At 31.8% G+C, this 72,089-nt stretch overlaps 4 protein-coding genes across 4 annotated transcripts; 2 read left to right on the top strand and 2 right to left on the bottom strand.

Annotated features, from left to right (window-relative positions):
- Positions 1-15,898: 15,898 nt before the first annotated feature.
- LOC145324260 (uncharacterized) lies at positions 15,899-17,583 on the top strand. Its single transcript, XM_080166885.1, has 2 exons — positions 15,899-15,965; positions 16,863-17,583. Exons 1-2 carry the CDS (start codon positions 15,923-15,925, stop codon positions 17,348-17,350), a joined length of 531 nt encoding a protein of 176 aa, XP_080023011.1. The 5' UTR covers positions 15,899-15,922; the 3' UTR covers positions 17,351-17,583.
- A 1,261-nt stretch (positions 17,584-18,844) lies between these two features.
- On the top strand, positions 18,845-21,198 carry LOC145325245 (peptidyl-Asp metalloendopeptidase-like). The gene is made up of 3 exons (XM_080168177.1): positions 18,845-18,889; positions 19,174-19,232; positions 19,551-21,198. Exons 2-3 carry the CDS (start codon positions 19,190-19,192, stop codon positions 21,128-21,130), a joined length of 1,623 nt encoding a protein of 540 aa, XP_080024303.1. The 5' UTR covers positions 18,845-18,889; positions 19,174-19,189; the 3' UTR covers positions 21,131-21,198.
- An 8,606-nt stretch (positions 21,199-29,804) lies between these two features.
- Positions 29,805-31,047, bottom strand: LOC145325247 (peptidyl-Asp metalloendopeptidase-like). Its single transcript, XM_080168179.1, has 2 exons — positions 30,986-31,047; positions 29,805-30,748 (listed from the first exon to the last, which is right to left on the bottom strand). The coding sequence occupies exons 1-2, from the start codon at positions 31,020-31,022 to the stop codon at positions 29,805-29,807; spliced, it is 981 nt and encodes a 326-aa protein (XP_080024305.1). The 5' UTR covers positions 31,023-31,047.
- Positions 31,048-42,400: 11,353 nt separating this feature from the next.
- Positions 42,401-47,312, bottom strand: LOC145325249 (uncharacterized). Its single transcript, XM_080168180.1, has 3 exons — positions 47,281-47,312; positions 45,081-45,139; positions 42,401-44,125 (listed from the first exon to the last, which is right to left on the bottom strand). The coding sequence occupies exons 2-3, from the start codon at positions 45,124-45,126 to the stop codon at positions 42,519-42,521; spliced, it is 1,653 nt and encodes a 550-aa protein (XP_080024306.1). The 5' UTR covers positions 45,127-45,139; positions 47,281-47,312; the 3' UTR covers positions 42,401-42,518.
- Between the last annotated feature and the right edge of the window lie 24,777 nt (positions 47,313-72,089).

Genomic DNA, 72,089 nt, shown 5'->3' on the forward strand with positions numbered 1-72,089 from the left:
TCTATCTATCTATCTATCTATCTATCTATCTATCTATCTATCTATCTATCTATCTATCTATCTATCTATCTATCTATCTATCTATCTATCTATCTATTTATCTATCTATCTATCTATCTATCTATCTATCTATCTATCTTTTTATCTATCTATCTATCTATCTATCTATCTATCTATCTATCTATCTATCTATCTATCTATCTATCTATCTATCTATCTATCTATCTATCTATCTATCTATCTATCTATCTATCTATCTATCTATCTATCTATCTATCTATCTATCTATCTATCTATCTATCTATCTATCTATCTATCTACTTATCTATCTATCTATCTATCTATCTATAATGAAATGTGGGTGTAAACTATCTATCTATCTACTTACACCCTGGCCCTAATTGGCCTTAATTGTCCACATTAGTCTCAACTATCAATAATCCAAATATTTCTCAGTTCTTAAAACTATTTTATCCGGATTTTAAAGCCTGCAAGATGATTCCTGTAACAATTATCTTAGAAATTATCTTAAAAGCGCAGCTACTCTATTCATAAACATATTGTTCTTATATCCATTTTGAATATTTTGATATTGCTAAAATCTTAAAAGATAGATAATATATGTTTAAAAACTTTATCATTAAATTCTTATGTTCACATATATGTAATAATTTGGGGGATGGGGGATTGATATATGATACAGAATAGAGAAATTTTTAGAGAGAGGGATGGGACCATTGATTGTAAATGATCATTTTCCCCAAAACTCGATCTGCCATTAATTGGCTTGACATTTTTAAAGAGAAAGGTTTCATCCGTTGATTTAATTGAACACAATAAAATTCTAAAAAAGGGGTAATTTTGTTTATACAAATTTCGGGGTTGGGGTGAACAATTTCTTGCTCATTGTCCTATTCCTGTATCCCTGTAAATATTATGGGTGGACCACAGAATTAAGTGCACTTTTAAATAATTTTATACGCTCATTTCACCGGATTTTAATTGCTGAGCGCAAGATAACTAATTGAGCCATTAATTTTAATTTTTATATCAAATTTTAAAGCCCTATTTAGGTGGGTATAAAATGTATAAAATTAGTTATTCAATGAATTTGTTGAAATTTTTACCAATCTGAATATCCAAAGATTTAATAGACTTTTAAATTCTAAAAGTTATATTTAGAGGTTTAAAAAGCTTAGTTTTGAAAATAAGGAACAGAGGAATTTACTTTTTTCCTATGCCTAACCCTTGCAGGCGTTCTAGCCCTGCGGGGCATACATATATGCGGTAGAATATAATGCAGGGCTACCCAATTTCATCTATGATCTAACCTGACCTGACCTAAAGTAATTTAATAACAAACCTAATCCCCTTCCCCCGCACTTATTCATTTTCAATTAAGGAGGGGAAGGTTTCTGTGCTGTAAAACTTTTAATCAAATTAAAAAATACAAAAACCCAACAAAAGCTAAAATATAAATCTTTTTATTTTTTACCAAACCCAAAATTACGTGACAATTTGATCAAGGTTCAAACGCAAATCAAAATTGATAGGTCTATTATTACTATCTGATTTTTTAAAGAAAATTAAATCTATTTTGAATGAAATGATATTTGGACTAAATATTGATATTTTCAAACATGAAAGAAAATCTCTTACAAATAAGGAATAAGGAAAGGTATTAGGAAATATAATTTGTATAACATTACAGGCAAAGATTTGATTATGCTTCCAAGGGAATTTGTTATAAGATGGTTTTGACGCCAATTTTAATCATTAAAAAAAAATTTGGTGCTTTCCCTCAACTTGTCTTTAGAGCACTGTAACCTCCCCTACTTTAAAATATGAATTAAAATAGGGGATGATTTTTGTTATGCCTAACCCCTGTAGGTTGACGAAACCCTGTGGTGCCCATACTGTGAAGCTACCAAACCTTATCTATCATACAAAGTTGAACGATGTCTGTCTGTCTGTTTGTTTGTAGCGAAGGATCTCGCTAACCGCTGAACCGATTGGGTTCTCCTTTACAGGGTAGCTTCTCATAGATCCCGGGAAGGTTCATAACTATTTTCTTGGAGGGTGGGACACCCATAACCCCTCGCCAAAAAATGAAAAATACCCCCCCCCCCCAATTTTTTTTCTTCTTAAAACTTAAATTTAAATAGTGATGTCGACTAGCCCCCCCACAAAAAAAAAATTCCCCCCCCAAAATTAAAAAAAAAAAAATTTTCTTTAAAATCTTAAACACTAAAAAATGTTGTTTGATCAAACCTCTTGGGGTAAAGCCCCTAACAAAGACAACTCAAACATCAAGCATTTCTTTAGTTGATGAATACTTTTCTAACATTTCATCAATTTCAACTTAATTTTATCTCAGGTGTTCTAATGATTATTGTCTCTGTCCCTGTCTACATGTTTTAATAAAAATGTAAATTTTGTTTTTTAGTCCTTTTTTATATTTATCACGCGATATTATCATAAAAATACATTTTAATATCTTCATTTTTTTGTTGAAAAATCAAAGACTATTTAAAAAGAACAGCTTTTCTATAACTGCTGTCCATTCGTCCACCCATCCGTTTATCCGTACGTCTGGCTGTAACAGATAGCTTTTATTGTTAATTTAGGCATTTTAAATTGTTCAAACTTGTCAGACGATATCTATAAAAATTTGGTACGATTTAAATCTATGATTGTTGCGTCCATTTAAATCATGTTGATTTTAATTTTTTTGTATGGTAAAAATTTGAATAAAAAAAGTAATTTCCTCTAGGTATATAAATACAATTTTAACAAGAGTACTTTTACAGTAAAAGATCTTAGCGAAATAAAAAGTTGTATGAATGAATTTTTAAGATTTTCTCAAAGATTACATAAAATGCTTCAAATGAGGGTGTGTGGGAGAAAACTCAGGAATAAATGGATGAACTTGTTGTTAAAAAAATAAGGAAGTGTAAAGTTTAGTAGAGCCACAGCCCACTACTCTGAAAATATCAGGAATAAGGTATAGCCAACAAGCGAAATAAATATAAGATAATATTTGGGGGGGAGGGCGGGGGCAGATAAAAAGGTTACCCCCCAACGACAGCTAAAAGTTACGCATAGGACGAAGCCCAATCTGTACCATTTTTGATACTGTGACGTCATAAAATTAGGGAGATGAGAGGAGAAGTGGGAAAGAAAACCCCCTAAAAAATATAGCAGCATGTTACTCTGATTTATAAAGTCAAAGAAATTTCTTTGGTAATTATCTAATTCAGTTATTTATTTACAATACCTGCTCAAACTTTACAATCACAAATAATTTTCTATATTTTGGATGATGTTGATTTACATATCCTTCAAACTAGAACTAATAAAAGCAGTATGTCTCTAGCAATTAGTTAGATATTATATATCCCTCTACCCCTGGTGAGTGAAACTAGAACTAAGAAAAGCAATATGTCTCTAGCAATTAGGTATATGTTGATTTATATATCCCTCTACCCCTGGTGAGTGAAACTAGAACTAAGAAAAGCAGTATGTCTCTAGCAATTAGGTAGTTGTTGATTTATTTATCCCTCTACCCCTGGTGAGTGAAACTAGAACTAAGAAAAGCAGTATGTCTCTAGCAATTAGGTAGATATTATATAATTTCCCTCTACCCCTGGTGAGTGAAACTAAAACTAAGAAAAGCAGTATGTCTCTAGCAATTAGGTAGATACTATATATCCCTCTATCCCTGGTGAGTGAAACTAGAACTAAGAAAAGCAATATGTCTCTAGCAATTAGGTAGATATTATATATCCCTCTACCCCTGGTGAGTGAAACTAGAACTAAGAAAAGCAATATGTCTCTAGCAATTAGGTAGATGTTGATTTGTTCAACCACCCAGAGAAGAATTAGAGACATTTTCCATAGACTAAATAGTAGTAATAGATCAGATATTTTAAAATTATATTATAATTCAATATTACCTTGGGATCTAAAGGGATAAGACAATGGCCGATAAATTTATGTACATCCCCAATGATGATTCACAAAATTGCACCTTCTGTACATGACAATTAGTTGTTGAAACGTTTGGACTCAACTGAATGAACCAACCAATCAAATTTAGTAAAAGACCCCAAAGTTTGTGAGCCAACGAATAAGAAAGCGTTATTATAAAGCTTCGGGGACTAGTGTAATACACGTCATTTTCAGCTCAATGTCCTCTCCCTCCCTAACTACAAGATGATATGTCATGTAAATGTTTTATTAATTCAAATCTATGTTCTTTTTACTCAAAGTTTTTTTGTATTATCTTATAATCTTTGGTTTGTTAGAATCAGTTTAATCTGAAGAAATCTGAGACATCAAGACAAAATTTCACACATTTTTAACCATTAAACCAACCTCCCAAATGGTAAGAAAAAGATAGAGAGCAAAAGAAAGAGATAGCGAGAGAAATATTGGAAAGAGGATGAAAGAAGATCAAAGAACCAAAATGATAAAATACTTTAGGATTTCCCTTAAAATGCCAAGTTGGGCATAGAACTTCCTGCTCATTTTTTAGATTAATGAAATATTTTAGAACTAGCGGCAATGCCCCCAGAGGACTCAAGGAGGGAAGAGAAGTCGAGCCTCCTACATAACTATTTATTTTTGCACTAATATAGTTACTGACCTTCCCAGGACTAATTAGAAGATTTAAATTGTAAAGAAGAACCATATCGGTTAAGTGGTTAGCAAGATCTGTTGGTACTTACACACACATGCAGGCAGACTTACAAACATCCTGTCACTTTTATATAAGAATAACAAATGAACAATATATCAAGATTTTTATCATAATGTAAAGGAATTTTATTGAGAATGAACAAAATCTTAATCATAAACCACAAAATATTCTAAAAATTCTGTATCTCTATGTCAGGGATTGGTTGATGAAAGATCAATTAATCTTCATTATTTGGGGGATTTAATAAATGAACCCAAAGTTTTAAGCCAATTAATGAGATAAGTGTTATACAAATTTTGGTACCAGTATAATTTTAAATCCATGTTCCCCTCCCTCCCTGCTTTATACCCTTTGTTAAAGTGATCGCGAATTTAATTTTTCAAAATGCATTTTTGTTTACCTTTTTTTATATTTTAAGTAATTTTCAAAGAATTATGCCTTAAAAGTTCAGTTAAGTTAGAAAAAAATCAGTTTAAAATGCGGAGAGTGTTTCCACATGAAAATAATGTTAAAATCTGAGCATCAATTAAACTAAGAGAAAATAAGTTATTTCTTCGCTTGCAGATAAAAACAAAAAAATTGATACTTAGAAAATATTTTTGTAATATATCTCTTTTAATATTTATCTTTGAACTTTCTCTAAAATGTAATGAAAAAATTTGGTTTATTTTAAAAAATCATTAACCAAATACCGCTTTGTTTATGCAGGTATAGTGACAAAAGAAAAATTGATTAAATCTGTAGAAAGCATGATATTTAAGAATTAAAATGTTTAAATAGAATAAACAAATATCATTTTACACATATTCAGCATAAAATATAGAAGTCTTTCTATAGTATTTACATAAAAAAAACCATTTTATCATCGTAAAATAATCTCGTAATGTGTCGAATTTAATTAAATACACACAGACACACACACACACACACACACACACACATACCTTACCTATCTTGCCACACACACGCACACACACACTATCGTAGTGTAGCACTAACACACACACGCACACACACACTATCGTAGTGTAGCACTAACACACACACGCACACACACACTATCGTAGTGTAGCACTAACACACACACGCACACACACACTATCGTAGTGTAGCACTAACACACACACGCACACACACACTATCGTAGTAAAAAACACACACACACACTATCGTAGTATAACACACACACACACTTAACGCCCCACCCACGAACCCACTTACTACCTAAATAACCAGGGAACTAGAGGCATAAGACAATGACCGATAAATTAATGGATATTCACAATGAAAATATACACAAATTTACCCATTTTGTAAACAATATTTGGTGGTTTAAACATTTGGACACTCAAAGTAATAAACCAACCAATTAAAATTCTATGAAAGTCCCTAAAGTTAATTAGCCAACTAACAAAATGTCATTAACTTTGGGAACTAATGTAATAAAAAGCCAAATATCCATTTCCTCCCTGCATACAATTACGTACAGAAGGGTTAGTTTTAAATGAAAAGATTTAACAATATCCTAATTTATAAAGTTGTAAGCTTTTTTTTTATCTGTAGAGAAGGGACCGCTGAAACGATATGGTTCACTTTTACAGTGAAGCTTTTTATAGTTTTTGGGAAAGGTTTTAGGCTATTTTATTTTTATCAAAAAAGTCGTTTGTTGGTTTTAAGCTATTTTTCTGCCCTTTTATATCCCTTTGAATATTAGAAAAATATAAATTTAGATTTGGTTTCTTTTTATACATTAAATAATATTTATTTAACAACCAACCCCCCAGGTAAAAATCTGAATGTGTGAGAAAGAAAAACAGAGAGAGAGGGAGAGAGAGAGAGAGAGAGAGAGAGAGAGAGAGAGAGAGAGAGAGAGAGAGAGAGAGAGAGAGAGAGATAGAGAGAGAGAGAGAGAGAGAGAGAGAGAGAGGGGTTATACTCAACAAATGCCTATCTTAGAAAACGCTTATAATAAAAACTTTGGTTCATGGAAAGAATAAAAAGGATACAAATACAACAAAACCTGCAAACTTGTTTCCTTTCCATGACCTAAAACTTATAAATTATTTTGTGTTTTAAAGCTTATTTTGAATATCTACTATAAGTAGCCCTCTTTCTGTTTAAGTTAATAAATTATATTTAAGTAATACACACATCCTAAATATAAATTGTTATAATAATGTAACAGGATGTCTGTATGTTTGTCTGTTCTAAAGGATCTTGCTAACAGCTGAACCAGTATGGTTCTCCTTTACAGGGTAGCTCGTCATAAGTTCTTGAAATGTTTATAACTATTTTGGAGGAGAATACCACCACACTCCAAAACGATTTATACATTATACATTAAAAATTTTAATTTTTTATGGAAGTTTGAAGCTTTTTTAGCAAGTAGTAAATATTGAGATAGGATGAGGATGCTATGTTACAATCGACAACTATAAATCAGCTGACCTTATATCCATATTTGGTAATATCTTTTCGATTATCGATAAAAATCGTTTAATCTCCCCGTAAAAAGAAATTATAAACCTTTTTGGTTAGTTTGATATGTATGTAACAAAAGAATTTATTCTACTCTAAATTTGCAAGTAAACCTTAACAAAAAGATTGTTATTTGTCGATTTTGATAGGTTTTAACCCTTACAGATCGGGCCCCAATTCCCACCTTAATAGATCGGGGGGGGGGTCATATTGACCCCCCCCTCTATCTCAGCTTCTGTTACAGATAAAGACGTAAAATTTTTTTCTGGTGGTTCATGTGTATTTTTAGAGAAAATTACTTTTTCTAGTCATAGCGGCCAGGCCGCTCCTTAGCCGCTTTTTAGCGGCCAGCCGCTAAATTTTAAAACAGCTGTAGAGCGGCCAATTTTGCAGCTAGGATGACCATATTTTAGGACGAACTTTTATTTTTCATAACAAAAAAATTACTTTTTCTGATCATCGCCGAAAAACGGCAAATAACGGAAACCGCCATTTTCGGCGGTTACGGCGGTAAAACGGCGGTTGGCGGCGCCAATTAATATTTTTATCTGTTTATTGTTCCTCAAGAATTTACCAAAAAAAATTTTAGGTCTCTAGCTGCAATAGAAGCCATGATATTCAGGATATATGTCTGTAGTAAAAGCCGGACAAAAATCGGTCATAAAGTCGGTCAGGGTGCGGTCAAACGGTCATAACACCACTTTTCTCATAAGGTCATTGATATCTTAGTATTCACCAAAAAAAATATAGGTTTCTACCTTATACACAAAAGTATTTAGAATTTTTTTAAATTTTGGTGCTACCCAACCGACTTTGACCGGACACCACGACCGACACAGACCAGATATCCTAATAAAATCAACTCTTGCCGACGCATAATTACTAAACTTAAAAAGTCATGAAGTCACAGCTCTCCATCTTACCTACAAAAAAAATGACATTGAAAAAACTAGAGGGGGGGGTCAATATGACCCCCCCCCCAATCTGTAAGGGTTAAGATATGTATAATAAAACACAAAATACATCAATGTTTTCAAGGGAATAAATTCGTTTTTTTAAAGTTTGATTTATTTTTAAATGGGAAGTAATTAAGACTTAATTCTCAAAATAGTACTCTTAAAAAACATTAATCAGTGACATATATCAACTTTTTCCCAGCTTCGTGAACACTTTAATATAATAAATATACTCGATCACTTAATGTTAGATACATTATCAAACTATCATTATATAAACAAGGATGATAACATCCAAGAAAGCGAAACACATATAGACAAATAATGATAAGTGCTTTCATTATTGAAGTCAGCTAATAGTGTTCAGAAGACTGAATTATAATTTGACATTCATTTGAGTATTATAAATGTAAAATGCATTTTTTATTGGTACCTATTTAAACACTTATCTTTAAAAAGCTATAAAACATTATCATTAAGATATTAGGATTTGATTCATATGATAGTAAAATGATTAAAATCGACGAATAGACTTTCTGTAATAATTATAGAATTGCTATTTTTTCAACTGAAGTTAACATACAAGGTTTTGAAACAATAGAACATTCTAACATGATTTACAATCTGAACTATTTGTTACGGACAGACACACATGAAATGTAGAATAACTTTGCTTTTAAAGGCATGAGTATTACATCAGAATAGATTTGAACAGACAAAAAATCGAATGTGCTATTACAATTTTATAAGATTCTGAAAACCAGCCATTTTATGGACAAACTATGATTATTTGTGATTATAATGTTCTTATATTTATCAAATTCCTGTATCTTGTAATAAACTTTTACACAATGGATTTAAAAAAAGCAAAATTACAATTTTGAAATATGTGTGTGTTTTTTAATAAAAGCTCGTAGTTTTTTTATCTTTTCAAGATTTAAAGCTTTGTTTGTAATTAACACAATCTAAAAAGACGAAGGCAATAACTTAAAATTACAAATAAAATAGCACAATTCAAAACCACTTTTCAGCAAGATCTTAAAGGAGAAACTAAAAGTTTGCTATTCTAAGTAGTAAGACTAGATATCACGTCTTTTTAACCTTTTCTAGACCACTGTGCGTAAGTGAGCAAGCATCTTGTGTGCATGCACGCACGTACTTACACAGGGAGTGTGCATTCACTTCCACACAAGTATGACATTAGCAAATCATTGCACATTATTACAACAGCACAAACAAAAACTTATGGATCATGTAAAGAAGTCTAAGTTCTTCCCAAAAATTACCTTCCTAAGATTTGCCCTAAGATGGGCTAGGCAGGAGCTAAAATTTATGTTATGGTGTCTAGAGAAGCGTTTTGGCATACTGTAAAAATAACTCGACACAACCTAGGTTCTATCTCTAATATTTCAAGTACAATTTTTGACGTTTTACTTGTGCAAAGTGTAAAATACACGTACAAAGACTTACTTGAAATATCAGAGATAGACCCTAGCTAGGTAGTGTCAAGATAATTGTAAAGCATGCCAATATGTGGAAATGAATAAACACCCTATATACAGATGTGTATGTGAACGATATTACGTGTAATATGCCTCGCATTCCAATACACCGTGTAAACATCTAATTTTAAATATTTTACTTTACATTATTAGTAATGTTGGAGCAACTACTCTAAAATATATTTTGTACGTTCAGCCAACTTAAATTTTGTTATCGTCGATACTAATATGTTTTGATTCGCTTTCGTGTTTAAAATGCGTATAGAATCATAAAAAAAGTTTATTTTTCTCATATCTTAAGAAGGAACCAATCAAACCAACTTGTAGGGTAGCTAGGCTATTATAAACCTTTATTTTATAACAATATACTGACCAAAAATATCTAACCTTAACCCTACGTATTTTTAAATTTTAAATATCTTATTTAACTCATGTAAAGAAATGTAGTCCTAAAGGGGACCCTCATTACAGGGCTCGCCTATACCTTACCTAATATATCTTAACGAAATAAACATTATATTAGTATTTGAAATAAATGGAGGGTCATAGCTTTTATGATATCTTAAAACCTGTAAAAACTTTGAATTTAGTTATTCTTGTAACTTTAAAATTTTTGGTTTTAATTTAATATCATCAACACATAATTAACACAATTCAATGTAAAGTGACATTTTATAAAAGAAGGTGTATCAACTTTTTTTTTTATAGCTAACCGGTTCTTTTAGTAAGTAGTAGATGTAAAATTTTTCATAGAATTCAGATATGCAATCGGTTTTTTTGTAGACCTCTTATTTTTTAAGTAATTTAAGTTTAAAAAAAAAAAAAATTAAGTCGATTTTAAGGTACTAAAATGCAACAAAAACAAGGATGACAACATCCATAAAAGCGAAGCACTGAAACGATAGGACAAACGGACATTAACACTTATATATTGTCAGAACTAAATAATCAGAATATAAATATATAAGAGTCGAAGCAAAATTCTAAGTAAATTTGGTTAAAAAAATGCTTTATACAAGATAATGTTTATGGACATACCTACATTTTTAGGACTTGATTATAGAGTTGCTTCGCTTATAACATTATACTTTGTTCTCCCAGGAATCAATATACCAAAAATCAGATCAATCGGATGATTTGATCACATAAAAATTTGTTGTTAAAAAAGTAAAAAAATCAACATGTTTAAAACGGACGTACGGACATTTTGGTAATGATTATAGAGTTGCTACGCTTTCTAAATCGTACCTAACTATTAAAGGAATCACCATGCAAAATTTGAAATCGATAGAACAATCCTAACATGCCTAAATTAACGAAAAAAGCTATCCGTTACGGACGTACGGACGGACGGACGGACGTACGGACGTACGGACGTACGGACGGACGGACGGACCGACCCTAATTATAGAAAAGCTTCGCTTTTAAAAAGAAAGAAAATGGCCATTATGAACAAAAATAGTAAGATCTTTAATTTAACACCTTACTTTTTCAATTCTGTCAGGTAATTATTGAAAAAATCGATTTTTTTAAACCCACGAGAATAAAAACTTTGAACTTAATTTTATTATTTCACAGATAAAAAAATATGGGTTCATATATACCTTTAGAATCAGAAAAATATTATGAATTCATTGTAAGCAAAATTGAAAAAAAAAGGTTTACAATATAGTATATAAACTACAATAAAAGGAATTATATGAAAATATCATATTATATTGTACAGGCAACGTCTTAATTCTTTAATTGAGTATAAAAATGGGAAGGGGGTAAAGAGGGGGTAAAGAGGGGGTAAAAAAGGGAAGACGATAGTGTTGCCTGAACAAAAAATACAATTGGCCATTTGTTTAATTTTTAATTTTTTTACTTTTTTTCAATTTTGCTTACAATGGATTCGTAATATTTTTCTGATTCTAAAGGTATATATGAACCCATGTTTTTTATGTCTGTTTGAGAAAATATTTAGGTCTAAAGTTTTTATTAAACCGAGGTAAAAAAAATAGATTTTTTCAATAATTACTCAACAGAATTTTAAAAGTAAGGTGTCAAATTAAAGATCTTACTATTTTTGTTCTTACTGGCCATTTTCTTCTTTTATTTTGTTGCGTTTTAGTACCTTAAAACCGACTTAATTATTTTTTTTAAAAACTTAAATTACTTAAAAAATAAGAGGTCTACAAAAAAACGATTGCATATCTGAATTCTATGAAAAATTTTACATCTACTACTTACTAAAAGAACCGGCTAGCTATAAAAAAAAAGTTGATACAACTTCTTTAACTTTATTTAATAGTGTATTTAAAACAATAATGTACAATATATATTTGCGAATTTAACGGGGGTAAGAAAGAAGAAAACTAGCATTACACCATCGCGGCACCTATATAAAGCTTCTATAAAAAAAGATAACTCAAGCAGTTTGGTAGTCATTTAAATCTTTTAAAGCTTCAAATAAAAAAACTTAATACTTGGAAATTTTTATAAAGCTAATTCATTATGGACTAATCTCCCCTACAATGCTATATAGGACCTAGGCACATTCTATAGTAAATTACTTAAGCTATCCGTCAGTAATAGCAAAAGAAAAAAAAAAATGGCCAGAATGACATACTAGTCTTCATAATAGAAGAATAGTAAGAAACATATGTGCAGGATCTTTAGTATTCTATTTTCATAAGAAATAAAATAATATTCAATTGATTTTTTGTTTGTTAGGTAAATAAAAGAAATTCGTCGTGTACAAAATAGTATTTTTAAGCTTTGTTTGCACCCTCTACTATACCTCTACATTAAAATATTAATAGAAGTCTACCACTAGTCTCTAGGGTCGATGATTTTATGTTTTTATTTGTCTTTAAGAACAAATAAAAGAGAAAATTTAATCCAAGGGCAATTTTTCTTAGAAGGGTTTAGTTGCGCTCTCGCAAAATAGCTATATACCTTCTATGGACCTATAAGAAGCTTTACTAGAAAGGTAAACCCTATTAGTCCACTGGTTAGCGAGATCCTCAGATAAGACAGATGGACATCCTGTTACTTTAATATAAGGGCATCTAAATTTTATTGATCATCCGCTCCCTTATTTATTTTTATTAACAAGCAGGGTGGAGAGACAATATTAATTGAGAAGGATGATACTTCTTTGAAAAGATTGTAAGAATTGAAGTAGTGAAGCTATTCTTTAATTATCCGTCCGTTTGGCCGTTACGGTATTATTTTTCAAGAATACAGTCTAAAGAATAACCTGGCCAATGTTTTAGCTGGTATTATCCTAAGGGATCTTAAGGGATAAGACAATGGACGATAAATTGATGTACGTACCCATTTATGATATTATCTTGATTTTAATTATTGGTTGAAAAGTTTAAGCATTTGATCACATTTAATAGTCTACACATTTTGCTTTTACGCATCTATGACCGTTTTCGACCTTATTTGTATTTCTTGATTTGGAAATCCCATTCCTACTTAAGAAAATTACAAAAAATTATTTACGTCAATCATTATCTTTACAAAAACAATTTTAAAAGATATCTTTTCCCCTTTATTTGCTTTGTTTTTAATGCATGCATGTTCTTTAATGCTTTGGTTTCTTTGCTGTTTTAAAAACTTTTTTCCAATATTGATTTAATAATAGTTATTTCTCGTATCGTATTATAAACGGCTTTCCGCGGATATAGAATGTACAATTATAAGATTAAAACTAGTTTTTTTAGCCCCGAGTTGCCGAAGGCACGGGCTAAAAAAACTGGTTTCAATCTAATGATTGTACATTTCTATATTCGTAGAAAGCTGGATATAATACGATGATAGACATAGTTTTTTCGTATGGATGAGAACCGGTTCCTATCCACCGGATTCGAATGAATACGAGAATAGTTATTTCTCGTATCGTATTATAAACGGCTTTCCGCGGATATAGAATGTACAATTAAAAGATTAAAACTAGTTTTTTTAGCCCCGTGGTGCCGAAGGCACCAGCTAAAAAAACTAGTTTTAATCTTATGATTGTACATTTCTATATTCGTAGAAAACTGGATATAATACGATGCTAGACATAGTTTTTTCGTATTCATGAGAACCGGTTCCTATCCACCGGATTCAAATGAATACGAGAAAAGTATTTACACTTAAAATTTTCTTTAGTTTACAAACCAACTGTTGATAAGCTCTTATTGAATAAAATAAAAGGTGTTTTTTTTCAGTTATCTAAGACCTTTCAATTTATTATTGATTTATAATATTTTAAAGATCACCAATTTAGCAAAACAGCTTTTATATTCATAATACAAAAAAAACTATGAAATGAAGAAATTAATATAATGAAGATTAATTTCTGTTTGGAGTTAGTGGGTTAAACAGTAAACACCCTGTATAATTGTGTTGAAAGGAAGATTAAAATGTACCAATATATCACTAAATATCATTTCTCAATTGAAAATAATTTTTCAAGTGTCTTCTCTGTTTTAACACAAGTTAAAATATCACAACAATTTCCCAGTTAAAGTAAGGACCCCTAATTCAAGAAAAGAAGGTACATTCAGACAAAGTACCTTAATGATATCCACCCTACTTAATTTTTGAAATTGATTGAAATCAAGGAGAGGTTGGGGTGTAGTTTTTAGTTTGTTTGTTTATTACTTTATGTCAGCCACCCCCTACCCTTCTTTTTAAAAATGATGAGTTTATCAATGCTCAACAGGCTCTTTGAGTGGAAGGACCAAAAATTATAAATTAAAAAAATATGTTTGTTGCAAGTATAAACGTACATGAATGAATTGTCCTTTGCTTTTAACTTTTCATTATATTTGATTGATATAGTCTACTATTTTACTGTCCGGGACTAAAGTAAAGCAATTTGCAAAACCTTGAATAAACCAAGGTATTCAGGGTGCAGTTGGATGTTTGACAGTAAATTACAGTAATACCCAACTATGTTACATTATTTGTAGGCTCAACAACTTTGGGTTATTTTATTGATTTTCTAATTGGTTGGCTCCAAAATAATAATGTCCAAACTTTTCAACTAATAACTTTGATCTTCAGAAGGGGTAATATTGTTTATCCTCATTGGTATTGTATATCATTTGTTCATTGTCTTACCACTAAATATTCCTGGAGGTACCCTATAACTTTATGATCAAAAGACATTTTTTGTAAGGGTGGCTAAATACTGTAAAGGGGAAACTGTTTAAGATTTGTTATCTAAGATATTCCTGTTTTAAAAAAGATTTACAACTAAGGCTAACCCAAGTAACAATCCTTTTAAGAAGGCTCATTTAACTTGAAGCTAATAATACAAAAGCCACAATACAAAGGGTTGTTTCGCAGGGATCTAAAGGAATCAGACAATGGTCGAAAAATTGTTGTACATCCCCAATAATAACACACAAAATTATCACTTCTGTATATTAAAGTAGTGATTTAATAACTTAATAATCCAACGAATCAAAATTCAGTAAAAGTCCCAAAGTTGTTGAGCCATCGAATATGAAAAAGTAATTGTTTCATTTTGACTAGCCATTTCTGTGATCTTTTGCCTCGATAAGAAAACTTTGTACTCTACATTTTAATATTTAAAAAAAAAACAAAATATAAGCTAAACATCCTCGTAATTTTAATATCATTATTTTCCAAGATACTATTGTTTATTTTATAAAAGACGTAAAAAAGATAAGAAAAATTGTGTTTTACCATGGCAATACTACTCTACAAGCTTTGATGTACTATCTAAATACAAAAAAAACCTTGACCCATCTTAACCTACCCTAAAACACATATCTATTGGTAAGTTGTTTAACAGTTGGAAAAAAGGTATAAATATGTGATAAATTGTAATTTTGCTTGTTGTTTTTTGTTTAGTAAAATTTTGTCCTTGTTTTTAAATTTTGTATAAAACCGTGGCTTTATATTAGTTCATTATCAGTTATCTTATTTTCTTCGTTTACAGTAAGGTAAGTCTATATTCTGTGTTACGAGAATCTCAAAAATAATATTCAAATCAGAAAGAACATATTACATTGCACAGTTGGGCAAATAAAGAACCCAAATAAATGTTTCGCGAATTGAAATTTCGTTTTTGTTTCTCACTAAAGACATAACATAGTCGCCAGTAATGGTTTTGGAACTTCAATATTACCATGTTTTTACTAGCCAATTCAAAATGCTACTTTCCCTGTGGGGCTTTCTAAACAGTTATTTAACCTAACCTAACCTTGAATAAGCATCAAATAAACGTTTTATTTATTAAACAATATTTTTATATAAGGTTTAAAAGAGTTACAATGAAGACTCAATTTCTACTTATTGGAGCTTTCCTTTTTACAGGTAAACATAAAACACCCAACATAGTTTTCATTTAGGAAGCTCACTAGGAATTCTGTCCGTCCATACGTCCTTTCATATGATTAAGGACAAGTTTTTCAATGATTTCTGTGTAGTAGATTATAGTAGTTTATTAAGTCAGTATGCGTAGGGTCTTCTGTCCTTTATGGTAATCATAGTATTTCATACATGTTTGAGTTGTCCTGTCGTATTCAAATCTTGAATAAAGACCATTATTAATAGAAAGTCTGAATGTTTTTTTCTAACATAACACTTAACACATTTTCGCTTCTGTATACTAAATTTAATATGATTTGTTAATTCTTCAATTAACTTTTAATTTGAAATGCTTGTAACTTCTAGACCCATGATTTAAAAAAAAGAAGTTTTAATATTGTTAACGCTAATATTGTTTCATCCTGTAGGATTCTAACTTGAGACAAAATGAACATATCCTAGTTATAGAGTATAAATGAAGTCTTTTTATATAGTTACAATAGAGACATACTCTCTAAATCAGCCAATAGGATAATAGTTTAGGAACAACCCAGCCATGGTATTGATTGAAATTGTTTAAAGAATTTGGTAGGAAAGTGCATAATATTTTCATTTCATTTGCACAATGAGTCAGATATAAATAGTTGCAGAGTTCTTAAGATAAAGGCAAAGCTTTTTTAAAGTAAATTATATTCTGTAAGTATTTCTTTCCTAGTATAGAGTAATAGTTGAATTCCTTAGGTTAAAGTTAGCTTTCTAGAAATTATGACATGGAATAAATTTGTTGGCCTTTAACGTGAATGCAAAAACTAAACATAAAAATTGTCTGCTAAAGGTATCTCTTTCACTAAGACGAATTTTTGGGGTCAGATGGGCCATCTAGATATATTATTTCTTTTTTAGTTACACATGGAGCGGCTGTGAACAGAACTGTAGCAACCATTCCTGATGAATGTTTCCTAGAAGATTATGGCATGCAACAGTCAACACAAACTGTTTGCAATGGTGTCTACGATGAAGCCAGCTGTATAGCTGCCTGTGTGTATGATCAGTGGTGTTTTGAGTATCTGTGGCGCGAGGATAACATTTGTGCCAAAACTAAAAAAACATTTTTCCCCGGAGGAGGCTACACTATGCTGAACATTGTAAACCCAGCCTGTCAGATGTTTGAGGAATGCCATGTCAGGGAGTTCAACGTCTGCTATTTTAGAACTGGCAAAAGTTTGACAACAGGTGATGCTAGAGAATGCCATGCAGAGTGTGCCATGTTCCCTGGCTGCAAGTTCTGGCAGTGGAAGGACAACCTGTGCGAGCTGATGGAAGACTACTACTGCAAAGATATAACTGAAGAGCCATACTGGTATTTTGGTAGCAGAACTTGCAAGGTTTAATGTCTGCATGTTGTGAAGCAGCTTATAAAAAATGACATCATACAATACAAATGACCAATGATATGCCATAGACAATTGTTCAATTACAATGTATAGTGGTTTATAATCGATCATTTGTATTGTTTGACGTCATTTATTTTATGGGCGGTATAAGTTGCTTCTCTTATGTTTGTAAATCTGATTTTGACCCATTTTGTGATTTTTAAGACTGTTAAAATAAATGTTGAACACTGTTTCCTGAAAATATTTAATTCACTACTTTTATGTCTTGAATTGTAATATAATTGTTTTGTTAGTACTTCTATAATACAAAGTAGTAAGGTTTTTTTTTGTCCATTAAGATCTCTTTTAATGGATTATGGAATGGTTTTAGGCTTCCATGTCCTTTGGATTACAGAGCACCCAGATGCTAGTATAAAAAATAAGGGTTTTTGTTTGTCCGTAACCATGTACAATCATTTTAAAATTGTTGAATTAAATTTTTTTTAAATATATGATATAGGTTTCTAGGACTATTAGGTATAATGATCAAAAGCAAATCATCTCTATAATTAAGTCATAAAATGTAAGCATATTCATTTTAAGCATCCTTTATTACTAAATTAATTTATTTAAAGATTTTTAAGGACCTTAGCTCAGTTTTTTAAAAAATGATGAAAATTAAATAATTGTTACTTTTCATTTGTTAATGTACGTTTTTCTGTCTTGTCTGACTGATTTGTTAATCTAGGACTTTAATAAAGTCATCATCCTTGTTATAGTACGTCCTTCGAAATAAAGTAAATAATATATACATTGTAAATACTTATATTCTTTAATGTTAAAAAATGTTGTGTAGAGTTTAATGTGTAAAGATATAAATTAGCAAAAAAAGTATATATAAACGTGTTTATAATGTGTTTAAAGCTAAATTTGATAATTTCTTTGAAAAAAAAAACATTTTAGATTCCTAGAAAAATTTTGTAAACTCCCCTTAAGTACCTATATTTTTGAATTTAGAAAAATTTGTCCCTCTGTGAAACTTAAATTATGTTGGGGGTTTCCTTCCTATCCCTAACCTAAAATAAGCCCAAAACTAAGCTTGCAGAGATTCTCATAATCTTAAAATACATTTTTTTTATTGATTTATATTTTATTTATGAACATTTTCTTATTGATATTATTAATTCTTACTACGTCTTCACTTTAGCTAAACAAGGTTGAATGTCAACCATTGATGTGTAAATAATTATGACAAAATAGAAAGGAATTGAAGTTAATTTAATTCAATTTAATTCTGTTAATGTGTAACATGTAAAAATTAGTTCTCTTTATTTTACAATCATATATTTGTAGACTAATTAGGGAAGTTTGAAATAAGTCATATAGTATCTTTATCACTAAAATAAACATTTCTTGATAAAAGATATTTTTCTTCAAGGACATATTCTTTAGAAATCATAAACAAATGTTTTTCGGTTTCTTTCATAAAAATTGTATAAAAACAGTATAACACTTACCTTACTTCATCAGTTATTTCATTATCAATTTCTCTATCAGGTTAGTTAAGATTTTTACATTGAAACCCACTGTTCATATTTCTTATCATTAATTGTATATAAATTTGTTTTTATTTCCACTATTAAATACTTGTATTCATAATTGTAATATGACAACACTATCATTCTTAAATTACTAATAATTAATTTTTTTTTCTAAAATATTAGTTTGTAAATGGACTTTTAATTAAACTCCAAGCTTGTAGAAAATTTTGTATACAAAAATCAAAATTTAACTTCTTATTTGTAAAATTATAAAGAATGTTAATTATTATGTTTAATAAGGGTTGATCAAGAAATAATGATGAAAATTTACCTGCTTCTTGGAGCCATTTTGTGGACAGGTACAATCACTTTTTAAAAAAGTTAAAACACTTACAATAGTAAAACTTTTTTGTTTGTTGATATTGCAGTAAATAAAAAAGACCCTTAATACATTTCAATAGTTCTTAGACACTTTTGTAAGGATTTGATTTACTACATATTTCCTCCCCCTCTTCATATTTTAACATTATCCCATTAGCAGTACTTTTGACAAACTCATTTTTCTATTTTAAATAAATATATGAATGCAAAGTTTGTCAGTTACAATTATCCATCAGAATACTAAAAAGTTGTCTAAAGAGTATTACAATCCAAATATAAAAATTATGTTTTTGAAGGTGCCAATGGTGGTGCCCTGTTCAAAGAGCGAGCTGTGGAATCCAGAATGGATCTTCCATGTTGTCAAGATGACAATCTTCTGTCCTGTCATCAAGTTGACTTGGATGTGAACAGTCTTGGAGATCAAGACCTTGAGTTGGCCCCTTTGAACACTACTGTGCAGTACAAGGGACTGGTTCAGGGAAGTAAGAACTCTTACCATTATGAAAATGATCTTGTTGATCTGGTGCTTACTGTCCATAATGGAGACATTTATGGTCATATGGCATTGGACAATGGAGACTCTTATACTGTTGAGTATTGCGGTGATGGGATTCATGTTATGAAACAACTAGATGTTGAGAATCTTGGAGAGAATGTAGGTGAGGAGAATGATGATGAGGAAGAAATGTCATCTGGATTCCTTAGATCACAATCAAGAGCCATTAATCCTGCTGAGGAAGGTGAGGAGGACAGGATGGATATGGTTGAATATAGTATCAAGATATATTACACTCCCCAATTTGCTGCTGTTACTGCTGATATTGAGGGTTATGTTGAACAAGTAATCCAGGAGACAAATCAGGGATATTTTGATTCTAAAGTACCATTGAAAGCTAAAGTTTTGTGTATTGAAGAAGCAACTATAGATGACATGCCATTATCATCTGATCAATTATCTGCTTTCAAGAATATGAAAGGATCTATTGCTGAACTAAGAGGAACTGCTGATGTTGCAGTCCTTCTTGTTAAAAGCTTTGATGCTTGTGGTAGAGGCTATGTCAACTCCATCAGAAGTGGATACACATTGAGTGTAGCAACTAAGAACTGTGCTCTTGGTTATTACAGCTTTGGTCATGAAATTGGACACAACATAGGTCTTATGCACAACAAAGAGGTTAGCACTAACAGATATTATGAGGATGGACATGGTTACCTAATAGAGCAGGGATCCCATTACACAGGATATAGAACCATCCTCGCGTACTATGTAAGTGGCCACCGTACCAGAGTTAACTACTACTCTAATCCAGATGTTATTTACCCAAGAACTGGAACATCAACAGGAAAGGTGGGTGTTGCCAACAATGCCAAGATTATAACTGATAACAGATTTGCTCTGGCTGCTGTAGGGGATGAGAGTAAATCTTGCAGTGACACTCCTGATGAATGCTTCCTGGAAGATGTCGGCCTTGTAGAGTCTAGGAATATAATTGTATACAACAGTGGAAAGTATTCCCAAGCTAAGTGCTTATCTGTTTGTGTAGCTAATTCTAACTGCTATGAGTATATTTCTCGTACCACAGGAGCTTGTTACATACGTAAAATATCTTTCAAAGCTGGAGGAGGATATACCATGCCTAATATTATGAACCAAAAATGTTTGTTAAAAAATGAATGTGGTGTCATGGAATTTCCTTTCTATGGATTTATAACTCTTCAAACTCTATCTACCGCAGATGCAAGAGAATGCCATGAAACTTGTGCTAAGGCTGATACCTGCAAGTTTTGGACCTGGAAGAACAAGACCTGTGAACTCAAGGCTGATAATTACAAATACAAATCTTCTTATTGGTTTTTTGGCACAAGATTCTGCTAGATTCAATTTGGATGTAAAATAGATTTTTTATTTTTAGTATTTTTTGAAAATAAACATGGAGCAACATTTATAAATGTTTTTGCATTTTTATCTTATATCATAATTCGGGAATAGTCCCTTTCAGACAACGCCCCTTCAGGGGCGATTCGTCGTATTTTTCAAATGGCTTTTTATAGGTTATTTTAGGTTTGGTTAGGTTATATTGGGTTCGGTGATTGCCCCGCAGGCAGGGGCGTCCAAGCTTTTTATTTTGGGAGGGAGGGGTAAAATGGCGCGCGAAGCGTGCTGCAAATTTGTTTTACCCCCCCAAAATTTTTACCCCGGGGGTAAAATTTGCTTGGGGGGGGGGGTAATTACACCCCTGAAATCTGTTGGCAGGGGTAAATTTTGTTTACCCCCCCCCCTTGGACGTCTATGCCCACAGGGTTAGGTAATTTGCCCCGCAGGGTTATAGCCCCCCCACAGTCGCTAGAAATAGGAGAAAAGCTACTGTGAAAAATAAGAAGAATCGCCCCTTAAGGTGCGTTGCCACGAAAGGGACTCTACCCCATAATTCTTCTTCTGAATAAGCATTTATTTGCTCGTTATGATATTTATTGCTACAACATTTGAGCTGGATGAATTATTGTGTTTGATTGGCCATCTAGAGAAATAAATCTATTCTGATTCCTTTCCTACTATGCAAAACAAAAGGGTCATTTTAATATCTTTAAATGAACTTTTCGATATCTCATAAAGTATTGGTCGATTCTAGATTAGTAGCACCGCGTAAAAAACAAAACAATAAAAGCAACAGGTAGCCTGATACTTTACTGTTACCTTTCTGATGTGATATGTCTTATAGAATCATCTTATTTCTTTTTAATCTTAATCGTGAATCTTTTAGATGAGTAAAAGAAATGAGTATACGCATTGAGCCTTGGGAGGTTATCTAATATGTTAAAAATGAAAAATCCAGCTTATAACAAAACTTAGCATTATAGAGATACGTTTTAATACTTGATTTGAATTTTTTTTGCATATATACTTGTGTCAAATCAAATCCTAATTGTAACGGGGACAGACAAACAAACCTTACGTATTCAAAAGCTTTAGAAACAAATTATCATGTGTTTAAATTGCATAATAACTAGCGGGTACGCCCCTGGCATCTAGGGACTCTGCATTAGAAAATCGAAGTGACAAAGAGCAGCTAGAAAAATAGCCTAAAACCAACCCAAGACTTAAATCTAAAAATCAAATTGCCTAAAACTATAAAAGGACCTATATGAAGCTTACCCAATCGGTTGAGTAGTTATTTTGATCTTAAGCTTCAGACAAATAAACTTATTACTTTATTTATTAGGATAAACAATATATATTATACATGATACATTCTAGCGCATATTTTGTTTACTTAGATTTCAGGTATTGTCAATAAATCACTAAATATGACATCGCTATAAGGTTTATGATTCTACTAGCGGCTTCGCCCCTAGCCTCGAGGGGCTGTGCCCCAAGAGGTGATAAAAAATATTTATTGTTTTTAGTGAGAGAATGTTGCTATTCTTTCATTCAAAATAAATGCTGGAATAAAAAATATTTTTGGCAGCCTGCAGCAGCCTGTATCAGAGCAAAATAAAAAATAAGGGGGGGATTTTTTTGTTTTTGGGGGGGTTAGGGGTGTCCCACCCCCCAAGAAAATAGCTTAAAACCACCACAGGACCAATAGGTATATACCCTCAAGAGTAGAATCCGATCGGTTCAGTGGTTACCGAGATCTTAAGCTTCAGACGGGCGGACGGACGGACGGACAGACAGACAATTTTTTTCTATTTAGTACCCCCCACCTACCGACGAACAACTATTTTAGGTTAGGTTAGGTTTTAGGCTAGGGAGCCGAGCGCTGCGGCTAGGCAGGCAAAGGGGCCGAGCGCTGCGGCTAGGCAGGCAAGGGGGCCGAGCGCTGCGGCTAGGCAGGCTAGGGAGCCGAGCGCTGCGGCCAGAGTTCATAGTTCGCTGTCGGGGGGTGGTACTCAAATTTTCAATATTGAAAAAAAAATTTCTAAGAGGATAATACCGTATTATTGATATTTGCCATAAGGAAAAAGGATAAGAGCATGAATACTCACCCCTTTTTCATTGTAACAATTGTTGGGGGAAGTATTAAAATAATTCGTCTGCTACTAAGTGAAACATCTAGCGGCTTTTTTGCATTTTAATCATAACCTATACTATATATGTAAAAAAAAATATAATATATTTTATTATTATTCTATAATTTATTGGTTTTTAAAAATAAACTAATAAGGAAAATAATTAAAATAAAGATTGATTTAGAATATTAGAACAAATAGCCGCTTGAGGTGCTGGTTTGGCAGGAAAGTATGCTACGCCTAGTTTAAAAATGAGAGGATAACTCTTTTAAGATTGAAATTTTTTTTTTTCAAATTAGCCTAAATGTAATATTTAAATCTAATTAACATAATAAAACTTTTAAATATTTACTAATAAAAAATTAATAGTTCAGCTCTAAGCCACCAGTTTCGTTAGTTCTCTACTTCAAAGACATACATAAAAACTAAGGCTAAATATTAAATCAAAAATTTGAAAACTGAATAATCTTAATTAGTGAATAATCTGTAATGCTATCTACGTTTTTTCTTAGACAATACTCATTTTTACAATATTTTTAACATTTTCAAGTGATCTTATTTAGCCCTCAGGGTTTGGCCCTTTAGTGACAAAAATCCAAAACAAGAAAAAAACAGACAAAATAAAAATAGATGAACGCGATTGAATTTCTAGTTCTATATCCATAGCTAGATGGCACTGAAAAACTGACTATTATGATTTACAATTAAATGTTTATAATAATTTGGAAAAACGTTTATTTATTAAGAAATAAAAGTTAGATAGACAGCAAAATAAATCTTATAGACTAATAATGTGTGTAATGATTAAAGTCAGTAGCAAAGTTATAAGAAATTAATAATGATAATTTTATATTTTTTGAATAGGTTTTATCAATATTGATAATAATTCAAAATATTTCTATATCATCCTATAAAAATCAGATGTATGCTTCAAACAGCAACTATAATTGTCTTGATATTACATCTAATTTTAAAATATTCCCATTTTGAAAAGTGGTGGAATAACAATAAAATTCAGCGCGGCAATTGCTCAATATAGGCCTATAGGCCCACTGCCTATTTTAGTCCCCCAAATACCTCGATTCCTCTCTTTTATTATTTTCTCTATGATATTTGCATACTGCAAAGATTCATCTTTAAATCAAAAGATATTTTAGTTTTACCAGGGAGGGAAGGGACATAAGACTGTTAATTAAACTGGTCCCCAAAGGTCATAAATGTTAGCTTAAATACTTTGGGGACCAATAATTTTTCTACAGCAGCACGTTAAGTTATAGTCCATTGTCTTCTCTCTTTCAATCCCTATGATCTTACGTCTCTTTTTTATAAGGGCAATGAATATATAAGTTATGGAGTAGCTTTGCCCATAAAATTTGCTGGATTAATTTTGTCTGTAACTAACAACTCTTTTTATTTAGCTTTATATTTCAAATCCTAATTTATTTCAATGCTTGAACCCAAGGACATTAAAGAAAGAGGGGGGAGGGAAGTAAAGGGGTGATTACCTACAAAATAAATTTGGTAGGCACCCCCAAAATTTTTAATTTTCAACCACCCTCCCTTTAAATAAAAAAGCTTGGACGTCCTTGCCTACATGATATAGAGATTACTCCCCCACCCCAAAGTTTATAATTTATAATTTTCTACCGCCCCCCACACAAATAAAAAAGCTTAGACGTCCTCGCTTAAACCCATAGGATGATTGAGCCTCCTATTTTGAAGAGATGTATAATGTCTGTCTAAACCAAAAGATTTGGCTAACCGCTGCTGGATCAATTTGATCTTCTTCTATACGCAACTTTAAATAGTTTCCTAGGCAGGTTTTTGCCTAGTGTTTCCTTCTTAGTTCTCATTTAAAACCATCTTATTACACATGAAGTTAAGAGCTAGAGAATAGCCAATGAAATATAATACAGATTTTAACCCTCACTAATTCTATGTATACAAATCTCTGTTGCTTGATATAACCTTTTTAAGTCTAAAAAAATAGCACCAATTCAGCTATTGTATGGGCTTTAATGCTATTTCTGTATCAACAGGGCTAAATGGATAAGCAAGTAAGAGTTTTAAAAAGTCAGCCAAGAAGAAATCTAAAAAATAAAGTTTTTAAAGTTTTTTTTTGTTTCAAGAAATAGAAGATGGATTTAGGAAACCATCATACATGTATTGTGGAGTTTATATTCTTTCCCCCCTCCCAACTTATTAATGATAGCCCTAAGAAGCTACTTGCCTACAAATATATACATAAAAAGAGAATAAATTGCATAAAATTTTATATTTAGAAGTTAGAATATTGCTAATTTAGTACAAAAACTAACAAGTGCTGAATTAATAAACTTCTGTATATTTCCTTTGTCCTCTTGCAAACTAATGTGTCTTTTAATCATTGCAGGATATGATCGACTCTCCTTGCATCGAATATACTGAATGTAATTAAAGACAAATTTGGAATTAGCATTATTTAGAATTAGGGTTGTAATTGATATGTAGCAAAATTACTCTACAAGTAATATGTAATAGTATATGTATTTGATTCTTCTTTTGTTATATTTTAAAAATAAAGCCTGCTAAAGGCTTGAAAAATATCATGGGTACAACCAAGGACGTCCAAGGGGGGATTGGTTAACGCATCCAAAAATTTTTGTAATATCCCAACAAAACTTTTGGAACACAACCATTTACCCCCCCCCCTTTAAAATTAACCTCCCTAACCAGATTCTCTTCCCCCCCCCCCACAAAAATAGAATAAAAAAGCATAAACGTCTCTTATTTCAACTTCAGATAGGCAAAAAATCGTTCTTTTATTTCATACTTCCCTTACTTTAGAACCCCCTACTAAATTTTGACAGAAACGTCCTTGTTGTTCATACTTTTATGCATATTAATAAAAGTTCTACATGCTTTTTTCAACTCCAAATGATGAATCAAATCAATCTTTAGCATCTTAATAAGATTGACTAAAAAGAGTTGAGTTTTGTTTATTTGATTGAGCGCCTTTCTTCACGTTTGCCGCGTGAGATTATACCTTTGTGCATCAATCTTGCCATATCAAAATATCTACATGCAAAGTATCTTCAGTACATAACAGATATAAGAAACATGAAGTAACTAAATTTATTAGCCTTTTATTGTATGAATAAAAGGACGTGTGATTTGTTCAGCTTGACATTTTGCTCGGCTGTTTTAGGAAGCGCATACCCTTGTCAAGAGGGGGGGGGGTGGCAGGATTCCACCATCCTTATCTTTTACTAGGGGTTGATACAACACCCTCCTACACGCTTCTGCTTGCACCCCTTTGGGATAAAAAGTAAACATGTTCTTCAATTTATTATATCTATTGTTTGACTAGTGTGTATCTTTCCATATTATTATATCTATTGTTTGACTAGTGTGTATCTGTCCATATTATTATATCTATTGTTTGACTAGTGTGTATCTGTCCATATTATTATATCTATTGTTTGACTAGTGTGTATCTGTCCATATCTCTACCATCTTTCTTATAACAAAAAGCTAAAACTTTGCATCTATCAATGTGTAAGACTAGGCATATATGGGAATCTTAGCTAGGTGTGGAATCTTTAGGTTTCTTTACATTTTTCTAGATTGGAAGAAAAGAAATTATAACCAGCTATGTAAGTATTAGCCTTTTTTGTCTTATGCGTATGAAAGAAAAGCGTTTTATTTGATCAAATAGGTCGTTATGTTAATTAATTATGTATGTTTTGAAATAGGTTTAGGCTATTTACAATACTTGGTTCAGTTTTAGGCTTTCCTAATTATATCCTTTTAGCTTTCACATTGCCAATCGATTATAGAATTCTGGTGGTTAACAAAATATTAAACACAATTGTGGATACACCCCTAGCTTCTAAGGGGCTCCATATTAAAAGGGGCTAAAAAATAGCTTAAAAACATCCCAAGACATAAATCTGAAAATGAAATAGCCTAAAACCATAAAGCTTTCCTCAAGAGGAGAACTAAATCAGCTTAGTGGTTATTGTAATCAGACAAAAAACCTTACTACATTATATAACAGGATAATGACCAACACTAGATATTAGTATTAGTAGCTGCTCTACCAAATTATGTTGATGAATGTAATGTTGTGATGCCTCTGTTGAAATGCCTGGAACCTAATGTGGGAACACAAGTTCTTGTTAATTGAGCTTTAAGCCATAAAAACTTCTACATACTCACACACACACACACACAGACAAACATATTTATATTGGTAACCTATGGCTTACAATAAAAAAAATATAGAAACTTCACCTGAAAATTTATTTTACTCATATATTATCTTTGTAAAAAAAATAAGAATTTATATTTTTTTAAAAATCCTTTAAGAAAAAATATTTTGTACCAAATTAAACTAATGTGAATCTTTCTAATAATGTACATGAGAAAGTAAATTTAAATTACCATAAGAAATTCAAGATACATGAAGCTGATTTTAATTTCAGCTTTTCTTTTATTGCATTAACTTTTTAGTAGCGAAGCTACTCTATAATTTACTATGTCCGTCCGTCCGTCCGTCAGTCAGTCCGTCCGTAACGCTATGGGGGAAATGGGATTTACTCAGCTCCTATAAAAGATAGGATTCTGAAATTTTTTGACAACATTGCCATCATTAAGGAGCACAATTAACTATAAAACATCAATGGCGGTCGGACGGCTTTTTAGCAAGTTTTAGGCTATTTTTTAATTTTGCACATTTTCCCCCATATCTTTGGTGTTTATGGTCCGATTTTCAAAATTTTTTCAGTTAAAGATATCAAAATTAAATTTTCCGTCATTTGGAGAAAACAATAATGACGGTCAGACTGCCTTTTTGCAGGTTTTTGGCTATTTTTATATTTTTTACATTTTCTCCCATATCTTTGGTGTTTATGATCCGATTTTCAAAATTTTTTCAGTTATACATATCAAAATCAAATTTCACATTGTTTGAAGAAAACAACTATGACAGTCAGACTGCCTTTTTGCAGGTTTTTGGCTATTTTATATATTTTACATTTTCCCCCATATCTTTGGTGTTTTTAGTCCAATTTTCAAAATGTTTTCAGTTAAAAATATCAAAATTAAATTTTCCGTCGTTTGGAGAAAACAAACCATGACGGTCAGTCCCATCCACAAAATTTTGTGCTTCGCTACGTATGGATGTTGTCATCCTTGTTCTAGATGTAAATTGATGATTGTTAAGCAGTGGATATAGAATATACGTGGGTATTATAATAGTTGAAATAATGTCGTCAATTAAGGTTGCTAACATGGAACTCACTTGGCAGTTCATTCATCCAGGGGTAGGTAAAGGGGGATGATGTAGGGTATCGTTATTTTAGCCTGCTGTGAGTTGCACTTTATTAGAGAACATGAAAACCTAAGATCAAAGTTATAATAAACCCATTTGTGCACATGGTTTTGGGAGAAAATGTGATACCCCTATTAAACCAAAATTGAAGGGAGGGGGGGGGGGGTTAACTATGTGAAGACTCTACATGATAAAAGGTGCAAAAAGGTCCTTAAACTATAAGTTGACACGAAAAGCACAAACGTTTTTAACCACCTCCTTTAGATCTAGAGGGTTTGACGTTTTTCTCTTGACACCTAACTTAGCTTTTAGAAGGTGATCACACTGTGTAGATACTTGTTAAGGGGAGTGTAGGGGGTTTGTATTTCGGAGGGTGTATCCACCCCACTTAATTTTTTCAGGAAGGTGAAGACTTCCCCTTTTGGCACCCCTCAGTAATGTGCCAAATGTAATGTGTATCTTTTTTATTTAATACAATTTTCCACAAAAAAAGTTAAATCTGAGGATTTTCAACTTTTGTTTTCTCTGCAGAAAACAGTGGTAAATATGATGCAAGAAATATGTTTTCTAATAATTAGACACCACAAGATCTGAAGTTGGTTGTCCAGTATTGATGGAATCCTCCAAAGTTTTCTGCTTTTAAATTACAATATCCATTGTCTTCCCACACCCAGTACTTGCACTTGCTGTATTTCAAACACTCCAGATGACAATCCTTTGCACTAGCTGTAACAGGTCTAGGTACAACAAGTGTGTATAATCCGCTACTATACATTCTTCCAGGTTTAGAATAATCCTTAATAATTGTGCACTTGGAATTAAGAACATTTGGTACAGTTGCTCTTCTTACATATGCCCAACAAGATAGTTCTTGACCTGGCTGTCTTATGTCAAAGTTACGGAAAACACAAGCATGTTTACCATAGAGATAACCAAAGTAGTATTCAAAACAAGCAGAACTATCTTCACAGGCGAATTGGCAAGATTCCTTGGTGTAACCTGTGTAATATGCATGAGTTGTCTGATTTTCTCTGAAGCTAATATTTTCAATATAACATTCCTTATCCAATGGATAGGACTCACATTGACTCTCATCTCCAACTGCAGCTAGAGCAAACCTGTTCATAGTTATGATCCTAGCATTGTCAGCTACTTCAGCTACTCCAGTAGGTGTACCTGTAGTTGGATGTATTACATTAGGGTTAGAATAGTAGTTAACTCTGGTTCAGTGACCCTCTGCACTGTATGCAAGGATAGTTCTGAGTCCAGTATAATGAGAACCTTTAGGGATAAGGTATCCATAACCATCAGGATAGTAGACATTAGAGCTGACCTCTTTATTGTGCTTCAACCCAATGTTGTGACCAAGTTCATGCCCAAAACTGTAGTAACTAAGAGCACAACTCTTTGCTGTTACACTTATGGAGTTGACATATCCTCTACCACAAGAATCAAAACTGTTAACAAGAAGAGCAGCTGCATCTGCTGAACCTCTCAGTGCCTGAATATTACCTTTCATGTTTTTAAATGCGGTCAACATGTCGCTAGACAAAGGCATATCATCGATTGTGGCTGCCTCAATGCAAATAGCTGCAGCTCTAACAGGAACATTAGAGTTGATGTACCCTTGGTTAGTTTCCTGAATAACCTGTTCCACAAATCCTTCAATGTCAGCAGTAACAGCAGCAAATGAAGGGGTATAGTAAACCTTTATGGTGAATGTTACAATAGTGGTGTTGTCTTCTCTGTTTTCAGGTAAAAGTACTCTTTGAAAAGCAAATTCTTTGTCTAGTTCATCTTCTTCTCCATTGTCTTCTCCAAGTTTATCAACATCAAGTTGTTTAAACACATGAACTCCATTGCCACAGTACTCAACTACATAGGAATCCCCATTGTCCAACTGCATGTGGCCATATATGTCTCCATTGTGCACGGTAAGAACCATATCAACAAGCTCATTCTCATAGTGGTAGGAGTTGTGACTTCCTTTAACTAGGCCATGATATTGAACTGTTGTATTGAAAGGGGCAAGTTCAAGATCTGCATCTCTAAGACTCTTAATGTCAAGTTCCACCTGATGGCAAGACAGAAGCTTATCATCATGGCAGCAAGGAAGATCCTGTCTGGATTCAACAGCAATCTCTTTGAACAGTGATCCGCAGTCCACACCTTAAACAATTATCAGAATTTAAAAAGACCTGATTGAATTTACAAAGATCTGCTTGCCTTACATAAAGCTCATCTAAAATTTATTATCAAACAATACAAGGAAACATAAAAATCCTCACATAAATAAATTTAATATATTAAAATTTTAGACAATTTTTTTTAGTGGCGATATATCTTGGGAGGGTGGTAGCGTTCTACTTTGTATTATACATATATCAAAGATAATTGTGTGCTTACCTAGGATTAAAGCTCCTATTAGCAGGAACTCCTTCATATTAGTCCTAAATGAAAAAATACTATATATTAATTCATTGGAGAAATGTGTTTTACCAACTTTTCATGACATAAGAATATATAAAAAGAGGCTTTAATAATTTAATAAAATTTTACCTTTTACTTGTAGTAAGCAAAATTAACTAATATATTTAGAAAAAAATTTCAATTTATACAAAAGATGTTTTGATTGAGAATGTCTTTAAAAAATCTTTAAATTTAATTTGCAAGTGTACTGAAAATTATTTATATGCAATTATTAAATAAAAGCATTTCCAAAGATTGGAGGGAGCATGGTACAAATTTAAAAATTCTTAAATTTTGTAATTTTAGAAATGATTTAAGGGCAATAAATGTATAAATGTTAATACAGTGTTCAGAAGCTGATTATAAATAACTAATACAAAATTGGGACAGGGTCTTTGCCCAGAGGGCCAGGGGATAGTTACACTTGGCCATAAGAGTATCAGCCAAGTAAATCTAATTTTTCCAATATAAATAACAGCAAAAATTTTTTTCAACATTTCTTTCCAAACAGATAAACATACAGACATATAGAGTAGATAAATTATAGAGTAGATTTGGCTACTAAATCTTTTGACAGCAGTAAGAGGGTTTCATATTGAATCAATATTTATTTCACTTCTCTCTTAAATGTGATTTTGAAAACTGTTAAAGAACCAAAATTTACTGTATCCACTAGGCTCTTACACAGTTTTCAAACTCATGTTCAAGAGAGAGGTGATTTATACACAAATAACACATAAGCGTAGGGTTAGTATTGTAGAGGGGCAGTCAGAAACATACCCTTTCGTTCCAAAGTGTCTATCCTATTATATAAAGTAGTAAGGTTTTTTTTGTCTTTAGGTTAAACTGTTTTTAACCTATTTTTAAAACATATATAAAAAATATACTATGACACCAGTAGAATCAGACTGCAGAGCCTAAATTTGAATTAAATCCCCAATAAACTTTTTTGGGGGGATTTAAATATTAATTTTTACTGTTGCCGTGATCATTTTGACCGAAGCAAAAGGTTTTTTTTTTTATTTGGGTAAAATTCGTAGCTTTTAGAGTGTTTTGCTTCATAAATATTGTATTCTGGTATTGAGTAAAATTAGGCCTTATGATTTTACTATAAAAATTCACCAAAAAGTTAATTCTTTATAATATATCAACGAATTAACATTAACATGTTCTCTCACTTATTTTAAAAACATAAAAAATGGCTGTAAAGGGTTAAATGACAACAAATGTTTATGCAATACAACAAATTTATTTTTGTCACATATACAAATGCGTTATAAAATAAGATTATTCAAACTTATTTTTGAAAATAATTTTAAAAAGAATGTATCCTTTATGTGTATGGTTTTCATTCTTTTCATTTTAATTAAATAAAAATTATTTAACTACATTGGAAATAAGTCACTTTGTGAAAACACTCTTTTTTTGAATTGTTAGGAATTGAAATAAAACAAGACTTCTTATTGGTTAGATTTCAGAATTATTTGTTTTATTGAAAATGTTAGATTTTTCAATGAAATTAATTGTTTTGGAAAAAAAATTATTTCCAATGAACAGAGTAATGTTTTTTTATTGTATCAATATAAAGTGAATTATATAAAAATGTTCTGTAAGCCACAATATTACCCGAAGTAAAAAAAGAGCTTTTGCTTCAGTCAAAATGATTACAGCAACACTAAAAATTAATTTTTTAAATCCCCCAAAAAAAGGTTATTTGGGACTTAATTCAAATTTGGGCTCTGCAGTCTGATTCTATAGGTGTCCTAGTATATTTTTGACCCCCCATTCAAAAATAGGTTAAAAACAGTTTAAGATCTCAATAACTACTGAACTGATTGGATACTCTTTTTTAGGTAAGGCTCAAATAGTTCCCGTGATGGTTTTTTATGCTATCTAAGTTTCAGATTTAGGTCTTGGGATGTTTTTAATTGTTCTAATTAAAGGATTGTTCATCTAGAATTTTTATATTTATTTGGTAAAATAACTCTATAGAAGAAATATTTATTTTTTGTACGGAAAATATTGATTTATAATATAATTGAATTATTGACAAGTGCAAATTGTTGTATGTGAATTTTGTCAATATCAAGAAAAGTTGTGTACAAATAAGGATTAATTCATCCAAAATTAATTTCTAAATATTTTATCAAATTGGATCATAGCTATACACAAAGATGATCAATAAGGGAATTATTCAGAAGAAATTTCAGAAGTTTATCTTGTTATTCTGAGAGAAATTAACTTTCCACTATAACATTATAGATGGACAGACGAATAATTGAGAAGATTTTCTTTGGTTAACCACAAAAAAAAAAAAAACAATTCAAACGCATAGACACTAAGAAGGACATAAATACACACATACGGATCATTGTGTATTTGCTTCGCTTCTAAAAGCTACACAAATCTTCGTCACAAAGAAAGTGTAATCCTTGTACGTATATACATATTACAAAAAATACAATAATAAATAAATAAACAAGTGTTATTTTAAATTGATAAACCAAATAAAGAAAAAATGACGTTATTTATTAACATAGATATACTAAGTACCAAGCAGTTCTACAATTTCAACTGTCTTTAAAAAGCTTAGATTTTGTCGGGAGCTATTTTAAAAAGACTCCAGAGCTGGATCTTTAAATGTGTAGCCGTTGCTGCTGCCAGAGGTACAGCCACTAACCTGGATCTATAAGTCAAATTGGCTACGCGTGGACACGGCTTTAAATCACAACCACTTTTTTAATTTTCAGTAAAAATATGAAGAAAAAAATGATAATAATAATACGTAAAAACCTTAAAAATCCATGTTTTATAGGCAGCACTGGCAGTGGCGACGGCTACGACTACGGCTACGGCAACGGCAACGGCTACACATTTAAAGATCCAGCTCTGATTTTTTAAAAAGATTCCAAAAAGTTTTTCTCTAACCCACAAATAACAAAAGGAATTTCAACAAGACTAAGTTATGGCTTCGAAACCGATTAATATCCGCTGCCTCAAGAACTGGTTCTAAGCCATACTGAAAAATTATGTATTGTATCGTATTATAGCCAGTTTTCAATGAAAATAAAAAATTACAATATTAATATCAGTTTTAATATCCGCAGAAAGCTGTCTTTAATACGATACGATAAGTAATTATTCTTGGGTCCCTCTGGCTATCAAAATTGGCTGTAATCTACTCATTTAATATCCGCAGAAAATTGTCTTTAAAACGATGCGATAAATAACTATTCTTGATTTTTAAAATAGAAATAAAATAAAAAATCATTTCCACATCTATGGTCCCTTTACAGCCTTGATAACCTTATGTGAAGTAGTACTATTAATCAATACGTCAATATCAATATTTTAATATAATTCTTATTTCAAAGTAACAGGATGTCTATGAGTATATCAATGTATACGGCTAACAGTTATCGTTCTCTGTTACAGTGAAGCTTCTAATTACCGGAAAGTTTTACAACTATTTCCCTCCACTCTCTTGAAAGAAGTTTTTACCCCAAAATATTTAGTTGGTTGAACCTCCCCCCCCTATCAATACAGTGCCTAAGGGGGCTCTAGAGGCGTAGCCGCTAGAATATAAACTACCTTTTTTCATAAGTAAAATTATAAGTACTATTTTGTAGTTTTTAATAACCTATTTCTGTACAAAACTTGTTAAAATTATAGGCGCAATTAAAATTCTTAAGGCCAATTCAAGCATCTTACTTTTTCGCCATTTTATTTTTATTTATTTGTTTATTTTAGGGTTAAAAATGTGCATAATTTACTTTCAAGTTTTTTGAAAAATAATATATAATTGCTAGGAATTCGTATATGCATATTTTGGAACATGTTTAAAAAGAATATTTGTTAGTTTTAAGTATTTTGTATTATATAATATTTCTGCGCTATGTATTTTTTCTTGAAATAAGCACATGCTTTTTGTTATTATTTATTAAATATTATTTATAACTGTAGTACCAGGGGTCATTGGGCTGTTTATTACAGTAGTCCCCAAAGTTTTATAATAACTTTTTCTCATTCGTTGGTTAATAGCTTTGGAGACTTTTATTGAATTTTGATTGATTGGTTCATAAAGTTAAGTAAAAACTTTTCAACAACTTATTGTAATCTACAGAAATTTTGTGTATCATTAATGGGGAGCTATCAGCCATTATATTATCCCTTTAGGTCCTTGCTGTAGAACGCAAAAGGTATAGTAATAATTTCTCTTTTTTCCCAAATAGACAGAAAAGTGATAAAATTAAGGGTGTTTCCCCATCCTTATATACTCCGTGCAGTATTTCTGGTCAGAAATAAAGAAATAAGAAAGTAAGACAATACTGTGCTTTCCCTTGTAGTGCTTGTTGAAGACTGAAATCCCGCCCCCCCCCCCCCAAATCTAACTTAGTTTTAGCCTAGTTTTAATGCTAATTCCAAGTTAGGGTTAGGAAAGCCCCACATGAATAACCCGAAAAAATACAACCCCCTCCCCCCACGCAGATTTCTTTGTCAAAATTCAAGCATTTTTCAGTGGAATGGAGTTTAGAGATTTTTTCTAAAAAAAATTTAAAAAATTAAATAATGTTGAAGTAAAAGACCATTGCTCCCAAAGCGTTTGTAAATATTTTCAGTATTACATCTTTGTACTCTATCTTATAGATTATGCTTCTATGGGAAGCTAGATATTCAATTCATTTTTTACTTATTTAATCATCTTTATACCCCTGATATGTTGTTAAAATTATGCTTATTCCTGGGTAATACGGTTAGCTACACATACAATTTATTACCATGCTTTGTCAGTTATAAAATACTAGCGGTTACGCAGCGCACCTAGCATCTAGGGGCTAGAAAAATAGCATTAAACCATCTAAAGAACTAAATCTGAAAACGAAATAGCCTAAAACTTTCACAGGACCTATGTAAATCTTACCTAAAATAGAGAACTAAATCGGTTCAGTAGTTATTGAGATCTTAAGCTTCAGGCAAAAAGAACCTACTACTTTATATGATACTAGCGGCTGCGCCCCTAGCCTCTAGGGGCTTTGCCTCAAGAGGTTTGATGAACCTATTTTTGTGTTATTTAAATTTTAAAAGAAAAAGGGTGTTGGGTGATTTTTTTTTTGGGGGGGGGGGTGGCGTAGTCGAACCCCCTTTTTAAATTTTAGTTTTAAAAAGAAAAAAAATTTGGGGTGGTTATTTTTCATTTTTTTTTGGGGGGGGGGGGTTGGGGGTGTCCAACCCCCAAGAAAATAGCTTAAAATTATCACAGGACCTGTAGGTATATTCCCTGAAGAGTAGAGCCCAATTGGTTCAGTGATTACTGAGATCTTAAGCTTCAGATAGGCAGACAGACAGACAAACAGACATCATACTACTTTATTATTTATAGACATACTTTATATAATAGGAAGACTAAACATCACCATTCTAAAAGACTAAACCCCAAGCACCTATCAAGGAGTTTAGCCACTATATAAATATGTCTTGTTTGTCAGAAGGAATAGTTATTAGATTTTATACCATTTAAACACAAACCTACTTTTCTTTCTCTATAAATACATATATTGATTTTAGAATTGTAAAACAAAAGACAATCAACGATAAATTGATGTAAATAAATCCCCAATCATGATAATTTAAATTGTCCCTACTGAAGATTCAAATTATTGGTGAAAAAGTTTAGAAACTACAAGTTTGTTCTTTTACTAGTTGTTTTTCCCCAGGCCTCAAAGGGAGGGCGAAGAAGGTCCAGCAAATAGCCTTAAACCCCCCAAAGACAATTATATAGCTTGCAAAATAACAATCAATTTGTACCTGCAGTTTCCGAGATCTATATCTTCATACAAAAAAACAACAATCATTTTAAAATCTAGACAATTTTTCTCAATTTGCCTATGTGTGTTTTTATTTGTGTGATAATTTGATTATTACAGACCAACCGACAAAACAAGACTTTTAGAGTAGCATTGAAAGCTCTTTATTGAGCCTATTGCAAAAAACTTTGGTCAAATGTTTTTATCCTCTTTTTTCATAGGCACTATAAAGAGCTTCCAATAATTAGGTTGGCATGAAATCAACTTAAAGCATATGATTTTTAATCATTATTATTTCTAAAATGTGTATAGGGAGTATGCTTATAAAAATATGTGGTAAAGCCTAAAGTATGAATTTAAATTTTAAAAATATCAAGTTAGCTCATACGCGAAATTTACCATCACGACTATTTAACGCTTAACCCTTTAATTTCGAAAGAAAAAAAATATTGTTTAATTTTATTTATTATTATCTATAATACTTTTAGAAATACAGTCTCTAAACAGTGTACTAATTCTACATATACTTTTATATACACCCGCTCGTCGTCGGTGAGGTGATAGGTTCGAATCTCGGCCAACGTCATAACTAAAGACATACAAAATATTTCCTAGGTGCGCGACATAAATAGTAAGAGTAAGGAGGAATGCCTTGGCCAATTCAGACGCAACTCATTATTATGTACAGTTAGGACTTCTCAGACAAAGGTCGTTCAAGGGTTGGTTGTCTGTTCATTCTTACTTAACCTAATATTCTTGAGTATTAGAGTTTCGCATCTTATTACATGCAGATAATGCTCTGGATTCTCTAGATGATCTCTTGAAAATCACTGTATTAAAGTTTACTGGTTGCTTTCACTCAAACCTATTGCATAAACAACCTCCCCCTCTCCTTTCTTCCTTTTTAAAAGGAAAAATATTTTTAGCTCCTGTGTGCGGCTCTAACCCTGCGGGATACTTTCCCTTCGGGGTACTACACTACGGGGCTCTTCTAACCTTAATTCGATTGTGGGCAATTTGAAGAAAAATCTCCATTTACTGCTCTTAAACTTATTAGCTTTTTGGTAAATTAATTCCTTTTTTTTGGCAAAAAGGGTTAAAATATAAGACTGCCCCACCCAAAAAGTAATATGCCACCTTTTTAAACTTTTTCTAACAATGTTAGCCAAGTAGAAAATGAAATCATAGTAATCCTTAAACAAAACAAATACGATTTTATCCATTTGTAGTGTTGTAATTATACTGTTATTTCTAAATACAAAAAAAAATTAAAACTTAAGACAAAGGTGTGTACTCACAGTGCCTTCGAAGGTGCTTTGACTTTAGTGTCAGAACCTAAATTGGGACATAGTGCATTTCATTACCTTAGGTTAGGTTACTTCATTTCACTTTTCAATAAAATCTAAAATGCAGCAGTTTTTGAGAAAATTAGATTTAAAAATTTCAAGTTCAATTTTCACCCGCTAGGAGTTACCGCATAATCATGACAAGAAAAGCAAAGATTATTTATTTAAAATTTTGAACAACTTTGCTTTTATAAAGTCAGTCATAAAACCTCTCTATATATGATTTATTTAAGGCTGAATTTCCGTGACCTTAGCAAAGCAATTGATAAAAATGGCCATAAATTAACTCACTTCAGGAGTGGTTTTATGACTGACTTTATAAAAGCAAAATTGTTCAAAATTTTAAATAAATAATCTTTGCTTTTCTTGTCATGATTATGCTGTAACTCCTAGTGGGTGAAAATTGAACTTGAAATTTTCAAATTTAATTTTCTGAAAAACCGCTGCATTTTAGATTTTATTGAAAAGTGAAATGAAGTTACCTAACCTAGGGTAATGAAATGCACTATGTCCCAATTTAGGTTCTGACACAAAAGTCAAAGCACCTTCATTTGCACTGTGTACTATGTTCTTTTTAAAGAATTTAGTATTTAAAATTTTTACCAGTTTTGTGTTTCTGTATGTACCGAAGGATCTCGCTAACCGCTTGGATGATATGGTTCACCTATACTGTGTAGCCTCTCTAGGGTCCAGTGAAGGTTTATAACTATTTTGGGTAGTATAAAAATTAAAGTGATGTGTGATGGATTCCTCACTTAAAGTGCCCCTATTGGACTCTAAAGCCGCTATAATAAATATATAATTTAAAAAGTAAATATATAATTTGAAAGTCCGTACAAATCTTAATAATAGAAACGCTACCTTACTATATTTAAGAATACCTTTAAATATATATAATGGAAAGCAATCTTACATGTTATATTTTATTACCAGAAATCAAGTATCCACCCTTAAAAGCATATCCGTGCACATGAGTGGGGTACTAAATGAAGTTTACCCCCCCCCCCCCTCTACAGAAAATTTCCTAAGTGAAGTCAACAGAGAAGACAGAGAAGGGGGGGGGATTCTATAGAACTTTTATATATACATTTTATAACTTCCCCCACCCCTCAACCCCCCCCCCCCCGGGCCCCAACAAAATGGTGTGCACGCCCTTGCCAAAAAGGTTTACTTTCAATTTGACCTCTTCACATAAATTTCACGTTTAGGTGATTTTGTTATCCAAGAAAATATTATTTTAACCATTGTACTATTCTGAAACATAGCTACTGCAAAACTTATTTATTTCGTTAGTATGTCGGTCAGTAATGGCAATTACATTCACAAGTTGCACAGAAACAATAAATTTAAAACTTTTTAAAGAAAAAGTTAAACACAAATAAAAATCCTCAAAATTAGTTGATTTGAAAAATTTGCTGTATTTTTGCGGATTTTCAATTTTATCAAGAAGGAAAAGTTGAGGAAAAAAGATTTAAAGTTAAAATGCAAACAGCTTATGAAATAATTTCTTCCTGAAATAATGGTCAGAATTAACCATATTATTCAAATCTATTTATAAATAGTTATAATAGAGATAAACTAGAGACATATTGTCTTATTCGGCCAATAGGAGAATACTGACGGTACGTCCCAGACCTGTCATTGGTTCAAACATTTTATAGATTTAAGTACGTAAGGGCATAATTTTTCATTTCTTGAATAGATCTTGTAAATACAAAAAATAAACAATTATCTAAATATATTATACCTAATTAATAAATACATTATGTACGTAAATACTACATAAAACCTGTATAGTAAAGTATCTTTGCTACTATTATTTAATAGTTATTAATTAAGTCACAACTGATAAATAAAAGTAATCCACAAGAATCAGTCAGAAAAAAGCTAGATCTTTATAAATAACACTATAAATTGTTAACAGAAATTCCTATATCTATTTAAAACATAATAATTCATAACTAATTTATTTTTCTTAATTAAAATTAATTAACTTCTTTATAATAGGCCTCCTGCATATCTAAACAGAATTGTTGTGCCTCAATTTTATTGATGTTTTCATCTTCTTTAATGAATTTTTATTATTATTTAATACTTTTATATTTGGAGTTTAATGGATCATTTTTTTTGACACCCCCCCACCCGCTATTCTTTTTCCGGAGGCATTAGTTTTGGAGATAGCTGTCTATAGTGCCCTAGCAAAATTGGGATAGATGCCACTGCTTTTGGTTTACCTATTCTATTGATGTCAGGAAATACCCTATATCCCATTTTTTTTCTAGGGGATATCTTTCACCCTTCCCTTTCTCTTTCCCTCTTCCATGACGTTAATAGAAAAGGTAGGCCAAAAACGATGACATCTATCCCCATTTTTCTAGGGCACTAACTACAGCTACGTTTTAGAGAATACGAAAAGAACAATATACTTCTTGGTCTTTTCCTAATACAAATATAAAGTATTTTTTATTTGCTAGCGGATTCGCTTCTAGCTTTTAGCTATGGGCTCTATATTATACTTGGTAAGGTAGAAAAAATGGCCTTAACCATGTTAAGACATAAATTTGTTATTTAACAGCCAAAACCATTTTATAGACTTATTCATAGCTTCATAGATGGTAAAAGTGGTTACATAAACCCTTAGGTCTTTCAAACTAATTTTGTTTGTTTTGATGACAACTAATCCTTTTAGTTGCACGACCTTTGTCTTGATGTTTTAATTGTGCATGTTGATGAGTTGTCCTTTTTCAGGCAAAAGCATTCCCCCTACTCTTACTAATAATGCTGCAACCTGTCACAGCCGCAGTAGGATCCATTCTTAACGTCCTTATTTATGTTGGGCAGAGATTCGAACCTATCAACTTCCATACACGAGCGGATGCGCTACGTGACATGCCAAGTTATACCAAGATATTATACCACTAAAGCAAAGAAAAAGTGATTTTTTGGCATCAATACTCCAGAATAATTGCCAAGTGTGGCTGTGTGTCACCCTCGTGAAATGTATATGAACACATTAACTTTATTGGTGTACAAAAATAAATATAAAAAAACCACCCACACCATAGCTTCAGATACCAAGCTGGGGGGCCATTTTTGAGCAGGTATCCGTGGATTCACTAAACAAGGATGATAACGGTCAAAACTGGAGAAATGTAATAGGTTACAACTTTAGAATTGCCTGATGAATCAGCTTGAAGAAAATATAGGCATAAAAGAATAGTTGAATAGTTACTTATCGCATCGTATTATGACAGCTTTCCGCGGATAATAAAATTAAAAATAAAAAAATAAAAAGATTAAAAGATTAAAACGAGTTTTACAGGTGTTAATATTACGATTTTCATTTTACTATTTGTGCAATACTGTTCTACTGCAAAACCGGTTCTAATCCAGCGGATATTAGTCGGTTTAGCAGCCATACTGGAAATTATAATATTGATAATATTTTTTTGCTAATTGTAGTTTAAAGTTTGGGGTATATTCCCTTTCGTGACAACGCCTCTTAAGGAGCGTTTCTTCGTATTTTCACAGTAGCTTTTCTTCTATTTCTAGCCCCTGTCAGTGGCTCTAACTCTGCGGAGCAATCCCCTAACCTAACCTAAAATAACCATAAAAAGCCATTGTTAAAATACGACAAAATGACACTTAAGAGGCGTTCTCACGAAAGTTTGTATTTACAATTAAAATATATGATAATATATGTTCAAAATAATGCTTCTTGATACTTTAAACTTATTGTAACCATGGCCACAACGCCCGGCCCACTGGCCTGCCAAAGTTATGGTCAAATAAAATATATCATTAATTAATGTTAATGCTTTAAATAAATGAGAAATCTTACAAACCTGTAATACAGAGGTGGGTAATTAGAAAAATTTGTAGGTAATGCTACCCTTTGGCCTTTGCCAATTCTGTAATACAAGTTTTAGGAAGCCACCACAGAATAATCTTTTTAAGCAATACATGATTCTTTTGAAACCATACGTCCATGTACCACGTTCAATAGATTATATTATTCAATAACAAACACCAATTTTAGTGCTCAATATTTATTGTAGAAAAAGAATACTTTCATCAAATTTTCAGTATTGCTCAAAATTTTCGTTAGATGAATTGGTTCTGAGCCATACAGAAAATATGAAATAAGTATTGTATCATATTTGTACTAGATAATTTTTTTTACCAAAAAAGACAATCTAGAATAAATCCATTTTAGTTGGACTGGGCATTCAGTCCCTTGGGCTCAACAAAATAGGTGTTAAAGTTAAGATTTTCAATTTTCTTTAAAGAAAACTGTCTGAAATATATATTTTTTTTTACTTAAACACCACAAGTTCTGTAGTTGATTGTCCATTTTTGGAGTTTGAATTTGCTAAAGTCTTCTACTTTTAAATTACAATATCCATTGTCTTGCCAAACCCAGTACTTGCACTTGCTGTTTTTCAAACACTCCAGATGGCAATCCTTTGCACTAGCTGTAACAGGTCTAGGATTAACAGTAGCGTATCTAACGATTCTTCCAGGTTTAGAACAATCCTTAACAATTGTGCACTTGGGATTAGGAACATTTAGTACAGTTGCTCTTCTTACATATGCCCAACCACGTAGTTCTTGACCTGGTTGTACTATGGCAAAGTTACGTAAAATGCAGTAATGATAACCATAGACAATGCCATAGTAGTATTCAAAACAAGCTGAACTAGCTTCACAGTCTGATTGGCAAGATTCCTTGGTATAACCTGTGTAATATACACGTTGTCTCGTATTTTCTCTGAAACTAACATTTTCAATATAACATTCCTTATCCAATAGATAGGAATCACATTGACTTTCATCCCCAACTGCAGCTAGAGCAAACCTGTTCATGGTGATAATCCTAGCACTGTCAGCTACTCCAGCTACTCCAGTAGGTGTACCTGTAGTTGGATGTATTACATTAGGGTTAGAATAGTAGTTTACTTTTATTCGGTGACCAACTGCACTGTATGCAAGGATAGTTCTGAGTCCAGTAGAATGAGAACCTTTAGGGATGAGGTATCCATAACCATCAGGGTAGTAGACATTATTGTCGATCTCTCTATTGTGCTGCAGTCCAATGTTGTGACCTAATTCATGTCCAAAAGTGTAGTGACCAAGAGCACAACTCTTCTTTGTCACACTCAGTGTATTTCCACTGGCTATGGAATTGACATATCCTATACCACAACCATCCATACTTTTAACAAAGAGAGCAGCTGCATCTGCTGAGCCTCTCAGTGCCTGGACATTACCTTTCATTCTTTTAAATGCTTTTATTGTGTCAATGTCAGTAGGCATATCATCAATTGTGGCTGCCTCAATGCAAATAGCTGCAACTCTTAGAGGAACGTGAGAGTTGATGTAACCTTGGTTAGTTTCCTGAATCACCTGTTCCACAAATCCCTCAATGTCAGCAGTAACAGCAGCAAATGAAGGGGTATAGTAAACCTTTATGGTGAATGTTACAATAGTGGTGTTGTCTTCTCTGTCTTTAGGTGTAAGTGCTCTCTGAAAAGCAAATTCTTCATCTAGTTCATCTTCTTCTCCATTGTCTTCTCCAAGATTCTCTACATCTAGTTGTTTCATAACATGAATCCCATCACCGCAATACTCAACAGTATAAGAGTCTCCATTGTCCAATGCCATATGACCATAAATGTCTCCATTATGGACAGTAAGCACCAGATCAACAAGATCATTTTCATAATGGTAAGAGTTCTTACTTCCCTGAACCAGTCCCTTGTACTGCACAGTAGTGTTCAGAGGGGCCAACTCAAGGTCTTGATCTCCAAGACTGTTCACATCCAAGTCAACTTGATGACAGGACAGAAGATTGTCATCTTGACAACATGGAAGATCCATTCTGGATTCCACAGCTCGCTCTTTGAACAGGGCACCACCATTGGCACCTTCAAAAACATAATTTTTATATTTGGATTGTAATACTTGATATACAACTTTTTAGTATTCTGATGAACTAATTTTAAACACTGACTAACTTTACATATATGTATATTTGTTTCAAAAAGAAAAATAAGTTTGTCAAAAGTACTGCTAATGGGATAACGATATGATGATATTAAAAGAAAGTAGGAGATATTTTGTAAGGAAATCCTCAGAAAAGTGTCTAGTAACAACAAAAATGTTTTTTTTTATTTTCTGCAAAATCAACAAAAAACAAGGGTGACAACATCCATAAATAGTGAAGCTAAAAAATAATGAATGGATATTGAGAAAAAATTTACTATAGAGCCATGTCATACAATAAACATTAAACTTGATGAAATAGGGAAATCACACAACCTGTAAAATTACCAAAACTTGAAAATCTAGGAATCGATCTAGCACTGTAATAAAAAGACAAATCTTAATGAAAATTGCTGAAAATATGTAGAATATGAGCGTATTCTCTGATAATTTCAGCCATCAATCCTGAATAGGAATCCAGAAAATCAGGAAAAGCTAAAAATCCAGGAATCGATCTAGCACCCCAATTGATAAACTTAGTGAAAATATGTTAAATTAAAATAATTAATAAATCCCTGAAAGTTTTACCCCTCTATCTTGAAAAGGAGTTGAGAAAATCCCGAATACTTGAAAATCTAGGAATCGATCTATCACTCAAAATAATAGACAGGTGGACATACAATGTAAAGATTAGATGGGCATAAGTCATAAAAATCTTAACTAAAAATTTCAGCTGTCTATCTTGAAAAGCAGCTTAGAAAACCATATTTCCCCAAATGTTTCATTCAGACGGACAGACGGACAATAGACATACGAACAGACTGACATTTTAAATTATAGAGTAGCTAAAAGTGATACTAACTTTAAGTGTTTTAATTTTTAAAAAAGTGAATGTACCTGTCCACAAAATGGCTCCAAGTAGCAGGTAAATTTTCATAACCATTTCTCAATCAACCCTTTATCAAAAATATTAATTAACTTTCTTTATTATGTTATTTTATTGGAGTAAAACACTAGAGGTAGAAAGGGTTAAATAACTGTATCTCCCCATCTCAACCGCCTAGAGCAACCTTTCTATTGGGTCATTGAAAATCAGCCAATGATATCGCTTATATTAACACAGCCAAGTAGCAGAAAATAATTTAGAAGCAGACAAAATAGGTCTTTGAAAAAGGAAGGGAGTTAGTTGTCTGTATATATATCTATACTATAGATCTGTTGTTATTTTACAAGAAGAATTAAACAAGGAAGTTGTTAGTTGAGACTTAGATTTTTATATTCAATTGTGTCTATGAAATGTGAGTTTAAGCCAAGTCTTGACATCTAGATACACATATCTGATATCTATAATACAAAGTAGCTTGATGTCTGTCCGTCTGTCCGTCTGACCGTCTGTCTGTCCGTCTGTCTGTCTGTCCCTTAAGATCTCGGTAACCACTGAACCGATCGGATTCTACTCTTCAGGGAATATACCTACTGGTCCTGTGGTGGTTTTAGGCTATTTTCTTGGGGGGTGGGACACCCCCAACCCCCCCAAAAATAAAAAAATCCAACCCCCAAAATTTTTTTTTTTACATTTTTTGTAAAATCTCAGTAACTGCTGATCAAATTGGGCTCTACCCTTCTAGGAATATACCTACTGGTCCTCTGGTGGTTTTAAGCTATTTTCTTGGGGGGTGGGACACCCCAACCCCCCCAAAAATAAAAAATCCCCACTTCCAAATTTTTTTTTTTTTAATTTTTTTAAAACAAAAACCAGTAATTGGGGTGGGGGAACCCCACTGCAACATGGGGCGAAGCCCCCATGAATCCCCCCCCCCCGAAAAAAAATCTAAATATTTTTTTTTTAATTTTAATTTTTGTGTATGCGAACAACCTAGGTCTAATTTTTACAAATTGAAATTTTTGTGTATACGGCAAACAACCTGGGTTTAATTTGTACAAATTTAAATTTTTCTGCATAAAGCGCACAACCTGGGTTTAATTTTACCACAGAGTAATTAAACAAAGAATAATTTTTTGAATATTTCTATTAAGAAGGGTTGACTTCCCAGACTATATAGGGCGAAGCCCCTAGAGGCTAGGGGCGAAGCCGCTAGTTTGAAATAAATTATTACTAAATTAAGAAACTCATAAAAACAAGGATGACAACATCCATAAGTAGCGAAGCTAAAAAAATATCAAGAAACATCTGGAAAAAATAATCTATAGAGTATGTCATAAAAAAACTTTAACTTTAAAAATCACAAAATGTATAATGGTCTTTTGAAGCATTAATCTAATAAGAAAAATGTTAAAATCTAAAATTCGATTTAGCACCCCGACCAATAGTAAGTCTTTACAAAACTTGGTCAAAATATGAAGAATGTTGACTTAATTAATCACTAAAAATTCCACCCGTTTATCTTGAATAGGAGTTGAAAATCATAAAAACTTGAAAAAATAAGAATCGATCTAGCACCCCAACCAATAAGGGTATCGTAATAAAACTAGATGGAAATATGTAGAGTTTGAATTTATTCAATCCCTGAAAATTTCAGCTGTCTATCTTGTATAGGGACCGAAAAAATCACGAAAATTTAAAAATCTAGGAATCGATCTAGCACCCCAGCCAAAAAAGGCATCATAATCAAACTTTATAGAAATATGTAGAGTATGAATTTATTTAACCCCAAAAATTCCAGCCGTTTATCTTGAACAGGAATTGAGAAAATTACAAAAAACGTAAAAATCTAGAAATCGATCTAGCACCCCAATTAATAGACATATGGACAAAACAATGTATACATTAGATGAGCATATGTCATAGTAATCTTCACTAAAAATTTCAGCTGTCTATCTCTGATAGAAGCCGAGAAAATCACGTTTCCCCCATAGCGTTACTGACTGACGAACGGACGGAAGGACGGACGGACTGACAGACAAAGTGATTTTATATAGTAGCTTCGCTACTAATAAACAAATATATATTTATAGATATAAGGAAATAATATTATGAGGTTTTAAAAATAATCTTTCTGATTCAAACTTAAGGGAAAAAAACAATTATTGATAAGAAATATGAAAAGTGGGTTTTAGTGTAAAAATCTAAACTTACCTGATAGAGAAATAGATAATGAAATAACTGATGAATTAATGTGAGCGTTTTTCTCTATTTATACAATTTTTGCCAAGGAAACTGAAAAAAACATTTGTTCATGATTTGTAAAGAATATGTCCTTGAAGAAAAATATCTTTTCTAAAGTTATGTTTATTTTAGATGTAAAGCAACTATAAGACTTTTTTTTACCTTCCCATATCTTCGACAAGCTTGGTAAATAGGAATCTGCCTAATTTCCACTCTAGAAAATCATACAAAACTTATTGTAAAAGTTCATTGGTTGTAAAATATAAGTAGAGAATTCAATTAAATTCAGCAGAGGTATCAGAATCAATATTTAATAAAGGAGAAAGGTGCCAAAAATAATCATTTTCCCACAGATTTTCTTTGGATTTGCATATCTTTTTGGTTCACCATTATTTCCCCAAAATACTGTTTTTGAGATCTTGGGCTCTATTGGTGCAAATTAATAAAAAAATAACAGTGGACCTAGTAAGGAAAAGATGCTTACATTTTATATTTATAGTAAAATCATCAAAAAAAATAACGAAGATGCTAATCTGAATATTCGGATTTGCCTATTTTTTTGGTTCTCAATGTATATGATTTCTTCTCTCAAATATATTTTCTTAAGTTTTTTCTCAGATTTTGTAACCTACATTTTTTTCTTGAATTATTTTACTTACATAATTTTGGTCCTTTCATTTTTGTTGTTGAAGTCATTTGAAGGTATTTTATAATTGTACTTCTTAATTAATTTTGGATCATAAAAATTTCTGGATTTCTATATTACTTGTTAGAAATATAGCACATTTTCCTTTCTTAATATATTAGAAAAAAATTAAAAAATATACCAAGAAATTACTAAAATCTATTTTTATTCCCCCTAAACCAAGGATAAAGTGGACATTGGACTACCAATTACACTGGTACCCAAAGTTATATAACTACTTATCTTATATTCGTTGGCTACAAAACTTAGGTACCTTAATAAGTTTTAATTGGTTAGTTCCAAACTTAAAGAGGCTCTCAACCACTATTTTTAATCTGCAGAAATAGTAATTTTGTTTATTATCATTGGGGCCTGTATTATCCCTTAAGATATCTTTGCCAAAACCCATAGTCCACCTAATATAAATTTAATGGAGTGACATATAAGGTGTTGGAAGGACTTACGGACGGATGTATTCTATTAATGTCCAAAATGTATAAAATATTCGCGTTGAGATATAAAAACAAGAATAACAACACCCATAAAGGCGAAGCTCTGGAAATGTAGCACAAGTAATTTTTTTACAAAACTGCTTAAATACAGGATATTGTTTAAGGACATACTTACATTTTTATGATGTGATTATACAAATGCTTCGCCGTTAACATTATACCTTGGTGTAATAGGAATCATTATTGCAAAACCCAGATGAATATGATAATTATAACGCATAAAGAATTGTTGCCAAAAAGGTTAAAAATAAACATGTTTTCAATGGGCTTACGGACATTCTGATAACGATTATAGAGTCGCTATGCTTCTTAAATCGTACCTAAATGCTATATTAATCATCATGCAAAGTTTGAAATCGATAGGATGTTTAAATTAACGAAAACAGCTAATCGTTACGGACGGACGCAACGACCCTAATTATAGAAAAGAAAAGCTTCGCTGCTAAAAACAAATACATATGTGTAACTTACTATATATTTTCTTTCTTTACATTGTGTTTTAAAGGACGTCAAAATATATTTACTTTAAAAACTTTTGTTTGTTAGGTAAATAACGTATTTGCGTATTAAATAGTATTTATAAATGTACTAAAAGTATTTTTTTTTATGAGAAAACATTTGTAATAACAATAAAATATAAAACAAGACAAGGATGTCCAAGGTTTTTTTTTTTTTTTTTGGGGGGGGGGGTAAAAATTGAAAATTTTTGGGAGTGCCTACAGTTCTCCTAAATTCATTTGGGGGTTAATCTTTATAACATATGGGCAAGCACGTCCAAGCTTTTTTTTCTTTATAAAAAGACGATATGTTTGTTAAGTAAACAACGTATTTACGTACTAAATAATATTTATTTATGATCAATGTACTAAAAGTATTTTTTTACAACACTTTTATTCAAATTTGTTTGGTTGGTTCCAAACTAGTAGTGTCCTGACTTTTTAACATATAATTTATTCACAGAAGGGTAATTTTGTGTATCACCATTATGTACATCAATTAATCGTCCTTTGTCTTATCCCTTGAGAAGCCTGATTAATAATTGACCTCTAAAATCCTTTTTAGCTCCAAATCTATGTATACAACCTTATACGGAAATATAACGCCTCTATTTTAGTTTTTTTTTTATGCCAGTGACATGTACAATCATTTAGAGAAAATATTTGACCGTCCGTCCGACCGTGAACCGCTGTAAACTTCCATATATATTAACTAGCGGCTACACCCGTAGCATCTATGGGCTATTTATTCAAAGGGGCTAAAAAATAGCTTGAAATCATCCCTGGACTTAAATCAAGTCAAAATAGCCTAAAAACATCACTGGAACTATGTGAAGCTTACCTAAAATTGAACAACCAATCGGTTCAGTAGTTAATGAGATCTCATTCAATTAATTAATCCTAATTCCATTAAGATATCTTAAATGTCTGTGGATTAAGGTACCAATATTTATAGTTTGTGTGCAGCACAGGATCTCGGAAATGTCTGATATTATCGGGTTATGCTTTACAAGGAAGCCTCACATGTCTCGTAGGGTTGTTTAATTCTTTTTCATTCCAGTGTTATTAATTCCTTAGGCTAGAGATTAAATTCGGCTTAAAAATTAATAAAACGTTTATTTAGTGAAATAGTATTCTAGTATTTTTTTCTTTAGTTAATACGTCCCTGTCCTTTTATTGTGATCAGTAGAACAAATTTAAAAGGATTTAATTTTGCGCTATGCTTGTCTTTTAAAGTGCCATAAAAATTTCCTAAGTTTGCATTTTTGAAGGTAGTTCATAACCTAATAAACGAACGATTCGTGATAATAAATTGTAGCTTTACAAAGTGTCTCAAAAATAAGCCAAGTGACGTCATAAAAATGAAGGATTATCCATCTCTTTTCAAGGGTTTTCTTGAGAAAGACTTAACTACATAACTTTTGTGTCACTTTTGAGGAAGACGATTCCTGTGACGTCATATACATTTCCGAAAAGAAAAAGGGAAGGGGAAAGAAAATCTCTTCAAAAGAGATGGGAGAACAAGGAATCGTCTTTATCAAAAGTGACACAAAAGTTATGTAGTTTAGTCTTTCATGTTTTCTTTCCCACTGAATGAATATATTATTACTTGGATGTTGCATTACATTTTTATGTACTCTGATATAGTGATGCCCGGGCCGCAGCTCCTACTGGATGAACGAATTGACCACTAAATGTGTTTCATGTTATCAACCTAAAGTGACGAAAATTTTTCTCATGTTATATAATATCCACGTGTATTCTATATCCATTGTCTATATGTGTTACAGTTAAAAATTTTGCGTATTGATCAATAAGCATTACAAAATTTAAAAACTACAGGTAACACCAGATAATTAATTCTGACCCATAGACGTCCAAGGGGGGGGGGGTAAAGGGGTGATTACCCCCCCCCCCCCCCAAACGAATTTGGGGGTGCATACGGCACCCCCAAAATTTTGGATTTTCAATTTTTACCCCCCCCCCAAATAGAAAAAAATGCCTCTATGAAATAAAGATTACCCCCCTCCCAAAATTTTATTTTCAAAATTTCCCCCCCCCCCCAAATAAAAAAGCTTGAACGCCCCTGTTCTGACTTACTTTATTGAGTGGCAAAATTAGGCAACCTTCACAAAAATTGGTTGTGGGAAAATTCCAAGCGCTGAAAATCTCATAATTTTGATTTTTGCCCCATGGCACTGCCATTTCTTTCTTTTACCTTTTGCTAACTAAATATATTATTTTAGGTAGGGGTAAAAGATTTGGTATATGGGCTGAAAGTCTGTAATAGTTATTTCTCGTATCGTATTATAAACGGCTTTCCGCGGATATAGAATGTACAATTATAAGATTAAACCTAGTTTTTTTAGCCCCGTGGTGCCGAAGGCACCGGCTAAAAAAACTAGTTTTAATCTTATGATAGTACATTTCTATATTCGTAGAAAACTGGATATAATACGATGCTAGACATAGTTTTTTCGTATTCATGAGAACCGGTTCCTATCCACCGGATTGAAATGAATACGAGAAAGAAATTTCTGTAATTTATATAAGTTGAAAGTGCATACAGTTATAGCAAGCAAACAAGGTAATTAAATCTATGAGGGGTTTGGGGGTGTTCCATCCCCGTAAAAATAGCCTAAAATCTTGGTATGACCGGAAGGGACATTTTCAGAAAGCAGAGCGCAATCGACAATCTACTCATATGGATGAACGGACATACGGACGGACATGTACAAATAAGTAATTTAGAAAATCTTATAACTGGTCATTTATGTTTTTCATAAAAGTATTTAACGAAGTCCAACAAATCTTATTCTAAAACATCGTTCATCCGAAAGTTACAGTCTCTTATGAAAATAATTTGGTTGATTTAAATTATTCAATTCCTTTATCCTAGTTTGTGTGAGTGTGTGTAAAATAATTGAAGTTGGTGAGCTACTGGGCTTACAATTTTTTGGTATATGTGTTATTTTATAGGGTGCTTCAGTTTTAGGCATTGAAGTAATTCTAAATATAGGTTATTTTGTCATTTTGCCCTCCTGTACTGTTTTTTTTTCTGTAATTGTTTGGTTTTGTTTCCCTTCATTTGCATAATGTTTCAGATAATGTTAGCTTTCGCGAAATTATATCGTCGAGAAATTTCATCGCTCCTATTATCAGAACGAATTGTATATAGATGAAAATAAACAAAAGGGTTCCTCTTCTTGCTTTTTAAAGTTTGCTGGCAGATATTGGGGCCAGCTTGGCCATCTAGATCTACTATATTTAGGTTTGTCATTTTTAAATTAACGTCAAGCTGATTGATAAAAAAGTGCAAAAAATGGTACATTATTATCAAACATTCAAATTTCCTCTTTTTCCAACCTTTAAAAAAAAGTTTTAGGCACCCTAGTAGTCTAATTTTATGTCAGAAGGACATATATAATCTTTACATGTAAGGGAAAAACGGTTAACTTTTTAGCAGCAAAACTACTTCATAAATTGTACTTGTAAGTTGGCTTTGTAAGAACATTGATCGTTATGATAGTAGAAAATGGTTGTTTAGAGGTGGAGAATAAAAAAAAGAGAAAAAAAACTATTCGCATCATGGAAAGAAAACGAAGTATCGGATTTCATCGTATTTTCACAGTAGCTTTCCTAGCCCCTCTGAAAGGATCTAACCCTTTGGGTCCTATTTCCTAACCCTGCGGGACAATCATTAACATTTACCTAACCTATCCAATATTAACCAATCAAACTCAAAATACGACGAAACCCGCTTCTTCGTTTTCTTTCTATGATCCAACTTTTCTTCTGGTCCTAAATCGATTTTTAAAATACCTTGATGCTATTGTACGTAATTGTCCTTGTTAAAATAAATTATCATACACTATGTGGAGCTACGGTACAAGTCTTATTGAAATTTAATTCTCAGGGTCAGCTTTAACTCTAAATACTTTCACTTTAAGGTCACTTAGTTTTTTTCTTCTTTATCAGGGATAATGGACACTGAACATTCAAGAGTAGTATATTCCACCTGTATTTCCAGAAAATATAAATTGTGGTCATTGTAGCTTTCACATTTTAAATTGAAAATAATGGGGGATAGGTTTTCGTTTGTTTGTTTAATACTTTAGGACAGGTTTGATTATGTTATATTGAATACTAGGTATTGTTGGGGCAAGGCAAGTATAGTCCCGCAGTGTTAGGGACCCCTGTAGGAATTAGGCATAGGGAAAAAACTACCGGATTTTTTACTAGAATTTTATATGAATGGCTTAACAAAATTTTCTGATTAATTTTTTTTGAATAAAAATAAGATTTTCTGTCTGTTGATAAAGGATTTAATCTTTGTATATGAAACCAAAATTTATTTTATCCTATTATGCCTTAACCATGACTTTAAAAATCTTTTCCCTTTCCATTCTCATATATCTCTGTTTAACTAATAAAATGACTGTAAACCCGAAGCCATTTACAATTCAAGACCTTTTTCAGACCATTCTCCAAGGCGAAACTGCTCTACAACTCATCCTTAGTCTTCCTCTCTTTTGTGAATTCCTGTTTTGCCACCAATCTTTCATGCCTTTATTTTTATTGTTTTGATATTAATTAATGTATAAATTACAATTATTTTTCCCATATTAATTAGTTTTAATTGAATTTAATTTAAGAAGTAAATTTTTTAACTTTTAGATAATGATTCTAATGTTAATTGTTAATCAAAAGTTTATTGACAAAGATAACCTAATTCTTAAATGTTGTATCCTAATATATAAAGTAGTAAGCGTTTTTTGTCTGTCCCGAAGGATCTCGCTAACCGCTAAACCGATATTATTCTCCTTTACAATGAAGCTTCTGATAGGTCCTGGGAAGGTTTTAAACTATTTTTGGGGAGGGTGTCTTCATCCCCATCCCCCAAAAAAATATTTTTTTTTGAAACTCAAATTTAAAATGGGATACGGTCAACTTTTACCTCTCTTACCTTAAGTACCCCTAGAGGCTTCTAGGGGCGTAGCCGCTAGTATCTTATAAAACATAAGACAGAAGCTTAGCTACTAATGTACGCAGTCGTCCTTGTTGAGGTATATGGCGGATGCATTATTGGCAAAGATTTTTGCGAGTCTCGACCACCCATGCAAAAATGGTGAGGACATTTTTACTGTAAAACAATTAGTAGAGCAGGACATACAGACATTACATGTTTAAAGTTGCGTAGATACTCAATTGCTGATGTTATATTTGTTCGTCAATCATTCCGTAACACAACTTGGTAGAAGCTCTTTATAGTGCCTTTGGAAAAATTACATCATGTAAAACACATGATCTATTGCAGGTCAGTATACATTTTAATTGACCATTTGTAGGCCAGTATGCCATTTTTTATATGCACGTTAAAAAAGTTCAACATGGTAGATTTCTCTAACCAAGAAAAAGAAATTTTAATGTTTATTCTGGAAAAAAAGCTGAAATTTGTGCAAAGTTATCTTTGACCAATATTTGTTCTACTGTACACCCAAAACACTTATTGATATTGATTTTGTCATCCTTGTTAATTTGTTTTTAAGAATTCTTGTCATTTTCGCCACCCAAGTCAAGCTTGCAAATTTACTGTGATTTGTCTTTTAAATTAATTTTTTAAACGTTGACCTACATTTTAGACTTTTAGACTTTAAAATAGAAATAAAGACTCGTTTTAGAAGCTTTAAAGCATAACATTATTCTGTTTTTTTTTTTACTTATCATAGGTAAAATTACAAATCAAAATATATAAAATTTATACTGTTTTTCGAAGCTTATTATAGTGCCTTTGAAAAAGGGGATAAATTATAAAACTTTTGTTTCTCAAATGACGTCCTATTAGAGTAATGGATTATCCCGTTTTTGTAGGCACTATAAAAAGCTTCTTTGTCTTACATAGGTATATCAACTATTTTAAAATAATCTGGAGTCTAACAGTCAACAAAAAAAGATTGCTTTGATTAAGTATTCATCATTTAAAATCCTCAAGTTTTCTTAGTTTTCTTCTTAATCATATTTATAGGTGGATAGTTACCTAATGATCTTTGATTGGTTCGAAGCAGTTTGTGATTATATTTTGTTTCTTAGCAACCAACCAACCATACTATTTTCAAAAGTAAATGTATAATTTATGACCAAATTTTACATGACTTCTAATATTATCTACCCTTACTTAGCATCATTTTCGTCCAAACAATGTTACAATTTTTTTTGTAGCGAATCTACTCCATCAGTTACCGTGGTTGTTTTTTAAGGGGGGATGCTAAAGAAAAGAAAAGAACTACACAATAAAATATCATTGATAATTTTACCAGTTAAATATCCTAAAATGATCCCATAATTTTAATTAAGAATGGTCTAAAACCATCCCCAGACCTATGTCAAGTTTCTCCTCAACACTCAATCGTTTCAGCCCCCCCCATCCGGTTTTTTCTATCTCATTTTCTGTGTGTGAAAGATAAAGAGCCCAAACTGCTTGACTTTTTAAGTATGGGTATGACACATAACTGAGAGTTGGAATTTTTTGAATATCTCCATCCTGGCGGGCACAGGATGCCAGCAAACCTGGCAGGGTCATCCAGGTAAAGAGCAAAAATATTTTTTTGACTAAAACAAAGCATTTTATCATACCAAAATACTAAAAAATCCTCTATTAGTACATCCTTATATGAAATACAGGTGTTCAAGTCACTTTCAGGTTCCAGGTATGATCCTGCAGGTCCTGATCCTCCAGGTCTCCAGAAATCTTTAAAAGGCTCCTGTGGCCGCAATTTTTGACTTAGAGACTTCAAATTTTAAACTTAAGCTTTGCTTACATGTCTACATAACGTATTAAAATTTCATGAAGATCCGCCGCCGTTTTCCCGCCGACCGCCGACTGCGGCGGCTGGCAGCTGCCAAGTACAGCTGCGGCCGCTGAAATTTATATTTTGATATTTCTAATGTAAAATTTACATAAAAATAAACATTTTCTGGGAAAAAAATTTTCTTCTAGCTTCAAAAATAAGAAAATTACAGCCGTTTGAAATTTTTAAATAAAAAAAGACCTAAAAACAAAGGTTGTTAAATAAAAGGGTGAAGGAAGCGAAAATTGACTTAGACTTATAAAAAGTCGGAAATTCATTATCAAACAGGGGACTTGCACAAAAAAATTTAGCCCTCTAGCTCTAATAGGAACTGAGATAATTAGGGGGGGCGTTGAACGCCCCCCCCCCCCCCCCCCGACCGATTAAGGTGCGGCAAGGGGCCCGACTGTAAAGGGTTATATAATTGGATATGACATGTGTTTGTTATAATATGAATTGTGCTATTTCTTATATTTTATTTTTGCTGAAATGTAAGTATACCCTGCACATTAGCATATTGTCACCTACTGGGACAAGCTTTCCTCTTCAACATTTATGTCATACTTGTTCAATAATATGATTCATACAGACTGACTGCTGTACTTTACGCTATACGATTTTTTATTAGACTTTAGAAGCTTAGGAATGGAGGGTAAACAACCCCGCTCACTCCCCCCCCCCCCTTCGTTTTTCCTATTTTCAGTCTGTAGAAGCTAACGGTCAGAATTAAATCTCATAATATTAATGGTACACAAATGAAAAAAAAATATTTTTAAATTCTGGCATGAAAGTAAAAGAATAGAGGGGACAGGGGTTAAATATCTGACCCTGTGCCGACTTTTAATTTCGTATAAAAAGATCCCCACCACTGGAACCAAATAGTTGTCTGGGTTATTCATCTATACTTATATAATTATTATTCTGGCGGCCACTGGACATCATTAAACCTTGCTGGGTCATCCAGGTACAGAACAATAATGGGGTATAGTCCTTTCCACGACATCCCTCCATAAGGGGGCGATTCTTCGTATTTTTCACAGTAGCTTTTCTCCTATTTATAGCCCCTGCGGGGGGCTATAACCCTGCGGGGCCAATTACCTAACCCTGTGGGGCAATCACCTAACACAATATAACCTAACCTAACCTAAAATAACCTATAAAAAGCCATTTTAAAAATACGACTAATCGCCCCTTATGGAGGGATGTCGTGGAAAGGACTATACCCCAATAATGCATAAAATACAAGACTATCCAATATAACAAAAATTTACATTCTACATACTGTATAAATCTTAAAACTAATTTTAAAGACATACAAAATTTGAATATTACCATTCCAAATTATTAACGACTTACATAAGCCCAACTATGCAGTATTTAAGGGATTCCAAAGACGTATCCTATTATATAAAGTAGTAAGCGTTTTTTGTCTGTCCCGAAGGATCTCGCTAACCGCTGAACCGATATTAGTCTCCTTTACAGTGAAGGTCCTGGGATTGTTTTAAACTATTTTTGGGGAGGTTATCTTCACCACCCCCCCCCCCCAAAAAAAATATTTTTTTTTACTCTTTTGAAACTCAAATTCAAAATAGGCTGAGGTCATTTTTCTCCCCTCCTACCTTAAGTGCCCCTAGATGCTTCTAGGAGCGTAGCCGTTAGTTATAAATAAACAGTTAGTTAGATAAATAGATTAGTTGTTAGTTGAAAGATAGATGGATAGTTTAAAAAAGGATTGACAAATGATTAAACAAAAAAATTGCGAAACCTTTCTAAATAATAAAGAAATTCGGGTTTGTTGTATGACTGACAGACTGACAAATTACTTACTGGTTGATAATTAATTGGTAAAGAATTTCTTCAGCAGAAAAAAACTGCAGTCTATCTTAAGTCACATTTCCCCAATAAGACAATGTTAGTTCCAGAGTAGCTTCACAACTAAAAAGGATAAAACAGAGGTCTTTAGAGATACCACAATGGACGTTAAATTATCTCTCCCCCCCCGGCCCCCCCCCCCCCAAGTCTTGTCGAATTATGCCCCTGGTGGATGGTAAAGTGTATGTGGAAAAAAAGGTTGTAAATCAATAGAAATGATATGGACAAATAATTAATACGACACTGTTTGTCAACTAAATATTATTAGGGAGAATTCTAACTTGACTTCTAGTGAAATTCAAATTAGATACAAGACAAGGAATACAACAAACATAGCTTCGCAGCTATTATCCTTTAAAAATTTGCAGCTTAATGCTATATTTACATCATATAGACATAGTAATTAACAGAATAGCTATAAGATTAGTTTTAAAGAGGGAGGAGTGGGGGTGGGGGGAAGGAGGATATAGGTGACATGTAGTTAAATTAGTTGGAAGTAAAATATTATAAATATTGTTTATCTATTCATCTATCTATTTATCTATTTTCCATATATTTGTCTTTTTATCTATTGGTTTAGCTATTTATTCATCTATATATTTATCTATTTTCCATCTATCTGTCTTTTTATCTTTTGGTTTTCTGGTAAACTTATCATTAGTATCATACGCTTCAATTTTTTTTAAAAGCTAAGCTTTTCTATAATTATGGCCCGTCTGTCCGTAACAGTTTAACCTTTTGGTTAATTTAGACGTATTAGAATTGTCCAATAAATTTTTAAACTTTGCATGATGATTTCCATTACAATTAGGTACAATTTAAGAAGCGTAGCAACTTTCGTTACTAGAATGTCCGTACGTCCATATAAAACATGTTGATTTTAAAACTTTTTAACCACAATTTTATATGTGATACAATCATCATATTCATCTTAATTTTAGAATACTGATTCCTATTACAACAAGGTAAAATGTTCGATTCAGAGCTTAGCTTTTATGGATGTTATCATCCTTATTTACATTATACATATACTCTTTCATAAGGTTTAAAAATTAAGGAAATTAAAAAGATAATAGAAGAATCCAATCCTTATTGGCGTATCTGTATTTGTTTGTTCAGTAAGATTCCTCAAACGGATGGACCGTTGAAGGGATGGCAATTGACAATTGTTTGCTGAAGATATAATAACATAAAAGCACCTTTCTCTCTTTAAAATAATAATTTTAATAATTGAGTGATTGGGGGGGGGGGGGGCTATCTTACTTTTTCATGGAACGATGCTATAGAAATTGTTGAAATAACCCTCCCTCTCGCTGAGAATGACATGTATAGGTAATAAATAATGTCAAATTTTAAACATGGATGACAGTAAAAATTTATAAATTCTCAACGGGTGACTATTTTGCACGCGTTGTGTATCTACAGGTGTAAAAGAAACTTTTGTACTTTATGTTTACGCTTTTAAAAAGCTCATATATTCTATAGTTAGGGTAGGTAGGAACGTCGTGTGTCATTTATAATATTGTTTTACTTATTAATCATATAAAAAACTTGACTTTTGAAATTGAAAGAAGAATGTGTAATGAAAATTATAATTTTTTAATGGATTCTTTTCACTCTTCATTTGCTTAAATCATTATCTTCGAAGTTTGATGTTTATCCTATTGTATGAAGTAGTAAGGTTTAGATAACTACTTAACCGATTAAGTTCTCCACTTTAGGGAAGCTTCAAATATATTTAGGCAATTTTATTTTCAGATTAAGATCTTGAGATTGTTTTAGGCTAGTTTTCTGCACTTCTATACCCCTTCGAATGCCTCTAGATGCTAAGGGCACAACCACTATATACATATAACGTTGATGCTAAATATTACGGACCACCCAAATTGCCAGGGTTAAAAGGCGTGGAGAAACAAATATTTTTATACTCCATAGGATATCATACAACATTAACACTATATGGGGGAAAAGGGATTATTAAATTTACATATTTTTATGCGAATTTATTAAAAAAGCATAAGGTACTATAAACTAAAATATAATATATTAGGACTAAACACTAAAATTTTATTCATTTGTTGAGGGTGATAAGTAAAAATTGCTCAAACTGTATCATAACCAAGACAATTATAATGTTGCCTGCTGCTATGTCATAATGTAAAGTCAAAGGCAAATAAAGGAGGCAATATTTCTGTCTAAGTATAGGAAAAATACCTTTTTATGGTCCAAGGCATTCCCTATAATATTAGTTTTTTTTCCCAATAGCAGTATTTAAAATTTGTAGCGCTGTGTGGTCAAGACTCGAACTCAATACTCCACCATGGGTTGCTTTACATATTCCTTGATTCTGTAGTAAAAGGGGTTAATATCATATGTAATCATCAAAATTTTGGGAGAGCCAAGATCCACAGCGGAATTGGGAAGGAATTTAAATGTTATCCTCCCCCCCCCCCGGACCCACCTCCAAATATCCCCGTCAATTAGTGTTAATTCAGAGATTTTCTTGCACATAGCAATAAGCTAGATATCATATGGGATGGTATAAATTAATTGAACTCCCAATAATAATAAACAAAATTAATAATTATGTAAATTGAGATTATTTGTAGAAAAGTTTGGACACTGTCATTAAATTAAATCAAATTAAGATTCACAAAATGTTTGCAAAAAAATGACACAAATATACTTGAATCACTTTAGTCTAATACAATTAATAGACTGCAATGATGATAAAATAGGTATTTAAGAATCGTCCTTTCCATTTTAAACTTTTCATGACAGCTAAGAAACTCTGAAATTATTACCATTTAAACATGATTATTTTGAAATTGTGATTCCCGAACAATAAGGTACAATGTTGTAGGAGCAGCATCTCTACAATTATAATTATAGTCTTAAATTACATCATAAATTACATCTTTGTTAGGCATCCTGAAATTTTAGCTTTTTTTATTGACGTCAAGTTTTCTGTTTAGATTGCATTGTTTCTCTGAAAAGTCACTATATATTTGTTCATTGTCTGATATGATCGATTTTATGGATGTTGTCATCCTTGTATAAATGATAAGTATTTGTCAAGTTTTAGTAAACTACAGAAAATATCAATTTCATTTTTTAAACTGACAGATTATAAAGGGTCAGGCAATTGTTAAGTTTGGTGTTTACTTTAGTAAGAGCAGACAGACATCTTTATTAACATATTTTAATAGGAAAAAAAGGTGAAAACATCCATGTAAGCAAAATTACGTTATATTGTAATGATTTGTACAAATGAGCGCTAAAATAGAGACATAGAGTAGGTAAGTGGGAAAGAAACGAATATAGGACCCAGTAGACCGATGACGTATGCAAGTACAAAATTACAGAGGTTAATAGCAACTAAAATACTGCTTTTAAATGTAGAATTTTGAAATACTCTTAGTTTTGTATATTCTAGTAAAGAAGGGGGGTTGTCCCTGGCAAGATTCGTAGCCTCTCTTCATGACCATCCTAGCATTTTAAGGTTCTCTTCCTCGCGGTCATTTTTGGCCGCGCCTGTCTTTCTTAAACTGTGAGTTAAAATTTCGAAAATATTGATTTGTAATTTAAATAAAAATAGTGAAAATCACAAAAAGAACGATGTTGTTCTATACTGATGTTAAAGTCACAAAATTCTCGCTTCTCCAATGTTGCTAGGTTGCGTGACCTTAATTATGAACCTTGACCATAAATCACACAAACAATATTAATGTCTAAAGTTGATAATCCTTTATTATTAAAAGGTATTTCTGTTTGTAACAAAAAATCTCTTAAATGGCTAAAAATGTCGTATTGTTGTATTTTTCAGATAAGGTTTGTTCTTATCTTATAATAAATTGTGTATTTTGAAAATAATTAATAATAGTTATAAAGATATCTTTGAGAATGAAAAAAAAATCATAAAAACTATTCTCAATATGTAAATAAAAGAGATGTCAGTTACGATAAACCTTAAATATGGAAAATCGTTAAAAAAATATATTTTGAAAATATAGTTATACCAAAAAAATATCATCCCTTTGTTTAACTAAAAAGGTTTAATAATTTTGTCAAAGCCTAAATCTGAAGCTAATTATGGATGTAAAAATAGAACTTAATTGCCATAGAAAAATTAGAATAGATATTGTATGTCTAATTTGCCTAATTTAGTGTAAATAGACACAATAGAAATACAAAAAACTTCATTTATGCTCATAAATTACTTGAATAAGAAATTTCTGTTGGATAGCTCATATATTTCTTTATATTATGTTTTTAAATTAAGAAAATTAAAAACAATTTGCACGTTCATTTAGTCAAACTATAACTATATAATAGATGAGCTAATATTAACAAACTTAGCATAAAGCTACCTTGTTTTTCATCTACAAACATTAATCAAAGATTATTGGCTATTAAAAAAATATAATTTTACAAGCAATATTTTGCAAATAAAATGATTAAAATTAATATCTCCTTAACCAAATATAGATGATTATTAAATCAAATTGATAGTTCTTTTTTTTGCAACGAAGCAACTCTTCAGAAAGGATACACACACATCTCAGTTTTAGGGTGATCATTTATGATTCAATTTTGTATCCAATTTTTTTTATCAATGTATGTATATTATTGATTTTTAGAGAATGGATTTGGATATAGAATATATGTGGATAATATGATAGGGTAAAAAATGTCGTCAATTTAGGTCGCTAACATGGACATTAATATTTGTGAGTTATACCAAAAAAATTCCCTGCTGTTAATATTGATTTCCTTGTTTGTTTCTTTGTGTATGTTGTTGTACGATTCGTAATTGGGCTTGACCATATAATAATATTTTACACCAACTTAAAATTGATATTAGAATAGTAGACTGATTCAAAAAGGCAAATTTTAAAATAAAAATATCCTTCAACTTTTTTAAATCTTTAAAAAGCTTGTTTAAACCTACATGTGAAAAATGTGAACTTTTTTAATCCCTGAAAATTTCAGTCGTCTACCTTAAATAGGATCCGAGAAAATCAAATTTCCCCTTAAACGTTTCAGATGGACATACGGACGGGCAGACGGACATGTCAAATCATAGAATAGCTTCACTACTAAAGACGATTACAAACATTCATAAAGCAACTAAGTCATGGAACGTTTCGACCATTTGAATTTGGGCTTGGGTTACTTTTTAAGACGAATGACTTCTAAAAATTTAAATGACGATTTTGAAATTTTGAGTAAGGCTTCAAATTACGCCAGCACGCGGCTATAAAGAAGAAATTTACCGCTTAAAAGATTCCAAAGTTATACCAGAAACGCCCTTAAAAATTACTTCGGCTAAAAAGGGGTTTCGGCTTAGGGAGAGGTAGCGTTATTCAGAAAAAAATAAATTAGAACTCTACCAAAAAAACTAGGCACAATTCTTTATTGCTTTTTTCGCCAGGATTTTCCAAAATAATGGCCAACTTCATTATAACTACTAATTAAAAGATAAACATTGATTTTATAAAAAAATATTAAAGTGCCCTCAATCTATAACATGATTGTTAGTGATTATAGCCCAAATTCTATAGGATCTTCATCTCAATAAACTCCACAATTTTGTTTTAGCAAATAATTATCCCTATCTTCGAATCTAGTTAAAAATGTGTTGCAAAGTTATTATTGCAAACATTTTTACAAACGTAGACACCATAGGTTTATAAGCAAAAACACTAAATACTGTTTTATCTATTTATCTAATGTTTATCTGTCTATGTGTATTTATCAATCAATTTATCTGTTTTCTGTGTCTGTTTGTTTCTTGTCTAGCAAATCTCTTTTTATGTTTTGCTTGGCTTTACTATCTATTTTTAGTAGCGAAGCTACTCTATAATTCGAAATGTCCGTCCGTCTGTCCGTCCGTCCGTCCGCCTGTCCGTCCGTCCGTCTGTCCGTCCGTCTGAGACAGAATAGGGGAAACGTGATTTTCTCGGCTCCTATTAAAGATAGACAGCATTCCCATTATTAAGGAGCACAATTAACTGTAAAACATCAAGAGCGGTCGGACCGCTTTTTAGCAGGTTTTAGGCTATTTTTGTATTTTCACATTTTTCTCCATATCTTCAGTGTTTATAGTCCGATTTTCAAAATTTTTTCAGTTATTGATATCGAAATTAAATTTCCTGTCGTTTACAGAAAACAACCATGACGGCCAGACTGCCTTTTTGCAAGTTTTAAGCTATTTTTGTATTTTTCACATTATTCTCCATATCTTCAGTGTTTATGGTCCGATTTTCAAAATTTTTTCAGTTATAGATATCAAAATTAAATTTCCCGTCGTTTAAAGAAAACAACCATGGCGGTCAGACTGCCTTTTATCAGGTTTTTGGCTATTTTTATATGTTTTACATATTTTCCCAAATATTTGGTGTTTTTGGTCGAATTTTCAAACTTTTTTGGGATATCAGTATCAAAATAGTTTTTCCCATTGTTATGAGAATCTTTTATGTAATATACTTTGACAGTCGTCATCACTAAAAAAAAACAAGGTTTCGTGTTTATTTTCTCCAATAAATCTATTCTTGTTTTTAATAAATACACTTTAAATCTACTTTTGTGCTTCGCTACTTATGGATGTTGTCATCCTTGTTTTCGTTTTGTCTATCTGGCTAATATTTTTTTGTCAGGTTGTCTTTTTCTACATAACTAAAGTTTGTATCTCTGTCTAACTGCAATTTTAAAATATATTTTGTTTAGTGTGTCTTTGTCTAACTTATGCATATCCATCTTTAAATGGTGTAAACAATGAAATGTTTCATTATGAGGCAAAATGTTAGGGCTTTACAAACTACAATTCAGTAAACAAATTTTTTACTTTTATGCTTTTCACTCTAACCCTGCAAAAAAACATATTGTTTAGGGTAATAATTTATAATTTTCCTATATTATTGCTGTACTGCATATAACGTTGAGGATTTTAAATAATTGGCGTTTACCTATATATGTTTAAGTAAGATTAGACTGCAATATTTATGTTTTAACATATATGAAGATTTTTTTTTCATGTTTGAGGATTCCTATAACAATATAAGGTAAAAATCTAATGAGTTCTATAATTGAATAATATATTTTATTAGTTTGATATCATATAGTTTAAAAGGCTCTAAATTGAAACAGTGTCTTGGCAATTGAAATACATTATTTCAACAAAAAATCTATAAAAAATGAGAATTTAAAGTAGACCCAAAGCTTGCATAATCGAATTTTAGAAATGTTAAGAATTTTGTCCATACTGCTAAAAGATTATATATTGTCACTGTAGAATAAAAATTAGCATAAATTATAATGAAAATCAGAACTAAAATTCTTGAAAATCCTTTCACATGCTCTGTTTTAGCAGGGATAGGAATATGTATTATTATATTAATTGGTAAAAATTATGGAGTAAAATTTTATATGTTCTTTGAAAGAAGGGGAAGAGTATTTCCCTTTACCTTATCAATCACCTCATACGTGCGGGGATGCTGTCCATAACATTCAAACGCCATGTAAAACAACCCAGGATAACTAAGATAATTAAGGGAAGCTAAATGTCTCCTTTTCTGTCCAAACACCAGAGGTGTTAGGTTAAGTTACACCCATCAGACAACCAACTCTTTAATTGCAAGATCTTTGTCTGAGAAGTCCTAACTGTGCATGGTAATGAGATGAGTTGCGCCTGTTTTGGGCCAATGCATTCCCCCTTAATCTAACTTTCAAAGTCGCGCATCTGACATAGTATCAGTAGGAAACGTTTCTAGCGTGTTTATTATGACGAGAAGTTGAGCCGAGATAAGACCCTATCACCTCCCCCGACGACGAACAGATGCACTTACGTGTTGAGCCACGGTCACGGGTTAAGCAATACCCTTTATTTGACTAGTTGACTAGAAAACCTATCTTTATCCTGGGGTCGTGCCTAATTTACATTTTACTGTTTGAGTAAAAAGTTAAAAACCATCCACATTTAGATTTGTACAATTATCCATATAAAGAAAGAAACAAAGATGATTTAGTTCATAGTCAGCGCAGCAATAACGAGAATCCGAAAAAAGGACAATCCTATTATATAAAGTAGTAAGGTTTTGTGTTCGAAACTTAGGATTTTCATAACTACTGAACCAATTGTGTTCTCTACCTTAGAAGATCCTACATATTTCACGGGATGGTTTTAGGCTATATAATTGTAACATTAAGTCTTGGATGGTTTTAGCTATTTTCTATTCTACGAAAATGAAGCCACTAGATGAAAGTAAACAATAAAGTATGATACAGTAAAAATGTTTAGTGAAAATAGTGAAATAAAATAGCTTATAAAAAGAGATTTCAAATTATTTTTTTTTTAATAAAATTGATAAACGAGAGGGTAAAAATGTAAAATTAAATGACAGATAAAGTAAATGATAGAGGAGATATACAAGTGTAGATCTCTGGGAAGAATATTATTAGTTAGGTTTCCATAACCTTTTGACCATATTTAAATGTATAAAAACATCTACTGTTCATATCATCTCAAAATGGTCAGTTTTTAAAATGATTTTTTTCTTATTCTAATATATCTTAATAGAAATACCACAGGCGCCAAATAGACTAAAACCTGCCCAGAACTAAAACTATGTTCCAATACAGAAAAAATTATTTACAAAATTTACTGGAAATAAAAACATATTCAGCGTCATAAGGAAAAAGGATAAGAGGATGAATACTCACCCCCTTTTCATGGTAAAATACTACTTCCCCATCCCTAAATTTCTAAAGAAAATATAGCAGACGAAAAGCGAAAACCGCACAGGGCTTTTTGTAAGTTAATCATAAATAATAATGTGAATAAAAAGAAAAGTGATATTTAGCAAACAGCCGTGGGCGGTAAGAATCAGCTGAATGTTTATTACGAAAAAAAGTTTCCCCTTTTTAGAAATGGAAGGATTCATCATTCATGCACAAATTTTTAAAAATAAAAATAAAATTATATATGATTTTTAATTAAAACATTAAAACCACATTATATAATCAGATGGTTGTTAGTTCATCAGTATAATTAAATTCTAAGTATTAAAACTTTACATATTAATTTTGCAATCCTCCCATTTGAGAAGAGATGGAATAGCAATAAAATTTAGCGCGGCAACAACGCTGAGTAGGCCTCTGGGCCCACTGCCTATTTTCGTCTTCTAGTTGCTTCGATTCCTCTCTTTTATTTTTTTCTCTGTGTTCAGCGTTTAGGATTTTAATCGAAGCTACTCTCGAAGTCTCCATAGCAATATGGTCCTTTACACCAAAGAGCCAATATGCCGATTCTGCACGAAAAAGCAAATCCTAATCTTAAGCTTATGGTAGAAAAACAAACAAAAATAAGGACAAACAGATGAAAAAATGATAAATCTTTTTAAAAACCCGGGAGCGTAATGAAACGTAATGAAAATAGTTGTACGTAATAAAATTACAATGTAAACGCAGATATTTGAATAAATAAAAAGGTAAAGTATGCCTTATCAAGGTTATACACACAAGGTGGACTTCAAAACAATGCGCTTTAATTTACCCTTTTGTAGCAAAGCTATTTAATCACTATAGTATGTCCTTATGTGAGTAAGTATGAAAAAATAAAAAAATTCACCGCTTTTATTCAATTCTGTTTCTCTTCCAAAATTTACTTTTTCTCTTTGCTCTCCTTATTATATGCTTCTTCTTTAATTCGTGGGCTAAAAAACTTTGGAGACATAATCAAATTTTTACTTGAATGTATAAACCTTCGTTATCCAAACTTTTCCATAATTCATTTTAATCTATATACATTTAATTTTGTTTATCGAAATTGGGATATGTATTTTAATTTAACGTAGATATCTCTGACATATAGGGAATTTTAAAGCATTTTTATTCCTTAAATGGACAACCTGACATTAAAAACCTTGGAATATGCCTTGAAGGTATACTATCCCTTGACATTGAGGTATACCTAACCATAATATTATAATTCATATATTTTCTTTAATCATCTTATTACTTACATTTTTCAAATGGACAATACACATTTTCAACTTATTAAGTAAAACAAGAAAGACCAAAATGTATTTTAAAACATGCTTAAATATACCTTACGGATGTGGTATTTTATTTAGAATTGGTCTTAATTAAGCAAATCACCCTTTGATTGCAGGAGTTTAATCCTGAAATCTAAATGTGAATGGTAAGATGTTACGCCTGTTTACGGGCCAACGGACCCCCTCCCCCAATTTCACTATTGATGTAACGCGCCTGCCATAGCACAAAATATAAATATTGTCGTTAGTTTTTTTTGCACAGAGCCTCTAGAAACATAACCAAAATAGATATAGGAGGACGTTCCCCCCTCCCCAAAATGTTGAAAATACTTTTGGGAGGTTGGGTAATTTTTCAAAATGAGGATCCATATATTTTGGGGAAGAGTGTAATGCCTATCTGATAAATAGCCTAAAACATGTGCTTGACCAATACAAATCTTTCCTGAAAGTAATGAAACAATCGTTCAAGCCGTTAATGAAATTTCATGAGACTTACACTACAAAACTTAATACTTTATAGTGGATAATCCAAAATTAAAGAGTCTCCTTTCAAAGATCTTTTGAGGGTTAAGTTTAACTGTGAGAACTTATGAAATTTAAATTCTAAATTAACTGCCGGCTGTTATTACTAAAATTATAATACGATAGAAGTATTGAAAGTACTTAAATCTTACTGTGAAACAATATTACAAAGGTTTATTTAGAACTAGCATTAAGTTTGACCAACTAATAAGAATTTATAATTTCTTGCTTATTTAAAAAGGACCTCCATGATTATTCAAGCCACCCATTCAACAGACAAAGTTTCTAGCGAAGCTACTCTAGAACAAGTGGTGTTTATAGTCTGTCCTACATACAGTCATTAAAAAAGTAACATCTCTTTATTTCGGCTAAGAATACATTTTTTAGGGCTATTACAAATAGTTTGAATAAATATTTTTTTGTTTAATTTTCTTAAAGAGTAAAAGTTAAGAGGAAATTGAGGGAAACGGTTTCAACTTTTGCATTTGTAATAATACGTACATTACTGTATATATACTGCATACATTTTTTTTAACTTACGGTTGGAAGGGAACAGAAACTTGATAAAGTTTTATAAACTGAAGGACAAACATACAAAGTAGACCATAGAGCCGTGTAAATCACATTTAAAACTCCCAACATGAAAACCCTATCCTACTATATAAAGAAGTAAGTTATTTTTTTGTCTGAAGCTTAGGATTTCAATAATTACTGAAATGATAGAGTTCTCCTTTTTAGGGAAGCTTCACATATATCACAAGATAGGTTTAGGCTAATTCATTTTTTAGATTTAAGCCTTAGATTTGTTTTGGGCTATCTTTCAGCGTTCCCTTTAAAAATAGAGCCGCTATATGCTAGGTGTGTTGCCGCTTGTTTCCTAATGGTAACATACTATATAACCAAAAAATGTGGGCGTCTATGTTTTATAGCCTCTGAGAAAAAAATCATTAATTTACCCCTATATTCCTGTGCTACACTTTTAAAGCAGGTGTTAGCTTATTATTGTTTTTGAAATGCCTCCAAGCTAATTGACCCCCTTTTTTCAAATTATTAATTTACCCAAAAATTTCCCACAGAAAGGGGGAAACGTAAAAATTGTTATTTTGAACCATTGCAAACTTTTAGGTTAAAGTTGTTTTTATGAATCATCCTTTTTGCACAAAAATTCGCAAGTTTAGGTTGGTTTATATATATTTGTGTGAAATGGTGTAACATCTAAATTACAAAGTTTTAAAGCTTAAGATCTCGGTAACCGCTGAACCGATATGGCTCTATTCATTAGGGAATATAGCTACTGGTCTTAATCAATTTTCTTGGGGAGGTTATTTTGTCTGTAGCTTAAGATTTCAAGAACTACTGAACAGATTGAGGTCTCTATTTTAGGAAAGGTTCGAATTGGTCCTGGGATGGTTTACGGTTTGCTACTTTTAGATTTAAGTCTTGGAATGGTTTTATAAAAAGTACATATTCTGGCCTGTCGTTTGTTAGATCTTAATTGATAGACTGACGCCCTTTACGTTAAGATATTTAAATTACCTCAATCAAGTTATTATGGTTTTTTATTAATCTGGTCATATACCTCTCTTGAATATAATCAACCTTCTCTTGGTATTCGTACGTCTGCAATTGGTTGTGATATGACTTCCGCCAGAGTTTCAAAACAATGAAGTATTTAAAAATAATGACTATAACATATAACAAGAAAACAAAAATCGTTGAATGTTTGAGATCTTAGAAAATTCGAGGGGGGGGGGGGGGTGCTATATTAATAGTTTTTGGAAAAGATTGCTGACAATTTTAAGAAGAAAAAAAGTGACTTTCTGCGGAATTGATGTTTCAGCCTGCAATTGTTGTCTTTAGTGAGTGGTTTGCTAAATTGCACAAAATTATATGTATGTATTCCAAAACTATTTTCGCACACTTTTGCAATGTTGGAAAATTAGCAGGCTTACCTGTTACAACGATAAACAAAATTACCCCCTCTGTACATTAAGATTATTGGTTGTAAGTTTGGACACTGTTCAAAACAAAATTTTCAAGCCAATGGAAAAAGGAAGGTGTTTGTAACACTTTGGGTACCAGTATACTTTACAACCCAACGTCACGTACGCACACACAAACCTGTACAGACCTGTGCAACCAATACACTTCTTAAACATTCCATATATGATTACCTTTATTATTTCTGTATTGCTGCTAACTGTTCTTTTTTTCTATAATAGTCCATGTTATTTCTAATTTTTAACACTATACAAACAAATCCTTGATTTTTGCTATTATATTTTGCGCGCAGACTAAAATACATTTGCAATACATATTTGGAGAGTTACCAGAGAGTTTTAGGTGGTAGGGTTTTAGATTTATACAATTAGATGTTTTAACAATTAATGTATAAGTACAGATATATAATCCAGACAACTACCTAGCCCTATTAGTCAGGACCATTTTCGTCTGCTAGCAAATTGCTTTATGTTCTTTTGTAGCGACTTGGCTGTGTTAATATTTCCGACGCTATTGGCTAATATTTGAAAACCCAATTGAAAGTAGACTCGGGGTTCCCCCTTTGGATAGAGTTACATATATAGCTCGTGCCCCCTCTATTCTTTTACTTTGATGTTTTAACTTTTAAAAACAAAAAGAACATTTTAAACAGGATAGTCAAATAAACTTTAAAGGCGAACCTTTTCCACAATTTAAACCTTGCATGAGGATTCCTGTAACAATGAGGAAATATCTTACTGCACCATCATATGCCAAAATGTGTACACAGTCTAACCAATAATATGGCTGAATTGTCCCTTCTGTGTTCTAATAAGTCAAAGTTACTAGTTAGGAAGCTATATCTAATATATTTATTTTTTTGCTTTGCTTTAATAAATGTTGTCATCCTTGTTAAGCAAAGTAAGAAAAATTTAATTTATTTCGCCTAAACAATCCAAGAAAAAGCCTTTTTTTATAACCTTTAACAGTATATATGCTGCGTTATTGTTATTGTACTTCAAAGTTCACTCACATGTTGTTTGATAATATCAGCAGAAATTCCTTTTTGGAACGGGTTAAGTAATCGTAAAAATATAAAATATAAATAAGAACCGTCTTTCTTAATTAGCAGCATAGAATAGTACATTTCCTTTATTAGATATTCATAAAAGCACAACAGATAGACCAAGAAACTTTAAGAGTAGAAACCCATGAAAAAATATAATCTTTATTTATGTCTTTATGTCAGCTGTCTATCTTTAATAGGCACTTTTCCAATAGAAAAGATGGAGAGACTACCTATAATAATAAAGGTACTAAGAAAGAGAGGGAATGTCTGATTGAGCCAATAGGAGAATCGCATCGGAATTTACATTGGATCTCATTGGTTGAAATTATGTACACATTTTCCTACGAAGGCATGTTTTTTTTCATTTCATACATACATAAAAGTCAGCTGTTAACAGTATATTTTCTTAGTAGAAAGCTTTGCGGAATCAGAATTAATTGCCCAAAAATTTCGTTTACAATTTGAAAGCTTGAAACAAAGTTGGATTCTTAAAAAAAAAGTTAGGCTGGCAACTCGCTGGTGAGGCAAAATTATTTTTGTGAAAAATCCTCCAAAATCGAATAAAAAAATTTACAAAAATGAAATAAAATCTTAAGAGGGTTATTAACATATGATTTTGTTTAATTTTTGTAGATTTTTAATGTGCTTTTGGATGATTTTTCACAAAAATAATTTTGCCTCACTATCGAATAGCGAGTCTATCATTTTTTAAGAATCCACATCAGCTTGAGTCGAAAGT

This window comes from Acartia tonsa, chromosome 7, assembly GCF_053477335.1.
Source record: "Acartia tonsa isolate MP-2025a chromosome 7, ASM5347733v1, whole genome shotgun sequence".
NCBI classification, from domain to species: Eukaryota; Metazoa; Arthropoda; class Copepoda; order Calanoida; family Acartiidae; genus Acartia; species Acartia tonsa.

What these genes read in the sequence shown, in the direction of transcription:
- LOC145324260 (XM_080166885.1), top strand. Translation starts at nt 15,923, where the DNA reads ATGAAGACTCAATTTCTACTTATTGGAGCTTTCCTTTTTACAG. An exon ending in TGGAGCTTTCCTTTTTACAG is followed by an intron (nt 15,966 to 16,862) that starts GTAAACATAAAA and finishes TTTCTTTTTTAG; the next exon opens with TTACACATGGAGCGGCTGTG.
- LOC145325245 (XM_080168177.1), top strand. Translation starts at nt 19,190, where the DNA reads ATGATGAAAATTTACCTGCTTCTTGGAGCCATTTTGTGGACAG. An exon ending in TGGAGCCATTTTGTGGACAG is followed by an intron (nt 19,233 to 19,550) that starts GTACAATCACTT and finishes ATGTTTTTGAAG; the next exon opens with GTGCCAATGGTGGTGCCCTG.
- LOC145325247 (XM_080168179.1), bottom strand. Translation starts at nt 31,022, where the DNA reads ATGAAGGAGTTCCTGCTAATAGGAGCTTTAATCCTAG. An exon ending in AATAGGAGCTTTAATCCTAG is followed by an intron (nt 30,749 to 30,985) that starts GTAAGCACACAA and finishes TAATTGTTTAAG; the next exon opens with GTGTGGACTGCGGATCACTG.
- LOC145325249 (XM_080168180.1), bottom strand. Translation starts at nt 45,126, where the DNA reads ATGGTTATGAAAATTTACCTGCTACTTGGAGCCATTTTGTGGACAG. An exon ending in TGGAGCCATTTTGTGGACAG is followed by an intron (nt 44,126 to 45,080) that starts GTACATTCACTT and finishes ATGTTTTTGAAG; the next exon opens with GTGCCAATGGTGGTGCCCTG.